Here is a 72089-nt window from a genome sequence, read left to right on the forward strand (position 1 = left end):
AAGGGTTTAACAGCTTTTCAATTAAACATTTTGGGTTCAAAAGATGAGAAGTGATCCACTCCCATGGGCTGGATGTGTGCATCACGGAAATATCCGAGTTGCGCATCTCTGATCATCTTCCTGTGTTGTTCACTCTAACGCTGCGCTGCTCGGTAGATAAGCCGTACGCTCCAGCGCGCAAAAAGCGAGCGCTTAATGCTCTAACAGCGCCACTTTTTCTGCTGCCTTTATGGACTCTGGAATAATGAACTCCAACTGTAAAAGTGTTGAGGACCTTTCGGACATTCTTCATTCTACCTGCACTGATATCTTGGACTCTATTGCTCCGCTCAGTGCGCGGTAAACATTTATCAGAGCCATGGTTGAATGAACATACGCGCTCCCTCAGACGTGACTATCGACGCGCTGAAAGGAGATGGAAAAAGGACAGCTTGCACGTTTCCCTACAGATTTTAAGGACTCGTCTTTCTGCTTACCAAGAAGCTGTAAAAGCTGCAAAGACAAAGTTTGTCTCAAACTTAGTGTCAGTAAACAGTCACAGGCCTCAGGTACTTTTTAATGTCCTTAATCGCTTTCTTAGTTCACGTGATAATGCTGGAGTCATTTCTTCACCAAGCATGTGCGATGATTTTTTAGCATTTTTTAATGACAAGATTCTATCGATTAGGGCTCTTGTCTCGTTGTCTGCTGCTTCAGATCCGAGTCTTTCTCCTGTGTGCTCAGCTGTCTTAGAGCAGTTTGATCCCGTCTCCATTAATGACTTGACTAACTTGTAGTTAGTAACCTAAGATCATCACACTGCCCCTCTGATTGTCTCCCTCCAAGCTTGCTTAAAAGCACTTTTAATACTGTTGGGCCTTTTATCCTGAGATTAATTAATATGTCCCTTGCTACAGGCTGCGTCCCATCATGCTTTAAACAAGCTGTAGTTCAGCCTCTTCTTAAAAAACAAAACCTGGACCCAACTGTTCTGTCCAATTACAGGCCAATCTCAAAGCTTCACTTTCTATCTAATGTCTTGGAGAAAGTGGTCTACCTACAGTTGCAGGCCCACCTTGATTTTAATATGATCTCTGAAAAATTTCAATCTGGTTTTAAATCACTACGTAGCACTGAGACGGCACTTTTAAGGATTTTTAACGATATTCTTTTAACTCTGGACTCTGGCAGCCCTGCTGCCCTTTTATTGTTGGACTTGTCAGCAGCTTTTGACACGATCGACCACAACACCCTGTTATCACGGCTAGAATTTCATGCTGGCCTAAAGGGATCTGCCCTACAGTGGTTTCGGTCCTATTTGTCAGAAAGGTCTTTTCATGTCAATATGGGCCCCCACAACTCCAAAATAGCCCCTCTTAAATACAGTGTACCTCAAGGCTCTATTTTGGGCCCTGCCCTGTTCGCACTCTATTTGTTGCCATTGGGCTCCATCTTCTCGTGGTACAGCATCTCATTTCATTGTTTTGCTGATGATTTGCAGATTTATCTACCTTTAAAAGCAGGGTCAGACCATCCCCAGCTCTTATTACGCTGTCTTGATGATGTCAAACAGTGGTTGTCATTAAATTTTTTAAAGCTAAATGAAAATAAAACTGAGGTTGTCATTTTTGGCAACTTTAATCATATCGACAGCACTCTGGGCGCCCTTTCCTTGTATTGTAAAACACATGTAAAAAACCTCGGTGTCTACATTGATGGTTCTTTTAAATTGAATAAGCAGGTGAGTGCAGTAGTTCAGTCCTGCTTTTTTCAGCTAAGACAGGTAGCTAAGGTAAAGCCATACCTCCCGGCTAACGTCTTTGAGCGTGTTATTCACCTTTTTCTTACTTGCAGATTAGACTACTGCAATTCATTGTATTATGGTCTAGATCAGGCCACCATCCATCGTCTTCAGATGGTTCGAAATGCAGCTGCTCGCCTGCTAACTGGTACCAAACGGAGAGAGCATATAACTCCAGTTTTAGCTTCTTTACACTGGCTTCCTGTCTCCTACAGGATCCAATTTAAAGTTTTACTTTTTGTTTTTAAGTCACTTAATGCCCAAGCCCCTCCTTACCTGTCTGAGCTCCTCTCTGCCTATGCTCCAAGAAAAACCATGAGGTCTAGCTCAAAATTAATGCTGTCCATCCCATGGACTTATCTCAAATCCCGTGGTGATAGATCCTTCTCTGTGGCAGGTCCCAGACTCTGGAATAGTCTCCCCTTAAATATTAGATCTGCACAAACACTTGAGCAATTTAAATCATTACTAAAGACACATTTTTATGCCCTGGCTTTCAACACACTATGATCCAAGCATTTTGGTCTTATTTGAATTAGTTTTAGTTATTGTTTTAATTCTTTTATTGTCCTATTATTGTTTTTTATTATCATTATTGTATTACATTGTTGCTTTTTAATGCCATTTTTATATTGTTAAGCACTTTGTGCAGCATCGGCTGTTTGAAATGTGCTATATAAATAAATTTGACCTTGACCTTGACATCAGGTTTGAGACTGATAGATTCATGAATTTGAAATAATAACTGTATTTGAAGTGAGTGATCATGACTGAAAAAATTCTCACTGACATTCTTCCAACAGGTGAGCTGAGGATCGTCCTGTATGGACAGAGTGGACAGGGTAAAAGTACTCTAGGAGGCATCATCCTGGGCAACAGAGAAATATTCACTTCTAATAAGGACTCAAAGAAGTGCCATAAGGAAAGAAAGACCATCACGGGTCAAGAAGTGGTTGTTGTTGACACTCCAGGTCTGTTTAAAGTAGGTGATGATCGAGAGGAAGTGGTGGAAGAGATCAAGCGGTCCATCAAACATGCTGAACCTGGTCCTCATGTCTTCCTGTATGTGGAGAGGTTTAAAGAGATCTCACAAGAGAAATTAGACGCACTGAAGGTTTTTCAGGACACGTTTGGTAAACAGGCAGTGGACTACACTATGGTGGTGTTCACCACTAAAAAGAAGAAAATCATGGAGGAAACACTGAAATCCCTCACAAGATTAACCGATCAGTTCCAGCAAAGATACTTTGTTTTTAACATTAAAGACATCGAACAACAAGAGTCTCAACTCGCCGAGCTGTTGAAGAAGATAACACATGTAAAGAACTGTACTCCACATTGCTACACGTCTAAGATGCTCCAGGAGGCCGAAGAAGCTCTGAAAATACGAAAGAAAACAAAACCAAAACCAGAAGAAGAGTGGCGCTCTTTTTATGACAGGTGTGGTTTGATGGGAATGGCTGTCGGCTGTGCAGTAGGGTATTTTATTTGTGGTGGTGAGCTGACGCCTACAACAGGAGCTGGGGTTGGCGCTGTAGTTGGTATGATGCTGTTCGTGGGAATAGCGTTTTTAGGCGTACTTGCTAAAATTAAAATTCAGACGTGCTGCAAATAAATTTCAAACAGCGTCAGTGATGTTGTTGCTTACGCTGATCAGACCAAATCTAGTGTAGAAAACCATAAAGGGGAAATCATGGTGGTTGTATGTTTAGGTATTTTACTTTATTTTTGAGTAAAGTTTTTTATTCAAAAGGTATTTGTTCAGTCGGCTGCTGATTGGCTGAGCTTTTCAAAACGAGCTAAACGCAGTTAAATTTTATATTCCAGGAATAGTTTATAAGACAGAACCAGCGATTTGCAGCATTAACAACAAAATATTTTGTAGTTGCTTCAGTGTAAATAAAGGAGAGGGTTCAGGGTTCAGCCTGGGTTTGCTTGAGACACACGTCAATAAAGAAGCAACAAGATGTCACATTGCAAATAATATTTCTCAAATTTTGGCTTTCAGTCTTTCCTTTTGGGAGTCTGAAGCAGTTAAAATAGAGCTGGATGTGAACCAAAGCCCTTTTACAGGACTGTTTCTGTTCCCAACTCTGGCAGAACTTTGACGGCAGACTGAGGGAGGCTGGGAGCAGAGTCTGAGAGGACCATGCTTCACACCTCCTTTGTTGAGGCAGCCACAAGGTGGTTGGTGCCTATTGTAGTGTTAATCCCCAAACCAGATGGTGTGCACCGGAGGTGAAGGGAGCCATCAAGCTGAAGGATCCTGTTGGGCTTGGGGACTTGGGAATTCCTTTCCACTTCCGAGGCAGCTGTACGTACTGGCAGACCAAGCAGAACAAAGCTCGGTCGGTGGCTGAACCAAAAACTGGATGTTGGAAGATTTCAGTTAGGCCACAGAACAAGACTTTCGACTTTCTTTGCGTGTCTTAAAGCATTTATAGCAAACCGTCAGTCGACTAAAAAGGGGAAAGCAGTGCTCTGCTCACACAGTGTATAGCGGGATGGGATGGTGTTAACCTCAACTGAGGGTAAAGTCGAGCAGTTGAAGGAATGCTTTGAGGACCTCCTTAATCCCACTGACACGTCTTCCGTAGAGGAAGCAGTCTGGGGATAAGGGGGATAACTCGCCCCTCGCTGGTCACTGAGGTAGTCAAACATCTCCGCTGAGGTGACCAAGACTCAGTTCCTAAAGGCTCTGGATGTTATAGGACTCTTGGTTGATCTGTGTGTGTGTGTGTGTGTGTGTGTGTTGGGGGGGGGGAGACTGCGGCACCCACGGTGCGGGACGGAGAGATTTCGCAGGTCTTTCCTCCCCACTGCTGTCAGACTCCACAACAAAGACTTTAACTGATCAAACACACACATGTGCAATAATCTTCCTGGCATCGTTGTATTTTTACTCAGTTGTATATAGCATTTGTATTCTATTTTTTATCTCATTGTATATTTTATTCTATTTTATTCTACTGTATATAGTATTTTATTTTATTCTATTCTGTACAGTTGTGTACTGTATTTATTCTTATTTTATTTTATTCTAATTTTTGCTTCATAACTTTTGCACTGTCCACTTCCTGCTGTGACAAAACAAATTTCCCACGTGTGGGACTAATAAAGGTTATCTTATCTTATCTTATCTCTGGGCTGGCAGACTGGGGTGGTGGTTCCACATTTTTAAGATGGAGACCCCAAAGGTGTACTTCAACCACAGGGAGATGGCACACCTCAACTTCTCTGGGATTTCATTAATCAAACCTACATACAGAACACAGGAGGAAGACTGGGTGAGGTGTTCTGGGCAATTTCCAGAGCAGACCCAGAACACGGAGTTTAGATCTCTGGATGAACTAGATCAGGTGGCTGGAGAACGGTGTGCTTCAACTTCAGAGCAGACGGTTTCACATGCTGTAAAAAAGTTTGGTGTTGTAAACATATATATAAACATAATGCATTACCTATATTCTAATGTATGTATGACAGCATTTCTACTCACATACACATGTAATCCAGTATTTGTACTCTTGTATCAGTATATGTTACAGCATGTTTTGTAGTCCGGAGCATGAGCACATATAATCACAGTCACATCTGTCCTGATGTGAACCCACAGGCTCGTGCTGAGGAGTTTGCTAAACAGTCTAAATGATGTCTGACTTTTATTGTTATTGTGTGTTGTATTAAGTACCAGCTCTGCTGTGGATTTTGTGCCTGAACTTGTTGTACAGGAAGTCCTGACTTTGTGCCTTTGAGCAGCAAACACATGTGAACGTGCAGACAGACAGTGGGACGTGTCTGCAGACGTCTCCCTGTGTTAGCAGAGGAATATGTCTGTGTCCGTCTCATAGATGGACCGAGATCAGAGGTCAAAGGTCATTCTCCTGTGCATGTTGGACTTGTTTCATTTGTTGCCTTTGTATAAACTCGTGCATGTAATAAAACAGAAGTAGGTTGTTGATAACCTGCTGAAAGACAGACGTCTTCTTCTCTTTGTGTCCTGATAGTCTCTGAGCTCCAGGAGCTCTCCACAGGAGAACGCTCTCAGGTGTCCTCCTCTGGGTGATTGGATGGGCTGACCTGTATCGTTCACTGAGGGGAATACAGCTCAGAGTGCTGTTATGGAAGCACCTCAACCTGGTTCTAGGGTCGGGTTCGGAGGTGTGTGTGTGTGTGTGTGTGTGTGTGTGTGTGTGTGTGTGTGTCTAGAACTTTCCATGTTTCTCTTAAATGTGCTGCTGCTACCACTCAGTAAAACAACTGAACCCCACTGATAATTAATAATTATAGACCTTTGTTCTTTCATCCCTCATCAACGTATTTGAAAAAATGTTTATAAACAACTGAATAAATATTTTTTAACTCACAGCCTTTACGATAAGAACCAATCAGTGCTCAGAACCAATCACAGCACAGAAAGAGCTCTGAGGATCAGCAGTGACTCACAGACAGTTTCAGTTTTAGTTCTTGTTGATCTCACCGCTGCGTTCGAAACTATCGACGTGATGATCAAAATGATTGATGGCATCTGTCATGCCTCTTAAATGTGTGAATAAAGAATAATACCTTGGTCCATAGACTGGATCAGTGATGTGCTGTTCAGCTATAACATGGTATTTATATTGTTATTAATGTTTTAGACTAGAAAATGCTTATTTTACCACAAAAAGAATTAATTTCTAACAACATTCAAATAACCATAGGCAGCATAATAATAGATTTCACACAATATAAATTTACTGATAAATCTGTGGTGAGTCTGCCAAAGGTGAAGCGCGATGTTGCGTGGGAATACTGCACGTCATACTTGTCATTTTCCTCTGATAAAATCTGTCCATAAACTCCGGAGCTGCATTGATGAGATGAACTACTTGATGTCTCTTTTTCGAGCAGAGACAACATGGAAACATTTTTGTTGTTCCAAAATGTCAGAGACAGATTTGTTCATATTTATCATCCTTTTCTATGAAACTCAGTGAGCGAGTCGGAACTTTGGTATCATTTTGGACAGTGATCTCAGTTTTACATCAATAAGGCCACCAGAGTAGCTTTACATTACTTAAACTATTCAAGGATATATATACATAAGGTTAGAAAACTCCACCCATCCATTTTTCCCCCGCTTATCCGGGGCCAGACCTCCCTCTCCCCAGCCAGCTCCTCAGGCTTATCCGGGGCAACACTAATCTGTCCAGAGTGTCCTGGGTCTGCCCCGGGGAGGCCTTCCACTGGGACATACTTGGAACACCCCACTCCAGAGGTGCCGAGGAGGCATCTCAGTCAGACGCCCAAACCACCTCAGCTGGCTAGTTTTGATGCTGAAGCTTCCTTGTAATGTGCGAGAGCTGGAAAAGTTTGGTTTACAAAAGCTGTGCTGGCAAGTGGCAGATGGACTGTACTGATTTTAGATCACTTTAATAGTTGATTGCATACTGAGCACTCAAAATAATAGAAAAGGTGTTTGTGCAGACTTAGAGGAAGGCGTGCAGGAATGAGCGAGTGTAACAGCAGCTCTCACAGACAGTTGCTGCTTCAGGCGAGGGATATGAAACTAGACAACAGATTCAGATGTTGCTGATTTGTAGCAACATCTGAATCTTTTGTTAAAAAACTGCTTCATCATCAGAGAATTTAATCACACAGTTGTTTATATGATGATTTCTACAATTGTTTGCATATAATTTGAAAGAAACTAAGGCTTCTTCGTAACCTGTGTGTGTGAAAGAGTTTCACCTGCTGTTGTCTTTCATTTGCACACGTTGCTGTTACTGGTGAAGCTGGTCTGGACTGGTGCTGAGTGAAATGTATATAATGGTTCCTGGGTCAGTTTGTTATCTTTTGGCTTTGAGTTCAGGTCGTCCTGCCTCCAGAGTCTCCGTCTGTTTGGAGCCGTTAGTGTTGCTGCATTACTGTAAATGCACACATCATTGCATGTGTTTGTTACTGCAGGCCATGTGATGTCAGAGTGCTGTTTGAAGGTCACAGGTCTGAGCTATGAAGCACGATTTCGCCATAATCTCCTCCTCGGCTCTCCTTCCAGGTTTCAAACAGGCTAAACTTTATTAACACAGCCGGTCTTCTCCAGTTTTTATGACCAAACTGTGTGACGACATCATGTTTTTCTGATGTTATAGTTTATTCTTTCTGTGTACAATCAGCTGCTCTGCTGACGGCACAGTAATCAGTGCGACTGGTCTGAGAATGAAACTTTACCATCTGATAACAGGTTATCCTGATCTCCAGTTAGGACAAGTGAATCCAGACAACAGAAAGCGATACCCTGCACATGCTGAGCTGACTCTGAGTACACGTACCTGTACTTTGATTTGTACTTTTGGTTCTGAGGTTGAATCTTTCTGCACATATCCAGGCAGCTCTTCCTGGGTTTTGGAGCCTGCACTTTGAGTTTTTGGTCTTTCTAGTTCTGTTTGTTAGTCGTTATTATGCTGTTTGTTTTTCATGTCTTTGATTTTATTACTTTTTATAGTGTTTTGTGTTGTGAGTTCATTCGTTTTGTTGTCCCAGTTTCTGTCTGTTCATATTCCTGGTGTAGAGGCTCAGCCGACGCTTGAAGCCACTGAGGTGTTCGATGGTCGGGGTGACGTGCTGCCACTGTTATGGATGAAACTTGACACAGAACTCCAGCCATACTTATTCTGTCCGTTTAACATCTTTATTACATTCCATCGGCTGTATTTGTTGTTCAACAGTTTTCTTAGTATCCAACATCATGTAAATCACAAACCGTTTGCTCCTTCCGACCAACAACACCTGACAGTAACGACATGTGTCTACCTTAAATACAGTCCCATAAACACACCATACACAAAAAGTGGCACACATAAGGTAACATCACAAAAAAATGGCTCCTACACCTGGTTTCATAGTCCTGATTTGTGTGCATCATGCTGTCAGTTCTCTGTGTTCGAGGTTTTATACTTCCTGTCTTCTTTGGGTAACTTGGATCTTTGGGCTTTTTTCAGTTTTGTTTCACCTGCAAAGTGAAGACTGAACGTCCTCCACACCTGCTGTTCCAACACATGAGGTAGCAAGAACAGGAACAAGTATTTGGGTCCCAGTGACACAAAACAACAACACAAATGAAATTAAAAATATTATGTATATGTAGAAAAAAAATGAAAGCTAGCAGGGGTCTAAATAAGATAAGGATACAATTTAAGGTGAAGATATAATTTTAGGGCTTAAATCTGGGACTCTTCACCATTTAAACCTTAAAGAAGTCCAGACGCTTTTCTCTCCAAGCTCCTTAGACTACGATGAGACGACTGAGAGCAAGAAAATTACATTTGAAGTTATTGCACACATGAAGAGCTCTCACACGTGATGATATTTCTGTGTCAGATCTTGTGGTAACTTCACCGTAGATGTAGCCACACAGCGCATCGATGCATACCACACCAACACACTGCGGCTCGTTCTCCACACGCTTTCTTTCAGAGACACCACGACACAGCTCAGCTGTCCAGGGTCTGGTCTTGGTCAACGTGGATCAGGTTTTCACACGATCACACGTCCACTTTGTCTCAGTTATTGTTAAAACTTCTTCTGTGGTTTTGCCTCAGTGTCCCTTCATGAGTGAAAATGCTTTGTTTGTTTCCCTGTAATGTAAGTGCCCGTGTATTCAAACATCTTCTATTCTTCCAGCTACACCGAGGCTCCAGCAGAAACTGGTTCATGTTTCACTGTAAAATCCACAGCAGGCTGCTTGGTCTGTTGTATAAATGCTTCCTGAAACAGCTGGAAGCTGAGTTGGAAGACTTTAAATGAAACGTCAAAATCAAAAGTAAAACCTACAACCGCCATTTATTCCCTTTTTGGTTTTCTAGACTCATTCTTCATCCCACAGTCCAGCGACACACAGTCAGCAGGGTTAGGGTAAATGTCCCTCAGACCGCTGGCACAGGCTCCAGCCCCCTGCGACCCTCAGTTGGATAAGCAGAAGAGAATGGATGGATGGACAGACTTGGTCAGAGGCACGTTTGTAATTACAACGTGTAATGAAAATTGTTAACACAAGGAGGCAGCATGTGACCAGTTTGTGTGCCGATCATTGTTTTAATCCTTCAAGTTTCTCAGTGTCCACATCTCCTCAGACCTGACATGGTCTGCCCACATTCAGGTCCAGTCCAGAAAGGCCAGGCAGCGCCTGTACCACCTACGACAACTGAGGAAGTTCAGGGTCTCTCCAGAGATCCTCAGGACTTTCTATACAGGCGCTGTGGAGAGCATCCTCACACAGACCATCACATCCTGGTTTGTGTCAAGGATAAAAAAGCTCTTCATAGACTGCTCCGTACGGCAGAATGCTTTCCCTACACGACATTTAAAACAGAAGATGCTGAACCAGAGCCGCTCAGATATGGAAGGACCCATCCCATCCCAGCAATAAACTGTTCCAGCTTCTGTAATCAGGCATCAGTATATAATGTTCTCTTTGCATGTATTTACTTAGTGTATATAATGTTCTCTGTTTTTGCACAGTCGAGGAGCGCATCAGGTCACAGTTCACTGCATGTTGTGCTTGTATAACTATGCACGTTGAATCTACTCCTGTTTCTTTCAGCAGCTTTGTCCTGACCCGTTTACTGCTGTTCAGAGGTCTGACTTGTTCTGTAGTTTAACAGATTAACATGTGTCGACATGTTTGAGGTGTAATTTCTAGGGTTTTATCTGCTGCGTTCTTCTGCTTTTGGTCATGCAGTATGTTGTGGCTTGTTTTACCAACAGGGGGCAGTGTCTTGTCAGTGGATGATTTTTATATTTCCGTTTGGGCCTGCGCCCATGTCTTTACAGGGCTATAGATAGAGCAGCATCAGCCCTGTCTCACAGATGCTGTGTCAGTGTGTCACACTGTGCTGATGCTATAATTAACATTAGAAAGTTTCAAACTCAGGATTCCCTGCAGATGAGTGAAAAGTCACTTTTTATGGTATTTCTCGAATACACAGATCCCTGAAAATGTCATTCCCATTATCAGTATCATACCCAGTAAAGCTCCCAGTAGAGCTCCTGATGTAGGCGTCAGCTCACCACCACAGCTAAAATACCCAACGACGCTCCCGAGAAATATTCCCATCAATCCGCTCTTCTCAAGAATAGCCAGCCTGTTTTCTGATGCTTTCCTCCTGCGGTCGTCTTCGCGTCGCTCCTCGTTCGCAGCTTTTTCAGCCGCCTGGAGCATCTGAGGCGTGTAGAAGAAGTCCGAGTAATCTTGTCTCTCCTGAGTTATCTTCTCCAGCAGCTTGGTGACTTGAACAGGGCTCCTGTCAGCAATGTTAAAAATAAAATACCTCCACTGGCACCGTTCAATCAGTTCCCGGAGGTGCTCATTCTTTTTCATGTACTCTTTTATGTCAGCTTCGTTCTCTCGCGGATCTTTTTTATAGGTGAACACCACAGTAACGTAGGCCACTGCACGTTTGCCAAAAGTGTGTTCAAAAACCTGCAGTGCTTTTAACTCTTCAGATGTGATGATTTTGAGCCTTTCCACCAACAGGAACACATGAGGACCAGGTTCAACGTTTTCAGTGGCCCACTTGATCTCTTTCACCACGTCCTCTTCACTTGATCCCATTTTAAACAGACCCGGAGTGTCCACAACAACCACGCTGTGACTGTCAGAGTCTGTCTTTCTTTCCACGTGGCAGGTCTTTGTGCGCTCTCCATGAGGATCGCTCGACGTGAATGCAGCACTGTCCCCCAGGATGATGCCTCCTAGCGTACTTTTCCCAACCGTCGTCCTCCCGAACAGGACGATCCTCAGCTCTGGAAGCTCCTGCTCATCTGTTACAAAAATGTTTGCATGTGAGAAAAGTCCCACTCTTGTGTCAAACTGTGGAATCACTTTACCCCAAAGTGCATCCACTGACCACAAATTCATGAGCAGTTTTCTCAAACAGACATTTCGAATGACCTTCATAGGCCACGTGCTGCACTGACATCGATATGCATGTAATATTTTACACATGGAAACTTAATAATTAGATATAAAAATAAAAATGCATCTAAATTCATTCATTCACGATGAAGTGAAAACAATCGAAAACATTTTAGTTTCAAAGACTTTTCTCGGCAGATCAATCAAATGTGTGCAAAGAGTCTGGATTCAGTGTTGAAGCTTCTCCATGCAGCTTCTGGGTCAGCTCCGGATTGGTCGAGAGCTGTTTGTACCTCCTCAGAGCTCCAACATGATCACAGTTTGTGGGCTTTTTAAGGACTCACCACAGATTCTCAGTCAGATGAAGCTCTGGGGAGTTTTCCAGCTATGAATCCAAAACATATTAATTTGATGACCTCCAAGTCTGCTAGCTCTCACCTTTGCCCTGTGGCACGGTGCTCCACATACTGGAAAATGCACAGACTGTCACCAAACGACTCCTAGATGGTTGGAAGAGTTTGGGCTTATTTTGTCAGGTCAGTCATTAAAACCCCCACAAATGGTGTCCAGCTTTGAGCTCTGATAGGCAGGAATGGATCTCCACCAATCAGGATTTGGGCCCAGGCGCTGATATTCAGCATGAAGAAGGGTCAACACTGTAAATACTGCCTCTGCATACATTTGATTTATTTTCTAATAAAGGTTTTGGAAACTTAACATAACAAACACCATCACTAATAGAGCCTGTAATCTTTTTTCCTTCATGCAAAACCCAACTATGCTAACAAGTTAGCATTTAAAGATTAAAATGAAAAAAACAAATTGAAGTTACAGACACGACTGAAGTTGTTTAAAGGATTTGACTCAAAGGACTGAACGTCTGTCATGCAGCATGTTTTACTGTCCATTATTTACTGTGAAATAAAAGGTGATTACAAATTAAATGTTAAAAATCCACATGAAAATATGATTTTCCTCTTTGTGAGCTGTGAATTATAAACCCCAATAATTTTATTAATTGGTTAATCAGCAGTAATTCTTCAAACTAAACTCTCACTGACTGCACTCGGATATAAATGCAGACTGGAGCTAATCAGACACTAAACTGAGCCAAACAGCAGCTTGAGTATCCCTGCAGGACAACCTCACCTTCATTCTCTGGATCTTCATTGATCATCACCGAGCTCTCTGAAGGCTCAGTGCTGCCCATGTCTTCATCTGGCTGCTTAAATTTCCATCTCACCTCTATTTCACCGTCCGCTGCTTGTTTCCTCACATAAAGCACTTCAGCTGTTCTAGGGCAGGAAGTGTGGCACAAAGCAACCAATCAGAAGGCTGAAAAAGAGTGCATCATGCAGAGTGCATTTCCACAGGTCTGCCTTTTCACCCACAGTTACATCACTCCATGAAGACGTCACAGTAACACATCTGTTCACAGTTTCATTTAAACCCTAACAGTGGCAAATTTAAAACAAAAGTTTCACATCATGAAAAATGATTTTGTCTTTTTTGACAGTTATGTTTGCATTTTCATATCTGTAAGACAAATTTACAGCTGGAAACAGAAACAGCTAACCTGCTGTCAAAAGCAACACATCTATAGAAAGGACAGACAACACCTTATTAAACCTGGACAAATGTGAATGTAGAAGAACACTTTGTTCATTCATATAAAATAAGACAACCCTAAAAACATGCTGGGTTCTGGGGCGAGCTGGATGGTCCTTCCTTTCTCTTTGGCAGAGTCACCTTCCCAGGCTCGCTCACTTCTTACTCATTGCTTCACTTTGTAAATAAATGTGTTTCTTTCTTGTATCTTGATGTCTGAGTCTGCTCCTAGTTTCCAGTTAGAGTAAAATCATGTAAAAGTTACCAGCAGTTACATTGTGTAGAATCTCACAGTCTGATGTCAGTAGACTGCAGATTGCAGTAAACTGTTTTCTTACTCCAACCAGCTTAGGTGCATAATCCTAGCTGGGTGGAGGCTATAGGACAAACATGTTTTAGTCAGCCAAGATAGATCAGAAATGATAAATCTGGTTTGTACCCCATGAAGGCCAAGGCCAGCTGGCTTGTTTCTACTACTGTTTGGACCAAACCCCGAGTTTTTCCCTGTTTGTGGAATGCTGTCACTCTGCTGTTGGTGCTGGTTGTGCAGCATCTGCCTTCATTTACTGAGGAATAGGCTGTAACACTTTAGCTGTGTCCCAAAACGTCGGCTGCATCCTTCGGAGGACCCGGCCTCCGCGGTCTACGTGGGCCGGGTCCTTCGAAGACCGAGAAGGCTGGAAGTGCGAGGCTGTGAAATGGGACGGTCGAGCCTTCAGATTTGCGTCACCGCTGTGTCGGTGGAGTTTAATAAACTCGGCCGTCTGCTCCTTGCTATATAAAATATAACAGGACACTGGCGAAAATTCTCCACCGTCTCACACTTCTGTTTAATCAGTTTGACGTTTGACGTTTATTCAGCTGTGTGAAAATCCCGGAGGAACCCACCCGATGGATTAATAAAGTTTTATTTAATCTAATAATCTAATAACTTTGATCTCAGCCAAACCGATTTACTCCGGAACAAATAAAAGACCGAAAAAAGGCAAACAATTACATTTTTAAGTTATCCGAGTGACTTATATATCATGTTTAACCTGAGTAGCGAAAGAGCGGAGGTCTGAAAACGATGAAGCCGGGAGTCCGCTGCTCTCGCCGGCTGGAGTGACCATTGAACACCCCCCCGGCTTGCTATCGAGCGGGTGGGTAACAGACGTCTTTGAAAACGTCGGCGCACTTTTGCAAATATGCGATGTCTTGATAAACCAAGCAGATATTTGTAATTTACACAGCTACTTTCTCTCCTGAAAATATGTTAAAATTTTATTTTGTGACCCAGAAAGATTAATAAGACTAATTTTAAAACTTAGTAGCGGCCGCCATTGTTGGCAGCTGAAATTTGGCTGGGCCGCGCTATGAATTCTGGGATATGGTGGGCCACGAAGGACACACCCGACCCATCCTTCAAATTCAGGGAAATGAAGGCCGCATTTGAAGGAGTCGACGAATTGGGACAGCCTTCGTCGCCTGGCTGTGACGTAATCGGCCTTCAAATGCGGCCTCCGGAGGATGCAGCCGACGTTTTGGGACACAGCTTGCGTGAAAGGATATAAGACAAGCTCACTATTGCGGTGAGTTTTTGAGGCTATAGTTAACTTTTCTGTTCTTAAAAGCTGCTGTTTTCGCCACTAGTAGCTGCTGTTACCCTCTGTTAACTGCTGCTAGCTGCTGTTACACTCTGTTAGCTGCTGTTAGCTGCTGTTACACTCTGTTGGCTGCTGTTAGCCTCTGTTAGCTCCTGTTAGCTGCTGTTACACTCTGTTGGCTGCTGTTAGCCTCTGTTAACTGCTATTAGCTGCTGTTACAAGCGTTGGTGAAAAATTCTTTGAAGTGGATCTAATGTTGTTGGACTCTAACGCAAATAATTGCTAATACAATTTGAGAATAAATAAACTGTTTCTTAGAAGGAGAGATTAGTATTTAGCATACTGGAGCCTAACATTAGCTGGTATAAGGTTAGCTTATACTCAGCTAAAGTTGTTGTTTAGCTAGCTAAACTTTTTTTGTAGTTAATATAATCAAAAATGAACAGTAGATTGTTATAAGTATATATTCAGTTACAACTGTTTAAAACTCTATTTTGAATTTTTTTAATGGGTGGTATATCATTTTAATGGAAAACAAATAATAATAATAAAAATATAAAAGCAGTAGTTCATACTCTATTTAAGAAAATCGAAGCATTAATTAATGGCAGGACTTGTTTGAGCAGTTTTGTAGGAATGGGGTCTAAAAGACACGTTGATGGTTTGGAGGAAGTAATTATTGAAGTTAACTCAGAAAGATCAATTGGAGAAAAAGAATCTAACTTAACATCGATGGTACTAAAAGTAGCTGTAGATAATATTACATCTGTGGGATGATTTTGAGTAATTTTTTCTCTAACGATTGAAATTTTATTTGTGAAGAAGTTCATGAAGTCATTACTAGTTAACGTTAAAGGGATTGTTGGCTCAGTAGAGCTCTGACTTTTTGTCAGCCTGGCTACAGTGCTGAAGAGAAACCTGGGGTTGTTCTTATTTTCTTCAATCAGTGACGAATAGTAAGATGTTCTGGCTTTTATGGAGGGCTTTCTTATAAAGCAGCAAACTATTTCTCCAGGCTAAATGATGATCCTCTAAATTTGTGACACGCCATTTCCTCTCCAGCTTACGAGTTATCTGCTTTAGGCTACGTGTTTGAGAATTATACCACGGAGTCAGGTACTTCGGATTTGAGGCCTTAGTTTTCACAGGATCAAATAGTATTATAGCATTAAAAGATAATAATAATGATAATAATGATAATAATAAAAATAATAATAATTTGTAAAATTATACAATAGTAAAACCAATCACCCTTATAATCATTAACAATGATCTCATCAGTAACAACCAGTAATAATAATGACAGCAGCAACTTGTTGTGTATTATCAGGATCATTTTTTGTTGTTGTAGTTTTTCTTTGTTTTCATTCTTTAGTCCTGTGGTGAGTCTTATAATGCTGTTGGGCTTCTTTTTTGAGTCTCTGTTTTTTTTTTGCCAATTTGTCAAAGTACTCTTGTTAGCTCTTGCAAATGGAGGCCTATAAAGAAATCAGAATAATCTTTTGTTGTACAGTTTTATTTTTATTATTTTTATTGCTGCATTTGATATTTTCTTCTTTCCAAGTTTTGTAAATTTGTTTTTTGTTTTGTTAAAATCTTCCCGTCACATCACAGCTGAGTCATGTCAGAAAATCAACCGTTTTGTTTGAATCATCTTTTATTTGCTGATTTTGCTGTTAATGTCTGATTAATTTCACACACTGATTGATACATTAGCATTTTAACTTTACTGAATCAGAAAGAACACACGAGGAGAAGAATGTGGCATTACCAAACACAAAGATCACTTTTAAAAAAAAATTACATAAGTGTTTACAGAAAAATGATAAAGGTGGAGTTGGCACAGACGGAGCAAGCGTGGAAATGTCTTTCCTCTAAAGCATGGTGATGCATTGGTTGTACTATTGATTGCGGTCTGCAGAGAAGCTGAAGGTATCAGATTAATAAAGTGCAGTAAAAATAGTTGAATATTTCACTCTTTTATAGTACTCTGGATCAGCTGCTGTTTTATTACAGCACAATAAATGTGGATCGTTTCTAATGGGTTTGTTGCTACAGTCTGAAGGCTTAAGGTCTCGACTTCCCTGCTTTTTGTTATTACGTGAGACAGTTGTCAAACTTTGTTGCCAGCCAGACATTTGCTTGTAGGACTACGGTAACAAAGTCCGCGGGCAGCACAGGAGACAACAGGGCTTTAGCGACAGTGGCCACATGTTGGTCTCCAGCACCCATCTGCCTCTGAGTTTTTGACTTTTGGATTTGGTTCCTTAAGACTTCCTGTGCATGTTCAAACATTTCCTTGGTGTAGTTCCTTAGCTTGTTATTTTCTACCATTTCATTGATTTCCTTCACCAGCTCCTTTTGTTCTTTTGTTTTTCGGTTTTCATTACCTCTGTTGTTAATAACACAGTATTTCTGTGTTTTAAATCCCACTTTCTTAATAAACTTCCTTATCTGGTTTTTCTGCCCACCAGACAGATCTCCATCGATATGTGTGATCAGGAGGAAGAAATAACGCATGGCCTCTTTACCAAAGATCCTCCTCAGGACTTTCACTCGTTCCACATCATGTGTCGTAAAACCGTCCTCCCATCTGTGCACGTACAGGAACACGTGAGGCCCCTGCTCAGAATCAAACTGAAAGGTGGATGCAATGAGCTTACTCAGCACCTCCTCCTTAGATTTGCTGGTGTGGCACAGGCCGAGAGTATCAGCTAAAACCAGTCTTTGGTTTCCAAACGGCGCCGTCTCGGTTGTGCACGGCGCTTCATCTGAGGCAAACGAGTTCTTCGTCACAGCAGCTTTTCCCAGGAACGTGTTCATGATTGAAGTTTTCCCAGCTCCAGTCTTTCCAATGAGCATGATCCTGAGCTCCTCTGGCGCTGTTGGAGAATTTAGATTACATGCTTCATTATAATTACAATTACATATCAGCGCTGCAGCACTCAGTCTGAACAACAGCTGATGTTTGAATGACGCTTCAACTGTTCCCAGCTTGCAGTTGTTTTACTGACTTTGCATTACAAAGAAATTAATTAGCAGCTGTTTTTATTATCTTAATTATCAGCATTATAGACTCATTAGTTTTCATTTAAACCACAGTGAGTCCCATTTTACTCCCACACTTTCCCATCTTAGTTTTATGGTGTCTCACTGATCTCTATATATGTAAAATTCAAAGTTCAGAAACACTTCAGATAAATATGATAGCAGCATGTCTGTTGACCATTTGTACAGTTGAATGTTTTCATTTTCAGAAATTTTACTTCATAAAGTAACTTTGCTGTTTCATTATGTATTGCAGTAATCGTCGGTCTGGTGAAGGGCAAGTGTTTAATTAAAAGCAGGTATATTAATGCATCGAAGATTTAGCCTAGAAAGCTGCTTTTTATGCTAATGTCACTTATAGGACCTTTATAAGACTTTTGTCCTACCTTCTGGTTTACTCCCCTGGGACCCTATAAAGAGAATTGTTAAATATGTTAAAACCCCAAATGTGTATCTTCAATTATTAATTATATTATGGTACACACTGTATATTTCAACAGATCCAGCAGTTCTACATTTTCTGACTTAAATGGCTAAAAATACAAATCTGGAGCAGTCACCACCTGAAGCCTTCCTGTCATGCTGCTCAGCAGAACTTTGCCACAATTATTTAAAAAATCAATTTAGTCAAAATGATATTAAATGTAATAACATTACTATTTTATAGATGATAAAGTTATCGAGTGGCTGATTTTAGGGTGCCAGGAGTGATCATGTGAGCCTCACTCAGCACTGACTGCAAATAACAACCTTTCTATTATTTCATGTCGTCAGATTAACTGAGAACTGTTCAGGATTCAATTTAGAAAAAAAGACAAATCTCTACATGTTACACACTTACACAAGTAATCAAGACATTATTACAAATATTAAATTAAAGGAAAGAAGCAACAAATGAAGACGATTAAACAGCCGAGTGACCTTTGAGGTAATGAATGAGACGTCTGATGACTAGAAACTATTTTAAAAACCAGCGAGCTCGTAGACTAAACACAGGGAGTGTTATACTGTGTAAGTGTAGCTTTTCTCTGTTACAGATGAGACGTTTATGTTGTTAGCACCGCTGTTAATAACACATGAAAACATAATAAGAAAGAACAGAAATGCTCTGCTGGTTTACTTACAACCTGTATGAAATGTAAAATGTACGTACCGCCCATCTTTGTCCTTTGTAACGGCAGTGTGTCGTTGATGTCGATGCGTTGTCGTTGAATAGTTTGCCATCTTTATATTCAGCAGTGTGCCGTGTCCTCCCCTTAATGACGTTCGACTATCGTCTGTTTGCCAATGAGCCAACTACTCAGAAACCAGAAACCAAAATATCCGTGCGCAGCAAACGATAGAACCAAAGTTTGACGACTGAAGGAATCGGGGAAGCTCCCTCTCTTACAGTAAAATCATGTTTGAGTATCGAAAGGGCAGTCTGGAATGAAAACTTTCCAGGATGCTGAACCTGGCATTTTGACCGTTTAGCCACAGCGGGATAGAGGAAGTATTTTTTTTGTGCAGCAGGATTACCCACACTGTAAAAACGTCAACTTGATTAATGTTGAATTAGCACATTTTCTATTGGTCGCCTAACATTTTATAACTGAATTAGTTATAAAATTAGTAGTTATACAGTAAGTAATACCATGTTCTTAAAATCTCTGATGCTAGATAACTGACATTGAATTAACAGATAAATTTAAGTTGAGCCAGCTATTTACCTACAACCAGACGTTTAGCTTGTCCAGTTCAGAGCGCATAGAGGAATGGAGCTAATGTCTTTGACAAGAGAAAGAAGAACAAACCATTACGCTGCCTTTGGTAACTAAATGCTACATTTTCTGTTTTAATATAAGCATTTTATAAACTTTAGTTAGTTCTAATGTATTTGTTGTTAATGGGCACTAAAGTTTAACAAGAAAAGAAAAAATATATAAAAAGTTCCATAATCAATTTATTTCATTTTTATTTATAAAGCACCAAATCACAACAACAGCTTCCACAAGACAAAGAAAAAAGAGAAAAACCCAACAATCATATGACCCCCTATGAGCAAGCACTTTGGCGACAGTGGGAAGGAAAAACTCCCTTTTAACAGGAAGAAACCTCCGGCAGAACCAGGCTCAGGGAGGGGCGGGGCCATCTGCTGTGACTGGTTGGGGTGAGAGAAGGAAGACAGGATAAAGACATGCTGTGGAAGAGAGACAGAGGTTAATAACAGGTATGATTCAATGCAGAGAGGTCTATTAACACATAGTGAGTGAGAAAGGTGAGAGAAGAAGAAGTGCTCAGTCCAGTCCATCAGGGGAATCCCCCAGCAGCCCAGATCTTTTGCAGCATTATTGAAGCAGGGTCACCTGATCCAGCCGTAACTATATGCTTTATCAAAAAAAGTTTGAAGCCTAATCTTAAAAGTAGAGAAGTCTGTCTTCCTAATCCAAACTGGAAGCTGGTTCCAAAGAAGAGGGGCCTAAAAACTGAGGTCAGTCGGAGAGTGAAGTGCTCTAGTGGGGTGATCAAATGTTATGAGTAGGGTTGTCAATTTTAATGCGTTAACGCAGATTAGTCTGTCATCACGATTAACCCATCCAGAGCGCAGAATGACTCAAAATCCCTGAAATGTCAACGCATTTCAGGCAGTTTGTCCAAAGTTTGTTGTCCGTGCTCCAGATGGGTTAAATGCGTTAAAAATTTTTAATCGCGTTAATCATGATGACACGTTAATGTGTCGACATTGACAGCCCTACTTATGAGGTCTTTAAGATAAGATGGGGCCTGGTTATTCAAGGTGTTATATATGATGTGGATGTTTTCAAATTCAATTCTGGATTTAACAGGGAGCCAATGAAGAGAGGGAAATGCAGGCGGAATCTGCTCTTTCTTCCTAGTTCCTGTGAGTAGTCTTGCTGCAGTATTTTGGATTAACGGAGTCATTTTTGACCAGGACATGTCCTTCAATTCACATATTAAACAAATATGTAAGACTGCTTTCTTCCATTTGTGCAACATCTCTAAAGTTAGAAATATCCTGTCTCAGAGTGACGCTGAAAAACTAGTTCATGCATTTATTACTTCCAGGCTGGACTACTGTAATTCATTATTATCAGGATGTCCTAAAAACTCCCTGAAAAGCCTTCAGCTAATCCAAAATGCTGCAGCAAGAGTCCTGACAGGGACTAGATGTCATGAAACGCTGTGTGGCAGGCAGGAGTAGGACCCAAGGTGCAGACACTCAAACTCAAAGGATGAACTCAAAACTCAGCTTTATTGCTGGCAGGGAGAAAGCACACAAAACTAAACTGGGAAATATAAACTTACATTTGACGGGGAGGCACACAAGGAAACACACAGCTTGAGGGACGACGCGACAGTGAGCACAGGAAAACACAGGGCTAAATACACAGAGGGAGTCATCAAGGAATTAGAGACAGAAGGAGAACACAGCTGGGAGGAATAAGACCTAACGAGACAGGGAGAGCAAAGCCGGAACACTGACATCAGACAGGGACATGAACCTTCAAAGTAAAACAGGAAACAGAACACACTTAAGACATGGACTAGACAGAGGCAGACTTGACGCTGCACCACACCGGCAATAATAACAAAATACAACCCGAACCTAAGTCATAATGCAGAAACATACCAGAATAACTGAAACACCGATCCATAATAAAAATCAACAAAGCACCAGAGAAAACATAAAGAACAATCATTCAAAACCAAAACATAAGGAACTCAAAATGCTGGGTCGAACCGACCCCGGACCGTGACACTAGAAAGAGAGAGCAGATTTCTCCTGTTTTGGCTTCCCTTCATTGGCTTCCTGTTAAATCCAGAATTCAAAATCCTGCTCCTCACATACAAGGTCTTAAATAATCAGGCCCCATCTTATCTTAATGACCTTGTAGTACCATATCACCCATTAGAGCACTTCGCCTCACACTGCAGGCCTACTTGTTGTTCCTAGAGTATTTAAAAGTAGAATGGGAGGCAGAGCCTTCAGTTTTCAGGCCCCTCTTCTGTGGAACCAGCTTCCAGTTTGGATTCAGGAGACAGACACTATCTCTACTTTCAAGATTAGGCTTCAAACTTTCCTTTTTGCTAAAGCATATAGTTAGGGCTGGACCAGGTGACCCTGAATCCTCCCTTAGTTATGCTGCAGTAGGTGTAGTCTGCTGGGGGATTCCCATGATGCACTGGGTGTTTCTAATTCACTCACTATGTGTTAATAGACCTCTCTGCATCGAATCATATCTGTTATTAATCTCTGTCTCTCTTCCACAGCATGTCTTTATCCTGTCTTCCTTCTCTCACCCCAACCAGTCGCAGCAGATGGCCCCGCCCCTCCCTGAGCCTGGTTCTGTCGGAGGGTTCTTCCTGTTAAAAGGGAGTTTTTCCTTCCCACTGTCGCCAAAGTGCTTGCTCATAGGGGGTCATATGATTGTTGGGTTTTTCTCTTTTTTCTTTGTATTGTGGCAGCTGTTGTTGTGATTTGGAGCTGTATAAATAAAATTGATCTGAATTATCCCAGTCTGGAGTTGCCCTTGGTGAGAGGTGGTGGGATGGGTATGATGCTGCCTGTATGTTGGAATTTTGCCTGTTGGACAAAAGTTATTTTTGGACTGGACAGACGGAGACATGCTGACGATTTACCAGTCTGTCGTGGTGAAGAGAGAGCTGATGCAGAAGCGGAGGTCAAAATTTACTGGTCGATCTACGTGATCCTCACGTATGGGTAGTTACCAAAAGTATAAGAATTACATCATGGATACAAAGGGTGGAAATGAGCTTTCTCCAGTGGGTGGCTGGTCTCTCCCTTCGAGAAATCGGGTGAGATACTCCTCACTATTGAAAGGAGCCAGTGATGTGGTTCGGGCATCTGATAAGGATGCCTCCTGGTGTCTCCTGTGTGAGATGTTCTAGGCATGTCCCACTGGAAGGAGGCCCCAGGGCAGACCCAGGACACGCTTGAGAGATTATGTCTCTTGGCTGGCCTGGAAATGTCCTCGTGTTCCCAAGGATAAGCTGAAGGAGGTGCCTAGGGAGAGGGATGTCTGGACTCCTCTGCTTAGGCTTATGCTCCTGTGACGTGGCCCTGGACAAGCAGAAGAAAATAGATGGAGAAAAAGAGTCTAAAAAATATCAGTAGTATTGAAAGTATCTGTATATATGTTACGTGTTACGAGATGGTTACAGAGGGCTTTAATATCGATCCACAAATGTTTTATCCAGGCTATTTAAAGATCTTTTGAATTAGTGAGACATCATTTCTGCTCCAGCTTGTAGTTTTTCTGATTCAAGGTGTGTCCTTGAGGGTTACACCAGGGAGTCAAGTACTTCTGATTTGAGGCTTTTGTTCTTCAGAGGAGCTAAAGTGTCCAGAGTCGTATGCAGTGTAGATGTTGAACTATTAACAAGATAATCGACCTCTGTGGGGGTAGAGTTCAGGTAGCTTCCCTGCCCTGTGATGGTGCATGGCATCGAATATCAATGGAGGAATTGTATCCTTAAACTTAGTTACAGCACTTTTAGAACGACGTCTACTGTGATGAAATCTATTACTCACTGCCATGTAATCCTTTATTGTAAATTTAAATGTGATTTGAAATGTATATATTTTCCCTCAGTTTTCAGGAAATACTGAAAATATTAAGTTTCTGTGCCATATGTCGGAAAATGATACAGTGTGATTTTACAAACAACAACAACAACAACAACAAAAGGTTTTTTGAGTTTTACAGCTAGGGTGGATACGGATGAGTAAGAGGCTTTCAAATGAATTAAAAGTCTGTCTTGGTCTTTGGTTGATTAATAGGCTGGAGTGAAAAATTGCTGCCACACCGCCCCCTCGGCCTGTGCTTCGAGGTTTCTGGTAGTTAGAATGACTCGGGGGTGTTGATTCATTTAAACCAACATAATCATCCTGCTGCAACCAGGTTTCTGTAAGGCAGAGTAAATCGATTTGTTGATCAATTATTAAGTCATGTACTAACAGAGACTTGGAAGTCATTTTTTGGTGACCTGCTTTACCTGTTGAGCTACAGCACCCCATGCCAAACTCATCATGCTACACTTGATGAACCCTAACTTTGACCGTGAACACGATAACCTCTGTGCACCAATCACATACTGCTCTTTATTTTAAATCCATCACAGTACTGCAAACCTAAACTGCAGAGTATTTTCATGCAGCCTTTAGATAACAGCCTAGTTTGTTTTGCAGCACGTTTCACAATATGAAAAACATTTCACATGCAAAGACCAATATCTGATTTAAAAACACGAGGACTTACACTGGTGTGAAAAAGTATTTGCACCCTTGCTGATTTCCTGGGTTTTTTTGTATGTTTGTCACACTTACATGTTTCAGATCATCAAACAAATTAAAATATTAGACGAAGATAACACAAGTAAACACAAAATGCAGCTTCCAAATGAAGGGGAAAATAAAGCAAACCTACATGACCCTGTGTGAAAAAGTGATTGCCTCCTAAACACAATAACTGGTTGGGCCTCTCTTAGCAGCAACAACTGCATTCAAGCATTTGCATTAATTGGCTACCTGGAGTCTTTTACAGGAATGTGGATGATTTCTGGCCCACTCATCTTTAACAAATTGTTGTAATTCAACCACATTGGAGGGTTTTCCAGCATGAACCGCCTTTTTAGTCATGACACAACATCTCAGTCAGATTCAGTCTGGATTTTGACTAGGCTGCTCATTTTGCTTTTCAGAGGTGTGTCAAGAAGTGCGCATCTGAGTGAGGACACGAACTGATGGCCAGATATTCTCCTTCAGGAGGTTTCGGTAGACAGCAGAATTCACGCATTCAGGTCACGAGGCAGCAAAACAGATGCCTGAAGCCTTTGTTTGGATGTTTGTGAGTCAGTGATTGTGTTACCTACTTCCTTCTCTTTCTCTGTTATGTGTTAAGCACAGATTACTCCATACTCACAAAATGTTGGGAAGTCATTTGAAACAGTGTCTCTGTATTAACCCTGGCTAACTGTACAGATTACGATCTCTTCCTGCTGACATGTGGTCTTTGCTGTGTGCCAGATTAGCATGCCGCTGTTCAGGACGGTTTAACACGCCCTGTTTGTGACCCAGCCAGTTTTTTCTTCTTCACAAATGTGCTCTGCTCTGCAGGTCTGTGTGTAAAACTGAAAGAACTGTGTAGCTGTCATTTCCTGTGGTGCCACTTGCTTTGTAACCACAGGGTGAGGTTGTATGGGTATGAGTCCAATTTTCACACAGCTTGTTCTTTAAGCAATGAAACACCATGGTTTGCAGCCACGTGTTTGTGATGTGTGTAACTGTGTTTCCACACTTGGAGAAGGACTCGGCATTCAGTGTGTTTGCAAGCCTCAGGGTGTGGAATATTATTTATTTTTCATGCAGTGTGGATGTTGATGTACACCAGGCTGTGGGTCTTCATTGTATCCAGCACCACTCAGTTCTGGTCGTCTTTAAAATGCCTGTCCTGTCCTTAGAAGGCATTAAACGGGCAGTTGGATTGCACCAGCACCTTTGTTTTTATGCCAGTATATGTCATGTGTTTTCAACACGTCAGTTTCTTCACTTTTCCCCCCACTTCTCTTCATTCTTTTTATGCTCTGCTTCACAAGCGTGCAGTACTTCCTCTTTCATGAGTGTTGTGCTCCTACAGATGCAAAACATCACAGCTGCATTTCACCGCCTGTAACCTTTGTAAAGTGTGCCTTACATTTCCTGTCTAAACATCTCTGCGCCCCCTCAGCGCACACCTGAGGACTGAGACAAGCAGCTTATCAAGACAACATGATGACAGGAAAAGTTCATAAATAACCATAAAGAATAATGGAGAGAATAATCTTCCTCTGATTTTGGTCCTGTGTTTCAGGTCCTCCTCTCTCATTCTAGACTGTTTTTACTGCTGAATCTGAATTAGCCTGCCTTCCTCTCGGGGACGAGCCCTGTATGTGCTCTGTGGTTAAACAGTTGAAGCTGCTGCCCTGAGGGCTGTACCATGAAGCTGGGTTTATGGGTTAACACTGATTAAAGTCAGAGTTGTCAGTGTCACAAAGCTGGATGTCTTTTAATTGATCAGATCACCATGGTAACCTATACTGAACACTTGACCTAGTTCAGAGCAGGCTCTGCTCAGAGTTTCAGTTAAATTAATGTGGAAGCCATGTTTTCATTGAGTCTTTTATGACTCACTGAAAAATGAAACTCTCCTAGTGACCACTTGAGTCTGACTCCAAAAGGAAGCAGGAGTCTTTCTGAGTTTTAATCATATCTTCAAACACAGATCAGAGTCTGCACAGCAAGAAGGCAAACTGCAAACAGGCGGTGAATCCAAAAAGGCTGAGGAGGAGGGGCTTTACACAACTCTTCCTGTACGAGAAGCCTGATATTTATCACCCTGGGGTGAGCTGCAAAAGCTCGTCTCAGGCATCTTAACCGCAAGTTTCTGTTTCATGCAACATGCAGCATGCAGAGGTACAAATACAGAATTTAACCCCCTCTGTTAAAACACTGATGAATGCACAGGAACTTAAAATGCCACATTTTATTTTCACTGCAGTCCCCCCCCTTTGAAAATTCAAATTCTCACTTGTAGCAAATAAAAATACCAAGCTTATCGTTAAATTAATTAAATTTTAAAGGGGAATTAAACAATAATAATCATAAAAATATAAGTTAGCTTTAGTCTGATTTAATTGTGTAAGTAGTAACTAAATTCACATGTGCAGGATGCTGTTTTTAATCAGTTAGCTCCAGTTTAGCCTCCCAGTTCAGGCCCACTGTGGGTCTGAAGCTGCATTAGTCCAGAGTCACACAGAAGGATGGAGCCTCAAGATTTTATTCTTTTTTTTTTTTTTCCCCCCTGTCCCGTTTGGATCTTTAGCCATCAGAATTGTTGTCTTAAGGCCAAGAGAGATGCCAAGCGGATTTACTTTACCAACTGGATCATCATGGCCTTGCCATATTGGTCCATTTGATTGACCTTTATTATAATTATGTATTTATTTTATTTTCAGTTGTTACAGTCGGGACAGACATGACTGGGAGATAGGACAGGGAGAAAGAATGAAAGAAAGAGAGGAGAGAAAGAAAATTGAGGGGAGAAGAGATGGCGAGAAAGGGAGAAGAAAGAAAGAAAACAAACAAAACACCTGGATCACCTGTATGGAGAAAAAAAACAGAAGATACAACAAACAAACAAACAAACAAACAAACAAACAAACAAACAAACAAACAAACAAACAAACAAACAAACAAACAGCTACATAATAAATACAGCACCATCACAATAAACTAGCTAACAGTAGATAACAGTAGATACTAAATATTAAATGTTGTTGTGCAGCACGCAAGATCGACAGCGCACAATGTGCTTTGAGGTAGCAGCCAAGAAAGGTGTAGTTTGTGTCTGTGAACACCCGTGTGCACACCTGTGTGGATAAGCATGCTTGTATTCCAAAGGTTTCTCCATGTAACGATCTGCTAGGGAGTGTGGGGAGCCATAGCCCCGTCCCCCAGGGCATGAAGCAGCTATGGAGGAGATCCAGGCCCCAGACATCCAGAGGCCCCAGAGTATGAGGACCCAAGGAGGACCACCAAAGGGGGGGAACCATGCCACCCTCCTGGGAAGAGCTGAGTAGACCCCCAAACGAGATGTCACCCAGCAGCCACAGAGCAGAGGCCGGAGGGGTTGCAGTGGCGTGCCGCTGGCTCCGCTGCAGCCGGCCGCGCCAGAGAGGACCGAGCTTCAGGCCCAGAGGCCAGAGGCCTGAGGGCACCCCACCCCGGAAGGGGCCCAGCCGGGCCACAGGTACCAGGCCCCGCCAATCGGCCACCAGGAGTGAGCCGGTACATACATGAGTGCCCAGCCCCAGTTGACAAGAACCACCAGCACAACAACATCTGAGGGCATCAGCCACCGGCAGGGAGTGTGGTGAGGGGAGATAGGCCTCCGTACTTTGGAGGGCCTGAGATGTTCCCAGAGAGGTAGAGTCTAAGGCCCAACCTGACATATAGACACAGACAAACAGACGCACACAGACTCAAACGTGCATTCCCACCCCCATATACACAACCAAATACTCGGCACTTACCCAACATGTAGACAGACACAAATAGACACTGCACAGACAATCACACTCCCCAAACATACTCTGTATCCCAGGTCCAGGTACCCCGCCCCAGAGGGGCAAGCCGCACCTAGACCCAGGAGGTGTAACCCTTCTCTCTGGGGTGGAGGCAAGCGGACCGCCCCCCCATCTGCAGTAGCAGGGAGGCCCCGCATCCCAGACCCCAATCTGACGGCCAGCAGCTCCTCCCAGCCCCCCAGCCCCCCAGCCCTGACGGCTAACAGAACCGGGGTGAGTGAAGACCCCAAACCTCCCTCCGCCCGCTCATATGTAGTGTTGCTGTGTGCTGTTCTAAAGTGCATTTAAAACACAGGAGGGCATGGTGCTTCCTGCCAGAGAGCAGCACGGCTCCTCCCGAAAACCCTCAGTGTCTATATGCATTAAAATTGAGGGTAGGGCACCAGCGCCAGAGGTGGGTTGGAATACACCGACCATCCTCTGGATGCTGTAAAACGTGCCCACCCCCAAGGCCCTATATGTATGTGTTATGTGAGAGTGTGAGTAATGTGGATGTCTAGGTTGCAGAATAAAATTGAGGCACAGGTGGCCAGAAGGGGACAGAGGGGGGGGGAGTGCCTCCCCTGCACCCTGGTGACACATCTGCACCCCAAGCCCTGTGTGTGTGGGTGGGTGTGGTAGAGCGGGAAGAGGGAGGCAGCTGAGGATGGGGAGGGAAGAAAGGGAGGGGCAAGTGGCCCCTCCCTGGGGCCAGCTCCCCCGCTGACCCCAGTAAGCACCCCCAACTCTGGAACCCACCAGGGCAAGGGGGCCCAGGCCCATCCGGATCGGGGCCCACAGCAGCAGCACCGCCCAGCCCCGCAGAGTCTGGGGCAGCCCACCCGACTCCACCGCAGAGAAAACTGCACCCACCCCATCATCCAATCATCTCCCAAACTACACAAGACAATAGACACCCAGGTTGAGTTCATTCTCTACCTCTCCTATATCTCTCCCCCACCTGCAAAGTGAGCTCCTGTAGAGAGGAGACCACCTGCGAAGATGTAACAGCCTCCCCACCAGTTAGAGAGTCCCCCAGTTGGGCTGATGCACCATTTATTCTGAGCTTAGAATAAATCCACACGGCCTCTGTGTTTAACTGACATCAGATTCAGAAATCACTCATGTTCATGACTCACTTCTAACTGTGGAAATATGTTTTAAAAAAATAAACTTATATAAATTAATTTGTGTAGCTGAGCTCTGATATGGACCTAGTGAAGAAATGAAACTAAGAATCAGAAAGCTGCTGTAGGCTGATCAGGAAGAGGAGGAGTCAGAAAGAAAACCCGCCAGGGAGCATGTTCACTTCACACAGTCTGCTCTCGTTATGCAAAAACAAAAAAAGGAAAAAGAAAAAGATTCTCAAAATAATGAGAGAAAATGACATCATTTTAGCTTAAAGAAGCTTTTATGTTTGATAAAGAAGAAAAAACTATTATTGTGGGTGATTTTAAAATCCATGTAGATGCTAAAAATGACAGCCTCATCTTGGTTCTTTTAAATTTTGAGACATGCCAACTGAGTCTAATAACCGATTAAATGCAGTGTTATTTAGACTGTTAATAAAGTGGTAGAAACTCTGTGTAAGGCCCAGGTGGACGATAGATAATAACAAGTAAGACTGGTTTCTGAGTTTTACAGCTGGGGTGGACGAGGCTAAGCATCAGGCTTTCAAATGAATTAAAAGTCTGTCTGGGTCTTTCGTTAATTAATAGGCTGGTGTGAAAAATTGCTGCCACACTGCCCCCTCGGCCTGTGCTTCGAGATTTCTGGTAGTTAGAATGACTCGGGGGTGTTGATTCATTTAAACTAACATAATCATCCTGCTGCAACCAGGTTTCTGTAAGGCAGAGTAAATCGATTTGTTGATCAATTATTAAGTCATGTACTAACAGAGACTTGGAGGAGAGAGACCTAATATTTAATAATCCACATTTCATTGTTTTACTCTTTGGTTCAGATGTGGATACTGTATTGTTCTTTCTTTGTGATTTTTTATGTTTAAGTTGTTTGTTGCTGGTTTTTAGTTTGTTTTTTGTCTGTTTGGGAGCTGACACAGTCTCAATGGAGATGGGTTTTTGGGGGGGTAGCAGGAGGAGAGAAGCTGCAGAGAGGCGTGTAAGACTGCAACTCTGCTTCCTGGTCCCAACTCTGGATAGTCATATTTTGGGGGGTTTAATAAATTGGTCCATATTTCTAGAAATGAGAGCTGCTCCATCCAAAGTGGGATGGATGCCGTCTCTCCTAACAAGACCAGGTTTCCTCCAGAAGGTTTGCCAATTATCTATGAAGCCCACATCGTTTCTGGGACACCACTCAGACAGCCAGCAATTTAAGGAGAACATGCGGCTAAACATGTCACTCCTGGTCTGATTGGGGAGGGGACCAGAGAAAACTACAGAGTCCCACATTGTTTTGGCAAAGTTACACACCGATTCAATATTGATTTTAGTGACCTCGGAGTCACATAAGCGGTTGTTGTTATCATTTTTTAAATGTATGTTTATCTTTATAATTCAAGTAACAATTTGTCATTTGAACTGAATTTCTTAGCCAGGCATTTCTGCATCTCTGAAACACTTCAGTCTGGTTTCAAAGCACTACATAGCACTGACACTGTGCATTTAAAAGGTTTTAATGATCTTTTATTAATTGCTGACTCTGGAAGTCTGCTAATTTATTGCTTTTGGACCGAAATGGCGCATTTGATACAGTGGATCATGGTATTCTAGTGTCTAGACCGGAGCACCAAATACTCTGGGAGTTTTCTTTGAAGGCAGCATTTTATTTGAGAAACAAATAAATTCTGTTGTAAAAGTCAGCTTTTTCCACCCCAGAGTGTTGTTTAAATGTGCTTATAAATAAATTGATTGATTGATTGAGGTGAGGTTGAATGAATTATGTGGTAATTATATTCTGTGTACACTTTGACAATCAAAATGAATTACATTCATTATGACATAAAGTTTTTGGGCAGTGGTTCTTATCAGTGTGCTGAGATTTTAGCTTCACTTTCCAATTTGTGTGACTAGCAAATATAAGAGAAGTATAATATGTTAATCCTGTGGGACTGAAATGTCTTTTGAGCATTCAATCAATCAATCAATCTTTATTTATAAAGCACTTTTCATACAAAAAAAACTGTAGCACAAAGTGCTTTACATGGTTAAAAGCAGCCCACCCCACCCCACCCTCCCACTCACTCCCCACACTCTCATTAACAGAAACGATCATGAATACACATTCCCCCCCACACACACACACACACTTAAAGAATATCACAGGGATCCGTCTGCACCGGGAGCCGGTCACAGACCGCAGCCTCCAGGCTGGGCACACAGCAGGAGGGAGGCAAAGAAGCCCCCCAGCCAGGCTGAGAGGACCCACAGAGCCCCAGCAGCCACGGTCGATCACAGCCCCGGTGCAGAGAGCCCCCTCAGAGGAAACACTGGAGATATGACCTAATAAGAATATAAACAGGATAAAGAGATAAAATAAATAAGAAAGGGATACAGTATAAATATAAATATAAGTATAAACAGAGTAAGAAGATAAAAAATGAATAAGAATAAAATCAATAAATATTAGGTAAAACCTAAATTAATAATATAAATAGAATAACAGGATAGAATAAATAAGCATAAAATAAATAAGCGTTAGTTAAAAGCTAAATTAAAAAGGTGGGTCTTGAGCCTATTCTTAAAAACATGAACGTTCTCTGTGGCCCTGAGCTCCTCCGGCAGGCTGTTCCACAGTCGAGGACCATACCACTGAAGAGCTGCCTCTCCGTGAGTATGTGTCCTGACTTTAGGGACAATCAAAAGGCCAGTACCAGAGGACCTCAGGGTCCGCGAGGGTTCGTATGGTAAAAGCAAACCTGAAAGATAAGAAGGCCCAAGACCATTAAGACATTTAAAAACCAATAAAAGAACTTTAAAATCGGTCCTGAAACACACGGGGAGCCAATGCAGCGATTGTAAAACCGGTGTAATGTGGGCCCGCCCTCTGGTCTTCGTCAGCACACGAGCTGCAGAGTTTTGCAAAAGTTGCAAAGGTGAAATATTCTTTTTGGGGAGACCAGAGAGCAGGGCATTACAGTAATCAATGCGACTGGTAATAAAAGCATGCATCAGCAAAAATAACACCCAGGTTTTTCACTTGTAGTGAAGGACATAGTGAAAATGCCTGTAATTTAGACAAGAGTTTCTCTCTCTGAGCCTCAGGACCGATGATTAAAACTTCAGTTTTGTCCTGGTTAAGCTGTAAAAAGTTTTCTGCCATCCAAGATCTTATATCTAAAATACAGTTAAAAAGGGCATCAATTGGTCTGGTGTCATCAGGAGACACGGAGATGTACAGCTGAGCGTCATCAGCGTAACTGTGGAAGTTCACTCCATGCCTCCTGATGACACCGCCAACAGGGAGCATATACAAATTAAAAAGTACAGGGCCTAAAACCGACCCTTGGGGCACACCACATGTCATTTTATGGATCTTAGAGGAGCATGTATCCATACTCACCATAAAAGTGTTCACAGAACTCCTGCTTAACATAAATGAAACATGTTGCCTGTTTGATTTATTTATTGTCTTATTGAGAGAGAAACCAAAGTCCAGATTTTGGTTTATAGGTGTAACTTTATCCTTGCTGATGATGAATGCTTAAGTGAATCACACAGGGGGGGTGTTTACTGACAACAGAAAAGTACTGATGCCCTCTGGTGGTCCAACAAAGCTGCTACACTGAACACAGACACTGCTTTGAATTGTGAGACATCCAGTATTTTGTCTATCTACCTGAAGACACAGCTTTTTCTTTTATCTACAGACATTTAAACAAATATATTATTTGGTTGAATATTCAATCCAGTAATAATGAAGCGTCATCATGATCGGTTAATGAAGCACAGGAGTGGCTGAGGGATAGTAAAGTCAGATATCTTTATTGTTCATATTCAGTGATCTGCAGACAAACCATCACATAGTTTTTGTTGTATCGGGGACATTTCTTCTAATAGAACAAAAGTAGTTATGAGTTTATTTTTGCATGAAACAATTGAATCATAGGAATAATTTGAAATACTCTTTCCCAAATTCCTGTTTTAACTCCTCTTCACTGTTTAGCAGTTAATGTCAAACTGTGGAAAAGACTTCCACATTACAGAAGATCCAAATTTCCTTCATTGTTGATAATTGTTTTCTGTTTCACGATTACACCAGAACTGCTTCTTCTCCCACACTATTGGTTTGAATATAATCAACCTTACATACAATACTCATCTAATGGGTCTTCACCCAAACTGTGCTCAGGGTTATATTTGTCACTTTTTGGACAATAAGTTATGAATTCTGACGTATTGTGCTGAGTGAGGTTCTATATCACTGACCTCCTAGTTTTAATGTCGATGCCATTTTAATTGCCACTTTAATGTCTTTGTCTTGATAAACCACTAAAAACAAATGATCGCCTGAAGCTTATACCAAAGAACAAAGCAAAAACCCATCACTCTCTTTTCTCCATTATTAGACTGTCTACTATCGGTTGCGCACTTCCACTGTCATAGTCGCTCGACTACAGTTTGTGATGGAGGAAGTAAGGGTAACATCATTATCTCTGTAAGTAAGAGTGGGACCCTCAGCTCTTCCTCTGACAAACCCTCGCTGTTCATTGTTTTTCATAATGTCAAACAGACAAGAATTACATTGTGTGTTGATGGGAAAGACTCCGATTCCATGCCAGATGTAGTACAGGTTATAATCGAAAGGAACAGAGAACATGCCAGCGATTTTCTTATCAGCTCGCTTTGTAGATTCATTGTAAAGATCGTAGGTGACGACTCCAACACATCCACGCGCTGCGCCAGCCGTCTTAGAAAACACAGCGCTGCCATATTCAGAAGTGCGCAGTGTTGAAGGCATAGCAGTGTCATATTGTCCACTCTCCAAATGTACTCTGGACAAAGAAACAAGAGACATCTCAGTGAATATGTCAATGTTGAAATGAAGGGAAGCGGTCATGAGACAGGCGTGTACCAGGGTTACTTTGGATTAACAGAAAATGTTTGGCTAGGCTTGCCACAAAGACTGCACAGAGGCAAACTTTTAACAGTCACACAGTATAAATATTTCCAACACGATACTTTCCATATCACATCCTGATATACAAAAAGATTTACCAAATTACCCAAAATGTTTACAAAAAAATAGTAGTGTTTGGCTTTTTGACATATTTGGATAAATAAATATTTGATCTTCCACCATTTGGTTTTAGAACTTAAGAAGCTTCTCGGATGAGAGGCCTTCATCCTGTACCACAGGCCTTCAGGGTGGCTGTAGTTAAACCTTTATTCAAAAAGCATCTCTAGACCCAGCAGTCTTAGCTAATTATAGGCCAATCTCCAACCTTCCTTTCATATCAAACATCCTTGAAAGAGTAGTTGTCAAACAGCTAACAGATCATCTGCAGAGGAATGGCTTATTTGAAGAGTTTCAGTCAGGTTTCAGAGCTCATCACAGCACAGAAACAGCTGTAGTGAAGGTTACAAATGATCTTCTTATGGCCTCTGACAGTGGACTCATCTCTGTGCTTGTCCTGCTAGACCTCAGTGCAGCGTTCGATACTGTCGACCATAATATCCTATTAGAGCGATTAGAACATGCTGTAGGTATTACAGGTACTGCACTGCAGTGGTTTGTATCATATCTATCTAATAGACTCCAGTTTGTACATGTAAATGGAGAGTCCTCTTCACACACTAAGGTCAATTATGGTGTTCCACAGGGTTCAGTGCTAGGACCAATTCTATTTACATTGTACATGCTTCCCTTAGGCAGCATCATTAGAAGACATAGCATAAATTTTCACTGCTATGCAGATGACACGCAGCTCTATCTATCCATGAAGCCAGGTAACACACACCAATTAGTTAAACTGCAGGAATGTTGTAAACTCTTAGGACCTGGACATTTTGGGTTATTTAGACTAAATCCACTTACGAGGACATTATACTGCTACTGTTCTGTCAAAATTTTAAACGAATATCCTCATATGTGGCTCTTATTTTTTTAAAAACAAAAATAAGGTAAAAAAAAAAAAAGAAATCTTGTAATTCTTTGTTTTACATTCATCGGGCCCCAATATGCCCAAATATCAAAGAGAAATTAAAAATGCATGCTGTGAAAGTGTTTGGGTCTTTAAAGACATAAAGACCTGGATGGCCGCTAACTTTCTGCTTCTTAACTCAGATCAAACTGAGGTTATTGTACTCGGCCCTGAAAATCTTAGAAATATGGTATCTAAGCAGATTCTTACTCTGGATGGCATTACCTTGGCCTCCAGTAATGCTGTGAGGAACCTTGGAGTCATTTTTGACCAGGACATGTCCTTCAATTCACATATTAAACAAATATGTAAAACTGCTTTCTTCCATTTGTGCAACATCTCTAAAATTAGAAATATCCTGTCTCAGAGTGATGCTGAAAAACTAGTTCATGCATTTATTACTTCCAGGCTGGACTACTGTAATTCTTTATTATCAGGATGTCCTAAAAACCTGCTGAAAAGCCTTCAGCTGATCCAAAATGCTGCAGCAAGAGTCCTGACAGGGACTAGAAAGAGAGAGCAGATTTCTCCTGTTTTGGCTTCCCTTCATTGGCTTCCTGTTAAATCCAGAATTCAAAATCCTGCTCCTCACATACAAGGTCTTAAATAATCAGGCCCCATCTTATCTTAATGACCTTGTAGTACCATATCACCCTATTAGAGCACTTCGCTCTCACACTGCAGGCCTACTTGTTGTTCCTAGAGTATTTAAAAGTAGAATGGGAGGCAGAGCCTTCAGTTTTTCAGCCCCTCTTCTGTGGAACCAGCTTCCAGTTTGGATTCGGGAGACAGACACTATCTCTACTTTCAAGATTAGGCTTCAAACTTTCCTTTTTGCTAAAGCATATAGTTAGGGCTGGACCAGGTGACCCTGAATCCTCCCTTAGTTATGCTGCAATAGACGTAGGCTGCCGGGGATTCCCATGATGCACTGAGTTTTTCCTTTCCAGTCACCTTTCTCACTCACTATGTGTTAATAGACCTCTCTGCATCGAATCATATCTGTTATTAATCTCTGTCTCTCTTCCACAGCATGACTTTCATCCTGTTTTCCTTCTCTCACCCCAACCAATCACAGCAGATGGCCCCGCCCCTCCCTGAGCCTGGTTCTGCCGGAGGTTTCTTCCTGTTAAAAGGGAGTTTTTCCTTCCCACTGTCGCCAAAGTGCTTGCTCATAGGGGGTCATATGATTGTTGGGGTTTTCTCTGTATGTATTATTGTAGGGTCTACCTTACAATATAAAGCGCCTTGAGGTGACTGTTGTTGTGATTTGGTGCTATATAAATGAAATTGAACTGAATAAAATTGAATTGAACTGAATTGAATTTCACACATGGACTATAGAACCTGGGAACTGCTCCACACTGAAAGGTCTTTGAGTTCAAACAAGGAACAACTAACAACTTCTGAGCCTGCAGCTGACATGGTCCTGGGACTTTGACCCAGTATTCATGAAAGTCATGAGTATGAGTTTTGCTTTTGGAGTTATCATCCTGTCTTTTACATTTAGAATAGAAAAATCCTTTAATTGTCCCACAAGGGGAAATTTGGTCGTAACAGCAGCAAAACCCCCACAAATACACACAGAACAGAAACACAATTTTTACATATTTACATCATGGACAATAGTTACCAAATCAGAGTACTGTACAGTTATAAAAATTAGAGTACAGATAAGTGGCAAACCCAGGTTGTAGTGTTCAATCAGAGCAGGATACTGAAAGATGTTTAAATAGTTAAGAATATTTAGAATAATTGGAAAAGTGCAGACTGTGTGTTGTATCTGTGCATTAAAAAGTAGAGATGTAACTTCCAATAACAGTAAACTGAGAGAAGTAATGTGCAAGTTAGCTCTGGAAGCTCTGGAAAACCTCCTGTGTTGTTCCAGTGCCAAAGACTTCACGCCCCAAGGACCTCAACAGCTACAGGCCGGTGGCTCTGACATCCCACCTGATGAAGACCCTGGAGCGGTTGGTCCTGGCTCAGCTTCGGCGCCTTGTGAGCTCATCACTGGACCCACTTCAGTTTGCCTACCAGCCTGGCATTGGAGCGGATGATGCCATCATCCACCTCCTACATCGTTCCCTCGCTCACCTGGAGACCGCTGGGAGCACTGTGAGAATCATGTTCTTTGATTTCTCCAGTGCCTTCAACACTATTCTTCCCTCAGTTCTGAAGGACAAGCTGGAGAACTCAGGAGTGGACCATCACCTCACTACCTGGATTCTGGACTACCTCACCGACCGACCACAGTATGTGAGGACTCAGGGCTGTGTGTCGGACAGGGTCGTCTGCAATACGGGGGCCCCACAGGGAACGGTTCTAGCTCCGTTCCTCTTCACCATCTACACTGCAGACTTCTCCCACAACTCCACCCAGTGCTTCCTGCAGAAGTTCTCTGATGACTCTGCAATAGTCGGCCTCATCACTGATGGGGACGACAGGGAGTACAGAGGACTGACTCAAGACTTTGTGGACTGGTGCCAGCTGAACTACCTCCAGATCAATGCCAGTAAAACCAAGGAGCTGGTGGTAGACTTCCGCAGGCACAAACATCCTCCACTGCAACCACTGAACATCCAAGGTATGGACATCGAGGCTGTGGACAGCTACAGGTACCTTGGTGTTCATCTGAACAACAAACTGGACTGGACTCATAACTCAGACGCCCTCTACAGGAAAGGGCAGAGCAGGCTGTACCTGCTGCGGAGACTCAGGTCGTTTGGAGTGGAGGGCCCACTCCTGAAGACCTTCTATGACTCTGACAGGAGAATGGCGGCTAAGCTGTCATCCCTGATGGACAACATCTCCCACCCCATGCATGAGACTGTGACAGCACTGAGCAGCTCCTTCAGTGGGAGACTCACGGCACCACGGTGTGGGACGGAGAGATTTCGCAGGTCTTTCCTCCCCACTGCTGTCAGACTCCACAACAAAGACTTTAACTGATCAAACACACACATCCACACATGTGCAATAACACTAATGTGCAATAATCTTTTCTAGCATCGTTGTATTTTTACTCAGTTGTATATAGCATTTGTATTCTATTTTTATCTCATTGTATATTTTATTTTATTTTATTCTAATTTTTGCTTCATAACTTCTGCACTGTCCACTTCCTGCTGCGACAAAACAAATTTCCCACGTGTGGGACTAATAAAGGTTATCTTATCTTATCTTATCTTATCTTATAACAGTAGAAGTTGTTATAACTTGCACATCTCTTCTCTTAGTCTATATATACTGATATAGATATTTAAGAAGTACATGTTCTAGCTCTGTTTTTGTCTCGAGCTCTCCATTTCCTAGAGCCTCGTAGTTTTATACTTATAATTACTGCTTTCTTGTTTGAATATATTGGTTTCTACTTTTTGTCTAGTCTAGTTCTAGTCTCTCATCTCTGTTTTTGCTTGTTTGCCAGTTGTGTCCCCATGTCTGTCCTGTCTCTCTGTGTCTGTCTCCGTGGTTATCTGCATTCCCTCCTACATCTTTAGTCCCGGTTCCAGTGTTGATCCTTTTCTCTTTTCTGTAATCATTTCTCTGTGTTTTGTCCCAGTTTTGTCTTGTGTTTATCTCCGGTCTCTGCGTCAAGGTCACATGTGTTAGTCTGGTCTCAGTCTCCTTGTCTATCAAAATAATATGAGAAGTATATGTTACTTCCTGCTTTGTGTGTGTGTGGTGTTCACTTGTGTGTCCCCTATCTCGACGAGTAGATTCTGTTCAGCTGTCTTCCCAGGCGTATTTATTCTGCTCTGATTTCCTCCTGTGTATATGTTGTGTGCGCCCCCCTTTGTTCTTTTTTCATGTCCTCCCTCTTTGTGTGTGCAGCCCCCCCCTCCTCCCTGTTATTGGTTTTGCTTTTGTTTTCATTACCTTTTTTGTCACAATAAACACAATAAACACAATAAACACTGTGATTTTGAAATAACTGTCTGTCAACTCCTGCATCTGGGTCCACACCCTGTGTGAGTGTTGGGACCTGCAACTGTGGTCTCAGATGCAGAGAAATTAAACGCTTGGATTTAGAATTTAATCTGTCTGCTGAGTCCTACATCTGGGTCCACACCCTGTTCACCACACACCCGGTCCCATGTTAGCAGCAGTACATTATGTACATGTCTTTGTGTAGCTTGTCCATTTAGTGGTGTGTATGTAGGCATAAGATTTTCACTTTTCATTCCTCAAATTCAAATTAAACAACACACGAGTGTAGAACTCAGCAGCCAAGCACAAAGAAACTGTTGCACATGCAGCAGGGCAGGATTTGTGAGCGTTCCAGCAGATTCTCACTCTCGTGGGTAAATTTGCTCCTGAAGCTCAGTTCTGCTCACTAAACAAGTGTCAAGTCATTCCATCTCAAATCAGCAAATTCCTAGCAAATAACATTTTTCCTCAACCATTCCCAATTTGCATAAAATTCCAATTTCAGGCAACATTTAAAAATGCAGATCCCTAAACCAGGGCTCTTGAGTGCGACCGATTTGGTCGCATTTTCAATGTTGTGACTAAAAAAAATCTTAGGTCGCACTGGTGCGACCAACTGTTCGAGTAACAAAAAAACAAAAAGTCTCTGCAACTCTGAAAGTCTCCGTGTCAACAACAGACACAAATGAGAGCAGGTAAACAGATTCCACACAAAGACGTAAACACAGAGCGCGGACCCGACGCATCAGAATCATAATAATAAGAATAAATGCACTGCCCACTGTCCCCTCTCCCCACTGCCTTCAGCAGCTGTGCAGCAGCAAACAGGTCATCAGGGGAGGCCATGTGATGATTAAGTTTAACATTGTCTACAATATTGCCAAAGAGTGCCAACGCACTTTAAGCAGAAGCACACGATTGTTCGTTAATCATTTACAAATGAATATCGTCTGTATGGACAGCAATTCCCCCCAAAATTGCACATGTAAAACTGCGGTGTTAAGCGATGCGGTTGAAAAATTTGGGTGCGCCTAACTTTTGTGCTGGTGCGCCTAAGAAAAAAAATGTAGGTGCACCAGTGCAGCCGTGGCAAGAAGTTAGTCTGGAGCCCTGCCTTAAACACCACTTACAGTTTGTCATTCTCACTACTCTTAATGCAGTTCTCAAATCAGTCATAATTCACTATTGTGTGAAATATGTGCATCAACATATTTCTCAGTATGCTGGTGCCCTTCTCATCTGAAGCTCACAACTCATCAAAACAGATCTCTCACTTTCCTCAGCACTCTTTAGCATTTCAATCAAATCACTTCAAATGTTATTCAGACAAGCAAACATAGCAACACACGTAACAGTAGCAGTGAATTTGCCTTTAAAATAAACACGTTCTAAGAAGAGTTTTAGGTAAAACAAACAGTGATTACATTTTGCATACAAACCTTACATTTTATTTTTGTGTCACACTTTCCTACATAAGGCCAATATTTTCCCAAAGTCAGAAAAGTTTTGATAAAAGTCTCAAAATGGTAATGAAAGGATCTGAATTCACTGATCAGAGATGAAGTGATTGACTGAGTTTTCATGACAAATAGGATAAAGCTTTTGATTGCTCGAGTGTGTTTTGCACAGGTGAGTGTGTGTAATGAAAAACTGTTCTGAGAGCTGCATTAAGACGTTTCTGCTGTCAAAGCTGCTCCAAGGTGAACGAGAAAAACCGTAACACTGATGCTTCTGGTCGATGGCTGTGATCAGTCAGCCTGCCATAATGAACACTGTGATGTTTGTGATGTTTTTACTTTTTAATTAATTTCATGTCGTTCATGTCTCTATTTTTAATCTGCTTAATAGTTCTGTTATTAACGGCATGTCAGTGATCTGTGAAACACTTTGAACTGACCAGCAGAAAAAATGAAATGTGATTGAGCGATTAGTTGTGTTTGAGTACGTAGTCACCTGGCGTTGCGCAGCGTGTAGTTCCTGCTGTAATTCATAAAGACAACTTCACACTGTCGAGAATCAGAAGCACCCATGACGTCTGCAAGCAGAAGAACAAAACGACTGAGCCTTCAGGGACTCCGCTGGATGTCGACAGATGCCAGATGTGAGGAGGTTTTTCTTTCACATCAACATTCCTGCACTGCAACTGCACTTCTGCACACTTCAGCTGCGCACACATCCTGTCTTCAGATAACTGGTGCAGTAGCTGTAACTGTGTCTCAGTTCAGGAGCTGCACTGTTTGAAGGACCCGGTCCACATAGGTCGGGTCCTGTGAAGGCTGGAGTGAGCGGCTGTATAATGGGACGGGGTAGCCTAGAGCTCTGGTCTAGAACACGAAGCACTGCTCAGGTTGCCAACACAGGTCAACGTTACATGTATTGTATTAATAAATGAAATGTATTTACTTTAAAAAATGACAGCAGTGAAACTTAAATTTCAAATACTGAGCTTCAGTATTTATATTTCAGATCATTTGATATCTTCTTTATCTCAAAGGCAAATATCTCTTACAGCACATATACGGATGAATCATCTATGAAAGAGACAAATGTTCCTTTACTGTATTGATGCCTCAACCTGAAAGCTTAAAAGGCTTATCACAAGCTGTGATTAATTGTATAGCAAATATTCCTTTGCTGGGTGAGAAAAACGTGTTATCATAACTGTTTGAAGTCATATATAAAAGACGTCAGAGCCTTAAACAGGTTGATCTTTGCTAAATGCATCTAGCAGGGCAGAGATGATCTTTAAACATCTTTATGAAATATGATCTAAAGCTGTAGATCAACTTACCTTCAAAAAAAATAAAGCATATATATAAACGTACAAGCATGTAAACATCTACAGCAGTAATCCAACATACACCGTGTTTCATATAACTGAAGAAGAAAATACTGACATTTATTTTCAGCTACATTCAGTTGCTGAATTTCTCACTGCCCTTTATTCTCTTTACTGTAGTAAATACAGTACTGTGTACAGTATTACAGTACTGTGTGTAGCTTGTGCTACATCTGTATAGTGTAAGCTTCTTTGTGTCTTGATCTCAGAATAAGGAAAAAGTTAGAAACACTGAATCTTATTTGATCTGCATTCCAAACATTATAGTTTAGATGATTAAACAGCCCTGTGTTTTTGTGAGACATGTATGGCATCCCATAATGATCACAGATCCATCCTGGACACTCCACTGAAAACTTCTCGGCTTCACCACTGATGAAACTACGATCAGGTTGTGGTCATAGTTTCTGCCAAAGGCCTCTGCTGCTTTTTACTGAATGTTTCTCCGTGTTTTTATGATTTCCACCCTTTGAAAGACATGATTACAAAGTTCAGATTCTGTCTCTCATTCTCTTTCAACAGTCCAGTCACAGTGAGGCTCACACAGTCTGAAACCCTACGTTAGAAAATGCAGTGAATCAGAGGACGATGTACGTACAAGACTAAATTAAGACTAATTTTTTTAATATCAAACAATGAAAGATTGACTTACAATAACGTGATGAGTTCAGATAAAAGCAATAAGCAGTGTCTGCATGGATCGTCCTCCCGGTGTAGCTGTGTTACTAAACAGTCCTGTTTTTATACCCTGAAAGTGAAAGTACAGGGGGCTGAAAGGACGGGATCCCACTGAATCGTTTAGGATCCGTCTGAAAGAGCCCGTGCGTCACTTTCAGAGAAACGGCCTCAAATCATTTCTCCTCTAGCATTTTCTACTGTTTTAATTGTAACATATTTAGTTGGCATATAGATACTGTAACAAACTGCAACAGAGGTGTGTGTGTGTTTGTGTGTATTTATATCTTTGTGGGGACCAAAATTTGGAAGTTTACTAAGCTCATGTGGACCAAAATCCTGGTCCCCACAAGTGTGAAGGCATTTTTGAGTTTGTAGTTTTAGTGTCAGGGTTACAGATGGGTTATGGCTAGGTTTAGGTTTCAGGGTTAGGCATTCATTGTTGATGGTTATGGTTAAGGAGAGGGGCTAGGGAAAGCGTTAGATGTCCCCACAAGATATAAATACCCGACAGAGTGTATTTGTGTATGTGAGAGAGAAGAGAGACGGAGCGTTTTGTTGGTGTCTTAAAGCTTTGTCAGTTACTCCAGTCGGGCTCACGTGTGTTTTCTCTCTAACAGATTGTGAACGTTTGTTCTTCAGAAAGCAGTTTTCTCCTGCAGCCTTTGTTTCCTGTGCTGCTTTGTAACCACAGGGTGCAGCAGCATGGCAATCCAATTATCATTCATTATCTTCTTTAAGCAGTATTATAGCATCAAGCAGCCACATGTTTGTGGTGTGTGGCGAGTTTGCCTGTGCATGTTAAGCATGTGGATGAGTACAGGATCGTGTGAATGCCAAAGTGAAAGACCAGACACTTTTACTGGGATAAATCTCAGCTTTTTGGCAGCAGATTCTTTTAGACTGATTTAACAGGAAGGAAGATTTTTTAAATTCACAAAGTCAGATCTGCACGCACAGTGTGGGCGTACCTGCACAGCTGTGTGTGGATCTTCTTTGTATGGATCCGCTCTTAATTTTACTGAGTCTTTGAGTTGGTGTCAGTGATCCAATGTACATGTAACCGGTGTGTTCCTGTGTTGTTTCTGACAGTGAAAGGTAAAAAGAAAGACCTGCTATGACCAAATATGAACAGTTAGGATGAGAGTTTGCTCAACACACTACAACCTCAAAGCTAGCAAGACTTATCTGTTCATGCTAGCATGAGCAGTGCCTTTACACATACACAGCACACACGTACCACATACTCACAGCATTTAGTAAAGACAGGCGTAATGATGACAATAGTGAACTAAAACACACGATCAGAAACATCAGGGTGGATAAAGATATTATTAGAGTAGATGTGATGTGTCAAGTCCCGTTGCCTGGTTAATAGTTAAGTACCTACAGAAAGCAGTAAAAGTTTACTTATCCACTGCTGAAGGGTAAAGGTCAGTGATGAACTGTGTTGTCATCTGATTTGATGCAGCTTGCTGACCAAGCTGGATTGTGTTAAACTTACTATTTCATACTTTTGTCTAAAAAACATCACGGCCGCTCACCCGACGGTGTGTCCGTGTACATGACACTTCAAAATGTGGAAAACCACAGTTCATGTTACAGTGAACACTGTGAGACAAAAAGCTAACACAACAAAGCATTTCAGCTCATTCAGAGAGTCTTTGTGGGAAAATAAATCCAACTAATAATTATTGTCTTGTTGAGTCATGCAGACTAATCTCCGTGCAGGAATAGGATCAGGTTACTGAAACGTTTCTAGCTCTGACAGCTGTCCACACCTAAACTGAACTCGCTACACGTCAAAGAAGATACAGAAAATATTCTCTTTAACGGTGATGTAGGAACCACACCTGCTATCAGAAAGGTCAGAGGTGAAATCTTACTAAAAGTGACTAATAGTTTATATAATGAGGTAAATTTATGCAGAATAATCCATGTGAGGCAAAAGCTCCAGACTGCTCTGTTTCCAGCAGATCTTCAGATTTCCTTCTTTCAGTGACGGCACGCCCACACAATAGGACGACACTCGTCTCAGTAACACGTGTATTCGTCTCCAACACTGTAGGTGTATTACAGGCATTAATGTTCTCTAGCACACAAGTAAGCAATGATTCAGGGACTTTAGAAACAGTCGTTTGGCAACAACAGATCAGATATCATTTTACTCTTTGGTGTTTACTCACATATACATTTAAACATATTTATACAGCAGCAGTACAGTAACAACTATACATCATTAGATGTCAGCATTAGACAGAAGAAAGACAGTTTCATCTAAACTTTGATTCCTGGACGAATCTTTTGGTTTTTCGGAGCAGATCTGACCCTGAATTGTTTTTTTTGGTTTTTTAAGACGATATTAGCTAACACAAATGAAATTCAACCATCATCAAGTCAGTCAGTAGCAGGAAACTGCTCACTAAACATCAGCAGATTAATAACACACAAAGATCTGGTAAAAGAAAGCTCTTCTTTTCTATGATGGTTAAATTATTAAAATGTTTTCACCATTAACACAGACCAGTATGAGGTCTACTCAGCACAGTCTCACCAGTGTTGTTGGCTTACAGAGGAGAGGGCAGAGCGGTGCACATCCATCAATCCAGCAGAAGTAGACCCAGAGTGGAAAAATATGACACTGAGTGTTGAACTTTTATAACCTTTATAGACAGAATAGCCAAGCATAAGTGGTGGAAGGACTGCACTTTGCTGGCCTCAGGATTTCATCTTTACTTTTTGCAGATGAGCAGTGGCTGTAGCTCAGGAGCACTCGGACTGCACAGGCAGAGTAAGCGCTGCATAACAACCATTTCAGCTAGCATTTACCATGGTGTGGTTCTGTTTATCTGTTTATGCTTTATCAGGTGGTGGCCTCCAACTCTGACGTAGTTTAGTGACCAAAAGAATGAGGAGTTCTTCCTGAGAGGCAGGCTGAGGAGCAGAGAAATATTCACTTCTGATAAGGACTTAAAGAAGGAAGGAAAGATCATTGACTGTCAAAAATACGATGTTGTTGACACTCCAGGTCTGTTTAAAGTAGACGCCTCTGTCTCCAGAGCAATGTCAGTAGTCTCTTGGAAAGAGTTCTGGTCCAGGAAAAGCGGGACAATGTCAGTACGGTCAAAGTCAATCTTGGCAGGGGTGTGGCTAGAGACAATAGTGTTCGTATCAACATTATCAAGTCACTACAGTCTGGGTCTGGAAGAGCAGGAGGCAAGCTGCTGTCCAGGAGACTGAGATCCAAAGCTGCTGCAGCCTTCAGCTTTTGTCACGGAAACTTTAAATAAAACTGCAACCACCAGGTGAGTGTCTTTTGAAGGGAGGTTTATGAAAGAAAAAGGAAAAAGAAAAACACTGCAGTGGAGAAAAAGTTTAAATTAAGCACCAAACACTTTTCTGAGGAAGGACACCGCCCTGAACTATTTTATACCTTCCCAAAAGTCTCAAAGAAAGAACATTCCACAGCATATCATAGATCTCTACACCTTCAGTCCAGCTCATCCTTGCCCCTCTCCCAGAAAAGTTGTGACCGCCCGTCACCTCCCTAAGAGTATGTCTGGAGATCTTTAAATCTGTAGAATGGTTGCAGGTTTGCAACATGAAAAACTTTCTCTCCAGTGTCCACTGTGGTGAGACAGTAATTCACCTCAGACCTCCTCTTGGGGATAAGGTAGGGACCAGTGTAAAAAGGAGCCAACTTTGCAGAAAAGTTGGACGATGAATCTGATTTTGGGTGTGACTTTACTCTGACTAGGTCTCCAACGTCGTAAGAGACCGGGCGACGTCTCAGATCATAGTAGTGCTTTCGCCATTTATGACTCTCTGCGAGCATGTTCATGAGCATCCTGAAGTGAAGCTCTCAGGTTATCTGAGTAAGACGTTTTGAGGTCATTCAGTTCTCAACAGGAGGGCTGCGTGGGTGGAGACCACATTTTGTTTTTGGTTGAGGGAATAGAGGAGACCATCTTGTACAACGTACTTCTCCAGATCCTGACTATCCCCCTACAGTTTGTTTTTCACTTTTGAGCTGATTGAGCAATGAGCCCGTGACTGGGTCTTCAAGCTGCAATTGATGAACATGCAGGCAGTCAGAAACAATTGCAGAAGGTAGAACACGAAGGTCCATGCTTCCAATCAAGGCATAGGGAGGGAGAAGATCGATAGGGACATCCACATCTGGGAGGGGATTACATGAAAGGGCATCAGGCACCTTATTACGTTCTCCAGGTTTGTGGATAATGCTGAACTCAAAGTTTTGAAGGAGAAGACACCACCAAGCAAGCCTGCCACAGGGGTTTGGTTGAGACATCAACCACTTTCAGTTGCTGTGGTCAGTGTAAATAGTTATGTGCAAGCCTTCGACATAGGGTCCAAGGCCCAGATGACAGCCAGACACTCCTTCTCTGGAGTCGAGTAGGGTTTTACTGATTTGTGCAAGGCATGGCTAGCCATAGAAACATCTTTGCCATCCTCATACTTCTGCATTAATGCTGCTCCAAGACCAGCGTCACATGCATCAGTGCGAATGAAGAATGGACATGAAAATTCCGGGAACCTGAGGACTGGTGCTGAGGTTATAGAATGTTTCAGAAAGTCTACAGCTGTGTGGACAAAGAGTGGCTCTGCATGACGGGCATAGCCATGTACAAAGTGGCGACAGTAGCCAGTTATGCCAAGGAACTGTCGCACCTGCTTTGTTGTGGCTGGCACTGGCTGGTCAGAATGGATCCCCTCTGGCATAACCCAATAACCAAGGAAGGTGAGTTCTGTAAGGCAGAATTGGCATTTGCTTGGTTATAAAGAGAGGGCAGCGGACTAAAGCCTACCAAGGACCTCTTTTAGGTCAAGCAGGTGTTGCTCAAAAGTCGGTGGTGTGACAACAATGTCATCCAGATACACCGCACAGGACTTATAAACCAGGCCAGCTAGAACATAAGCTGCTGAAAATTCACAGGGGTGTTACACAGGCCAAAAGGAAGGACTCTGAAATGAAACAGGCCACAGTGCATGATAAAAGCAGTCTTTGGTTTAGCTTCTTCAGCAATGGGGACCTGCTCGAAACCTTGAGCGAGGTCTAGTGTTGTGAGAAACTTCCCTCTCGACAGAAAGTCCAGTGATTCACCCACTCGCGGGAGTGGGGGGGGGGGGTGGTTGTTGTTCACAGTGACCATGGGAGCAGGTTCGATGATGTCATCCTGTAGCATTTTTGTACTCACTCTTCTATGATTTGCGGTATGGTGGCAAGTTAACAGGGTTTGCATCCCCAGTTACAATGACATGTTCTGCCAGAGAAGTGTGACCAAGGTGGCCATCTTTCCAACAATTCTAACAGTCCTTCTCTCTCCACAGAATCCAAGTTAGCTTCTCCAGCCTTATCATGGAGGGAGAGCTGTGGGGTGTTCTGCAGAGTCACTGTTCCACACTCATGATCAGCTTCCACAAAGCCATTTTCACAGAGTTCATCAACACATGGGGGATTATCATCCATAATTACAGTTCTCATTGGAACATGTATTGCTAGTGAAGTGTGAGTCATAAAGTCCATCCCAAGAACCAAGTCCTGCACTATCACAAACCGCTGATAGACTCGCTTGCCCATAAATCCAGTGGTTAACCAGGTTATTCCCAATGGACTGCAGTTAGTGCCATTGGCCAGTCTTATGGGTGGAGAATCCCACAGATTCTTTAATGACTTTTTTCCCCAGGTAACAGGTCTGCATTTACTGCTGAAAGAGACGCACCCATATCTAGCGTGGCATCCAGAGCTGCCCCATTAAAGTTCACTTTAACTCTGAGAGGGGTGTTCCATGCTGATTGTGAAGTTCCATCTTCAACGTGATTGAGCACAGGTGGCACAATTGGCTCTGACATAAGTAATGAGGGCTGAGTTATTGGCTGGGGCGAGGGTTGCCCCTATGAAACACTCTCCCCTCCCTGAAGTTTCCCTGCCTCCTGCCAGCTGGTTTCATCTCCCTGACAGCGTTCAGGGAGTTCCATCTGGATCTGCAGGCTGAGTTACTGGATGGTGATTGGCAGGCAGTGTTTAAGGAAACTCCGGAGCCGACCTGGGAGAGTGTCGAGCTCCCTGAAAATCAGTGGAACAGTCAGGGCATGTGCGAGATATAACACCAGGCATGGCACATTTAAACAGTGGGGTCGTCCCTCAGCTCTGTTTTTCAGCTGAACTCGAGAAGACTGTGAAAGGCTGGTGCCGAGAACAGAATGCAGCTCATGGGCATGCAGCACTGGATCAATTACTGACCTTACAGGCATCCCATACAGTGCTTCTCTGTACTTCTCCACTGCGTGTTTACAGATGAGCTCAGTTTGCTCCTGTTCAGATGGTGGGTTCCTCAGTCTCCTGAACTCACTGAGCATATGGGCCACAAACGTTGGCTGGGGCTCTTCAGGGTGCTGGAAACGGTCCAGGATGCCTCTCAAAATGTACTCCTGGTTGTCAGCAGGCAAGAAGACAGTTCTGAAAAGTTCACAAAACTTAGCCCAAGTAGATAGATGAGGACTGAGCACACTAAACCACTTCTTTGGTTCCTTAGCTAGGAAGTGTGGTAGTTCTCTGAGGATAGAATAGAATAATCCTTTAATTGTCCCACAAGGGGAAATTTGGTTGTAACAGCAGCCAAAAAGACATATATACAAACAAACAGGACACAGAACAGAAACATACACAATTTTTCTTACATATTTACATTAAGGACAATGGTTACTATATAAAGAGTACTATACAGTTATTAAATTAAATAAAAATAACTACAGATAAGAGGCAAACCAGGTTGTGGTGCAAATCGGTTGATTAACTTATTGCAGTTACAGCGCAGATGTAAACATCTATGATTGTTGGGAGCAGTTCTGATTGTATAGTCTGACAGCTGCAGGGAGGAAGGACCTGCGGAAACGCTCCTTCATGCATCGAGGATGCAGCAGTCGGTCACTGAAGGAGCTCTGCAGTTCAGCAACATTTCCATGCATGGGGTGGGAGACTCTGTCCATCAGAGATGTTATTTTGGCCAGAGTCCTTCTGTCTCCCACCACCTGCACTGGGTCCAGGGTGCATCCCAGAACAGAGCTGGCCTTCCTGATGAGTTTATCCAACCTCTTCCTCTCAGCTGTCGATAAACTGCTGCTCCAACATACCACACTGTAAAAAATGACAGATGCCACCACAGAGTCATAGAAGGTCTTTAAAAGCGCTCCCTGTACTCCAAATGACCTCAGCCGCCTCAGCAGGTAGAGTCTGCTCTGACCCTTCCTGTAAAGAGCATCAGTGTTGTGGCTCCAGTCCAGTTTATTATTCAGGTGAACACCCAGGTACCTATAAGAGTCCACTATCTCAATGTCCACTCCCTGGATGTTCACCGGTGTCAGTGTGGTGGGTCTGCGTCTCCGGAAGTCCACCACCAACTCCTTGGTTTTCCCAGCGTTGATCAGCAGGTGGTTCTGCTGACACCAGTCCACAAAGTCCAGAGTCCACTGTCTGTACTCTGAGTCATCCTCACCTGTGATGAGGCCGACTATGGCAGAGTCGTCAGAGAACTTCTGTAGGTGGCAGCGTGGGGAGTTGATGGAGAAGTCTGCAGTGTAGAGGGTGAAGAGGAACGGTGCCAGCACAGTGCCCTGTGGGGCCCCCGTACTGCAGACCAGCGTGTCAGAGAGACAGCCCTGTGACCTCACATACTGTGGACGTTCTGTGAGGTAGTCCAGTATCCACTGGGACATGTGGTGGTCCACTCCCAATAGCTCCAGCTTGTCTCTCAGAAGTTGTGGCTGGATGGTGTTGAAAGCACTGGAGAAATCAAAGAACATGATCCTCACGGTGCTTCCAGGCTTCTCCTGGTGAGTCAGAGCTTGGTGCAGGAGGTAGATGATGGCGTCCTCCACCCCGATGCCAGGCTGGTAAGCAAACTGCAGCGGATCCAATGAAGACCTCACCAGGGGGCGCAGATGGTTTAGAACCAACCTCTCGAGGGTCTTCATCAGATGCGATGTCAGGGCTACCGGCCTGTAGCTGCTGAGGTCCTTGGGATGGGAGGTCTTTGGCACCGGTACCACACAGGAGGTCTTCCACAGCTGTGGTACTTTCCCCAGTGACAGGCTCAGGTTGAACAGATATCCTAGGATGCCACACAGTTCATCTGCGCAGCATCTCAGGAGCCTGGAGCTGACGCCATCTGGACCTGCAGCCTTCCGCACCTTGATCTTGTGAAGCTCATTCCTTTTCTTGGATTTGGGCATCTGCTAGATCTAAGGAGATTTTATAAGTATTAACAGACTGTATCCATTCTTCTGGGTGAAGATTTGAGAACCGTCAACATTGCCTGGGACGAAGCCGAAGCTGTCGCCACTGACCGACATCGATGGAGATCATTAGCTGCCTGATGCACAGCTCGGCGTAGGGGGAACTAAATGCTAAGTAAGTAATGCTGCAGCAAGGACTCTGGTTGTACTAATCAGCTCTAGAGAATCTGACTGGGATTGAGACAGAGCCCTGGTGGGCTGCATGGAGCCAGCTGCCGAGATGGATTGCTCCATTTCCCTGATAGGTAGGCTTGGCACATATGGAGTAGACGAGGCCAGAGGAAAAGGGTGAGTAGCCTGGGCATCTGGTACTTTTGGGACTGGTCTTTCTTGTTGACTGCACTGCTCCAAAATATTCCTCTAGAGGTCCAAAGATTCATTGCTGGAGCATATCAACCTCTGCATGTAGACTTTGCACTTTATGCCCATTGTCAGCAATATTGTGTCTGGCAGTAAGTTGGTTTGGCGGTGACATAAAGTCTTCATCATCACACACGTCAGTCAAGTCAGGATGAGTAGCCATAATAGACACTTATCAGGATCCAAATCTGTATAAGGTAACAGTTGTGCTGAAATCAACTTCAGTTCTGATCACACACACAAAAAAAACATCCAAAGCATGTGAGTTCTCAATTTTAGCATTAAATGTACTATTTCACTTTGAAACGTGGAGGTAGAAGAAGTAAAAACATGTTTCTACTCACAGCAGAGTCTTAGAGGTGAAGCTGTGAAGCTGGGCTGTTCTGTGAAACGCTGCCCTCTGCTGCTCACAGGAGGAAACACAGCCTGCAGCTTCAGCCTCTCAGAGCTGCAACAGAGCAGCTGTGAGAGTCAGCCCTGAAGGTGAAACACTGTCAGCAGATCTGAATGGACACCAGGCTGGATTCAGGTTTGTTTAATGTGCTGCTAAGCCTCTGGGTTGTATTCAGTGGTTAAGAGGAGGCAGTAGAAACCCTCAGCAGGACAGTCGAAAACTCGCGTATGTATGAAGCATGAATGACCTTAAGCTCTGTCTGCAATTTGTCTTCCTCCTCAATGTTATCGAACTGGCAAAGCTTGGTGTATGTCATGGTCCGGAGTCTGCGACTTTCCTCCTTTGAGCTTGTCCAGGGACCGCAGATGGGGGGGTCCAGGCCCAATGATGCAGCCTTCTCTGTAGCCTGTTTTGCTGTGGGTCAGCCTCAAAACTCCATCAACCTTGGATCCTGCAGCCAGGTCAACGGCTTTCTCCTGCAATGCATCAGATGCAGTAGAAGTTGCTTGGAAGATGGGACAGGCGATCTCCAGAAACAGGATGAATTCAAAATCGATGGTTTTGATAAGGAAGCATCACCTGCCGAAGAGTCTGGTATTGCCTCATGAAACTGCATGAAAGCTGGATCTTCCTCATTGTCTTGAGAGCAGTTTCTCTGCAGGTCCACCTTTGTGAGCTGCAGTGGGCGCTGCTCAGGGTACAACATCTCCTGCATTTTAATAAATGCAGAGTGTGGTTATGACGAGTTGGCCACAAAAGTGCAAAAATTTTCAATCAGGCTGAAAAATCTGACAAAACACATATTCGAGTTTGCACTCTCTACCAATACCAGATTAAAGAAGTGTGCCTGACGGTGCAGATAAGAGGCCTTTGGATTTGTTATTTTGCATCCTGGACTGAAGTCCCTTAAAGTGCCCGCTCAAGTTTGCAGCCCCATCGTAACGTTGACCCCTGATGTTGTCAATCTTCAGTCAATATTCTTTCAGTAGAGCCATTACTAACTTTTCAAGACCATTATGGCAACCAATTGTCCTGACACAATATTGCGTTTCGCTTCTGTTATTACCACGGTACATTGACAAAAACATATACTTTTATTCACAGGATAAAACACTTGTTTTGTATCACTAATTGTCCAGTGCGATTACAACATACAATATTATTGTCACTGCTACATTTCTGTAATGCGTACCAGAAATTATTTCCACTACTAATTAATTACCATTGAGCTCAAAGGTTATATTAATAAACGGTTAACGATTGTGTATTTATGACGACGATTTGTGAGACTGGTAAACTTACCTTTGTTTGTACGATGGTCGTTCTACACGGTGCATTTCAAGGTCCTGTACCCATCCGTCGGTAAACTGTACCCGGGCTTGTTGCAGTGACCTGAAGTTACTAAACTTCATGAGTGTATGCACTCACTCCAAGAACCGTATAATTATAAATCTGAGCGTGGTGAAAGTTGGGCAGCACGCTAACATCTTTTGTCCACTCTGTGTGCTCGTAAGGGTCTGACCCTCTCACTCCTTTGATTTTTTCCTCGTATCTTTTCTTTGCCTTTTCGTCGAGTCTGTCTTTGTACGGACCGGCATTGTTCTCCTTAGTTTTGTACATTCCTTTTTTGTGCGGCAAAGAAAAACCAAGAAGGTATTGGAACCGGAGAATGAACGCTTTGCGGTGCTGCAAATGCTTGCATTGGTACTTGGATTGTTTTGCCACGAGTTCCCGGAATACAGTGCGCGAAAGTCACGTGATCTGTCAATCGCTATAGGAAAAACCATAAAGCCTTTGCATGAAAACAACTGCTTTGATGTACACTGCCTTGGTGGTATATATGTATCAATCTAATAAACTTAAACCTACACCATCCTCCCTGTTCTGGATTTTAAACAGTACATAGCAGAAACAAAAAGACTGCTTGGTCGAGTTAACCTCCTGAACTATCTACAACACATGGTAGAAACCTTAAATTAAGACCAAGAACACTAGAGGTGAGACATGATCATTAATTAATATTAAAATTAATAAATGGCAGATTTAGTGATATTTTCATAAACACCTCCTTTCCTTTTTTTGTTCTCCATTTTCTTTTAGTTCGTCTATAAGATTGCTAAACAAGGGGAGGGTGCATCCGGCCTCCTCGGCTGTAATTGGTCCAGCCCAGAGTCGATCATGACCAATTGGCCAATCCAACACCTTTCATTATATATACCCTTCCTAAAAAAAAAAAAAAAAAAAAAAAAATCCATTGGCCCATAAAAACAAAAAATCACCAGCGGCCCACCGGGCAAATGCCCGGTATGCCCGATGGCCAGTCCAGCTATGGCAAACACTACTAACCATCAGGTCATCTGAATTTTCTTCTGTTCACAGGCAAATGTCTGGTAAATTATGTTTCTTTATGTTGCTTTGGTTATACTTACCATGGTGTCCATGTTGTTTATTCAGGTCCTATATGTAAGACAGGTATATGGGAAGGGCCGCCCAGTACTTCCTGTTTATATAGGGTCATGAGGTCAATGATTGCATCATTGGGTGTAACCAAATGGAGGGTTTTTCATTTTGTATAGTATTGTTTATTTTCTTTAAAGTAGCCTTTTGAGTTATATTGTATGCAGTGTTTTACTTTACAAACCATTTAGCTGAGTAAATGAGTTTGTCAGTTTCATGCATAATCTTATTCCTGTTCTTTGTTTAGAATTGTATTGTTTGGTCTGACCTTTTTGTCTCAATGGTAGGGACTAACGAGGTCAGGTGTGGGCAAAGTCCTGTATAAAGCAAGTGGGATTTTTGCATGCCTGGTTCATTGTTTTATGGTAAAATGGAGATGCCAGCAATAAAGTATGCTTAAAAGAACTTCAATCGTCTGCTAATGCTATTTAGTTATCACCTTCCTTGCTGCTTAAGTTATGCTACATCACACTGTGACTCACTCTTTGCCTCTCCTCCTCCTTCATCTCCTCATCATATCAAATCAAATCAAAATTTATTTATATAACACATATTAAAAACAACAATGTTGACCATAGTGCTTCACAGTCAGTAAAAGCTTGAGACAAGACAAAACAATAAAACAGGACAACAAACAATAGGTAACAACACAACTAGTTAGAATCAAAAGCCAAAGTAAAAAGATAAGTTTTAAGACGTGATTTAAAAGACTGGATAGACTCGGCGGTATGAGTATGAACAGGGAGGTTATTCCAGAGTCTTGGTGCCACGGATGCAAAGGCCCGGTCACCTCTCGACTTCAGTCGAGACCTAGATGTCTGTGAAGGTTCTCAGTCATCCAGGTCATCGTAGTCAAAGGAGTTTGCAAAGAAAAGCGTCTGGACTTCTTTAAGTTGCTTGAAGACGTTTCACCTCTCATCCGAGAAGCTTCTTCAGTTCTAAGGTCAAATGGCCGAGAGTCCCAGATTTAAACTCAGTGGGAGTATCCCCCCAAGGATTGACAAAGGACCAGGGTTTCGGATGAGCTCACCCGAAACCCTGGCTGATTAGGTCCCACACCCACTTTCACACCTTGGCGCATGTGATTAGAGGATCACCAGGGGGTCCTTTGTCAATCCTTGGGGGGATACTCCCACTGGGTTTAAATCTGGGACTCTCGGCCATTTGACCTTAGAACTGAAGAAGCTTCTCGGATGAGAGGTGAAACGTCTTCAAGCAACTCAAAGAAGTCCAGACGCTTTTCTTTTGCAAACTCCTTTGACTACGATGACCTGGATGACTGAGAACCTTCACAAACGAAAATAAACTCCACCTAAACTTGGTTTATATCTGACCCAGATAGATTGCAGGTCATAACTTCTTACCTGAAGTTCAGTTCACCTGACACTCGGACCAGCAGCCACCTCGGGTCTCTCCTCCTCCTGCCTACCCTTCCCTCATCCACCTGCTAGCCGCCGTGGAAGCTCCGCCATGCTCGATGGCCAGTCCAGCTATGTTAAACTGTTAATCTTTCGCCGAAAAACTGTTTTCTGCGGTGCCTCTTTCTTGCTTGGCTCTCCTACCTTTGCTAACATGATGCTCATAGCGCAGAAGCCGATGCTGCATTCACTTACACTCGGATATCTGAGCTTCACTGTGAAAACATAATCGTACATTTGATATTTCATTGGATTTTATTGTTTTGGCTTCGGGGTGGCACCTGGGGTGGCCAGTCTGGTTGGGGGGGGGGGTGGCCTGTGCCCCCCCAGGCCACCCCGCTGGACACGCCACAGCAAATGAGGTGCCTTAAGCCTCTGCATTTCTGATTTCATCTATTCACAAAAGAGACAGTAATTTTTGTTTTACATCTCATAATTAATTGAATAACACATTTTTGTATTTTGAATAATTTTACATCTTGCTTTTCTTTGTTAGATGAGGTTTGTTACACTGCTCTTGTGGTGTTAACACACCTGTTCCCACCCGTTGGTGCCAGTCGTTGCAGCCTTAAATCAGCTATAACACACTTGGTTGATTTTGCACTGGTATGTATTCAGTAAAGTTCACACAGTATTTACCTGAGGAAAGCATTTGTCTAAACCTCACTGATTACTTCTCTAAAAATCTATTGTTATCTTCCCATCTCCAAGTCTGGAACATCTCCAAGCCTGGAACAAGTATTGCATCGCTTTGCAGTGATCCTGAAGCATCGTCCACAACACACCAACCCCAGCTGATATGCATCGGTGATCTAAAGAGTGCAACCAGGCAATACGTCATTGTTGCTAAGAATGACAAAGTAACCATTCCTCTGAATGATGGCCTGACGTGTGCTGTGGATAAGCTTTTCAAACTGTACTGGGTATGTAACTTGTCCTATCCAGCACCGCTTGGCTCTGTCTTCACCTTCTTTGAGTTTGTCTATGACCTGCCGCTGTCCACCCAAAGGAAAACCAAAGTACTGGAGCTGATTGCACAGGTTAAAGCATGCAAGTAAAATGTTCACCTGTCCAAAATGTAGAGAGTCTGTGTTCACAGAGGTGAGAAACCTCATTTGGCATCTTCGTCAAACACACTGCTTATCAGATGGACAAAACATGAAAATTATATGTAGCCAAGATGGCTGCCCAAGGACGTATTATAACTTAAATTCATTTTCAAAGCATCTGCATAGATCTCATTCTACTTCATCTTCAGTGGATGCTGACTCAGTTCAGCCTTCTTACCAAGGAGAGACATCAAACAGTTCAGTTGAAACTGATGATCTAGTTCCTGATGCTTAGGAGATGCCCAGTGATGTAGCAGGTGCAGTATCAAAGTTAAAAAACTATACTGATCTTGGTGAATGTGCTGCTTCTTTTGTGGCACAGATGTATGCATCATCAAATATTACTTTAACAGATGTTACAAGAAGTGTAAACTGTACAAAGGAGTTGCTTGAGAAAACTGTAGACTGTTTGCAAACGTCAGCTGCTGCTTTGTTGAGTAGCTTGGATGTACCACAAGACAATGAGGCTGTTCAAGCATTAATGAAGGAGTTTGAAAGTGTAAAAACATATCTGAAAATGTAGACACAATATATAAAATGAAGAAATACTTCACTGAGAAATTTTCCCTTGTTAAACCACAGGAATTTTTTCTGGGTCACAGGTCAGATACTGTAAGAAAAGATGGTCAGATGAAACAGGTTTTGGCAGCAGATACATATCAGTATGTATCAGTCATTGAAACGCTGAAGTTTTTATTCCAACATGAGGACATACAGGACTTCTTTGTTGAGAATGAGAAGAACACAGATGGCAAAATGCGTGATTACTGTGATGACTCTCACTTCTCCTCACACCCATTGTTTAAAATATACCCTGATGCTCTTCAAATACAACTTTACTTTGATGATGTTCCAAAGATAAGCGAGGGCACGACGAGCTACAGGAAGACACCTGGGATGGAGATGGAGGCGATGTTCTTTTCAAACCGTGTCAGAAGTCGTTAATAGACGTTTGTGGTTTTGATTTGACGTATGCATGTATTGTATCTGCTTAACGCATGAAGGGGCGTTGTATAACCCTGATGATATAAAACAACTGCTTGTGTAGTGTTCGAGAGATCACTGCTGACTCTGTACAGTGTTCATCTCCACACGTGTGTTCATTAAAATCATCGTTTGACCTAATCCTCCTGGACCAGTGTTGTCATTTGGATCCCTCCTCAATATTTGAATCCATAACACCTTGAAACAACAAATCCTTTTGGTTCCAAGACAAAAATATATAAGCTAGGAACTGTGTCTTTTACCTTGAAGAATTTGGTACCAGAGTGGAATTCCTCACTTGCAAATATTCACCTGTGTCTTTTGTTCAACTCGATTGACAGGGAGGTATATGGATTTGACAACATTTTGCAACCAATTCTTGATGACTTTAGATTTCTTGAAAATTCTGGTCTAAATGTGGATCTAAAAGGTCATAGCCATCAACTATATGGTACAGTTTGTGTGTTAACAGCAGATAATTTGGCAATTCATTCACTTTGTGGCTACCTTGAAAGTTTCTCTGCAAACAAATTCTGTCAGTTTTGCATGATTGACAAAGCAGATGCACAGTTGATATATGATGAAGGCAAAGTTGAGTTGTGCACCAAAGACAGTTATCAGGAACATGTCAGCCTAAACGAACCAAGCAAAACTGGTGTGAAAGAGGACTCCTCATCTGACAGAAAACATAAGTTTTGATATCATGCATGATATACTTGAAGGTGTAGCCCTTTAGAGGTTAAATTAATGCTTCGCCATTTCATTTATGAGGAGAAGCTGATGACTTTGGAGCAGCTAAATGAGTGGATTTCTAGTTTTCAATATGGACATGGAGACATTAATAACAAGCCAAGTGTTATAATGAACTTGAGAACCAGTGAGAGCACGTTAAAACATACAGCCTCTCAAATGTGGTGCCTTTTACTGGTCTTTTTTGTTTGGAGATTGTGTAGACCGAAAAAGTCAACATTGGCATTTATTGATTTTATTGAGAGAGATATGCAGTATCATCTTTGCACCAGTTGTTACAAGGGGGTTTGCAGTATTCCTAAAAGAACTGATAATAGAGCACCATACTCTTTTCAAACAGCTGTATGCCACAAATCTTATTCTGAAACATCATTTTATGATATGTTATCCAAGGATGATGGTTTTGTTTGGACCTCTCTCTAAACTTTGGTGTATGCGATTGGAAGCCAATCCATTTAGAAGACGAGCACATTCAGTTTGTAACTTCAAAAATGTGTCAGAAACATTGGCTTTTAAACATCAGGTTCAACACATGTATCACTATAAGCATAGTGATAATCTAGCTAAGAAAATGGATGTGTCCAATGCCTATCTAGTTAGTGTGGGTTCACTGAAAGAAGCAGATGTCTTTTGGACAACTTGAGGTTAACCCTACGGCCAGACTTATAGAACTGGTTCTGTATTAGCACTAAGAAGAGACCAGTGTGGGGTAAGTTACTTTTAAAATGTATTCCACTACAGATTACAGATTACATGCCCCAAAATGTATTTTGTAACGTATTCCCTTACGTTACTCAATGACAGTAACGTATTCTGAATACTTTGGGTTACTTAATGTTATTATCATGCTTTTTACAACTACATGAATGTACCATTGCTGTGTGATTTATTACTATTACTGAAGGTTACTCACCATACCAATACCAGCTAGATGTTTAAATCTTAATATAAATGAGTAACAGTAGGGTGGACATTAGGTAAGGCTGCACTTTTTGCACTTTTTTCTCCCTTAAAAAAAAAAAAAAAGTACACATTTTAACACATCTTTGTGTTGACTTATTTGACACAGAAGATGTGTTAAAGAAGCAGACAAATTAATTGTGTTAAAATGGACATACCATGTGTTGTCCCTGAGCTGATCTCTTCTAAGAGTGTACCTTCTCAGATGGTTTATTTGTATGTCTATAAATGTTTTTTGTTTTTTTAGATTGTCTGAGCCAATGGTGGCAGTCTCCAAACTGTTCTTAGCTCAGGCAGTTCATTGCTCTATAAGATGCTCTTTATATTGGACAAGCTGTGGTCAGAAGTTTCCACACACTCGTCAAATGATTACCCCCACACCAAAGAGATGGTGGTGACCTTCTCCAGCAGGCAGAGGGATCACCACCACCATCCACGGGAAGCCAGTGGAGGTAGTTGAGGAGTACAAATACCTGGGAACCATCTTTGACAACCTCCTGAAATTCTCTGCCAACACAGAGGAGATTCTCAGGAGGTGCCACCAACGGCTATACCTCCTTAGGAAACTCAACTCCTTTGGAGTCAGCACACCCATCATGATGACTTTCTACTATGCCTTCCTCGAAAGCATCATGACCTTCTCCATTACCTGCTGGTTCCACTCCCTCAGCCTTCAGAACAGGAACAGACTGCAGCACACTGCATCAGTGTGCTCTAAAATCATTGGCCTGTCAGAACTCTGGCACAGGTTTTCAGCCAACAGGCCCTCAGACAGGCAGCCAAAATCATCAACGACCCCTCTCACATTCTTCACCCCGCATTTCAATGGCTCCCCTCTGGGCGGCGCCTCCACTGGTGGTAGCAATATTGTTGGTTTTGTTTTGCTCCTAGCTCTTACGGTGTCTTCACTGAATGTTTCAATAAAAACTTTTCCAATAAAACCTCTGTGAAGCATCAGTATAAGAGACCATCATTCAGCCAGGGATGCTACATTTATTATCTCATTCTCATTGCCTGTTTATGCCCTGTCCTTATCTTTAATATCATGCTGCTCTCTTGTATCTTAATTGCCGCTTGGGGATAAATAATGTCTCTCTGATTCTGATTCTGGGACCTCATCCAAAGGGAGGACAATTTTTGCTTCATAGAGCATTTATAAATGAAAGTGAAATAAGCTCATGAGTGAAACAAGTCTCAGCTATCTTCATCACAGAAGCGGATGTGGATCAGCATCGTGGATGCAGACACTTCAGGTCACTTCACCCTTTAACCTCAGCCTGTGTCAGACGTTTCAAACCATTGACTGTAGAAAACATGGACAACACGACTCCGCCTCCTACCATTGTGCAAAAATGAAGCCAAAATATCCCAAGAGCACCTGGCTGCAGCCACTGTGGAGCTCCACAGTAACCGGATACACGTGACCTCCACACTAACCGGAAACACGTGACCTCCACACTAACCGGAAACACGTGACCTCCACAGTAACCGGAAACACGTAACTTCAGTTAAATCGACTTTGACAGCGAAAACTAAATTGCGTTTTTGCTCCTATTGATGCTGCTGAGAAATAAAAATGGTTTTAAGTGGGGTTTTTTTAACACTCTGGGTTTGTTCAAAAAAATTCAACATCCCCTAAATTGTTCGTGGCCAAAAGTGTACAGTGGTCCCTCGCTATAACGCGGCGCACCTTCCGCGACACTGGTTGTTTCGCTGATTTCTTTCTTTTTTTTTTTTTTTTTACAGCACATCGTGTTGTGCGTTCTGATTGCTGTAGACCATTGTCAATCAATCTAGTCCAGTGTCTGTACAGGAGCGGTCCCTAATAGGAGTCCTTTGGTACCGTTCCGCGAGAGTTGAGGCTCCGGTGTGAAATGTATGGTTGTAGTTGTGTGTCTTATTTTGAAAGAACTATTTACCCATTACCATAGCGACCAGAGAGCATTAAGAAGCAGAGAGGAGGATGTCACTGTGATTGTTGTTGGCGCACAGCTCAAGTCACGTTTATTATTATATTTACAAAATACCACAGTTTCTTTTTTATTCTTTTGTTGTATTTATCCGCGACACCTTAAAGGTCGTTCCCTGAAAATATTGTCTGACATTAAAGTGGTCCGTGGTGCAAAGAAGGTTGGGGACTGCTGCTGTACAGTACAGAATGCGTTTAGCTTGTCGAATTTACATAAATCTTCAATCGCTAGCAGTGTAACTCTGAAGTGTTGTACTGTATGTTTGTAGGTTTTCTCCCAAACAAACACAACAATGCCGACGAAACGTTTTGCACCCTTGTTTGTTGCCAAAAATGGCCACTTTTTGTGTATGTTCACAAAATGCTATAAAATGTATATTTCTTAAAACATTTATCTACTTTTACCGACGTGACTCTTTAAAATAGCACCAGTCCTTTTCATCAAAATCAAAATTGTATCTAAATTTTTTACTCTTTATAGCCAGTTAGGTTATATATTACCATTAACTTTTCAGATAAAACGGTAATAAAGTCCCAATGTTTTCATCTGAGCATCGGGGAAACGGCTGTCTTGCAATTGTTGAGGTCACTAGTGTGTGCCCCATTTCTTCCAGGATCACTCTCTTTGTAGGTTTTAGTGGACTCCTAGTACTGTGAAGTGGTTTCATGGTACATAGGCATTGTATTCCAAGATCTGGGAGATTGTAGAAATGAGCAGTGATGCCCTTCCTACCATCTTTCCAGAAAAATAAGTGATCTGGAAGCTGTTAGGCTTACTTACAGCAACAGCACTTTCTGCACCTGCATAAACTCCCGGACACATTTACTAACAGTGTTTGTTGCTGTATGTGCTGCAGCTGCAGCTTTGAATTTTTTTATTAATATATATTTTGTTAATATTTTGGCTATGGTGTCTTGTTATGAAATGTACAAGAGTAAAAGTGTTTTTAGCATGTGCTTCAAAGCTAAGTTTGACTGGGAAACTCAAATCTCAATAGCCAGTATCAACAGAAATTCACTGCAGCCTGTGTAATATTTGATGCGTCATAATTTATTTCAGTTTATCTTGCAAATACATATTTGCATTGCAATGTCATGCACAAACACACACAAGTATTAGATCCTTAAGATCAAACCTGTGTCATTCTTTTGATCCACTGCAGTGTGGTAGTCAAAAAAAGAAGAAGTGAAGTGGCCACAAATGGCCAGGATAGAGATCAGAGTGTTAATGCGTAAAATGTATAAAAATATTATTGATTACAGGGTAATATATTAATGTTCGTATCAACAATAAGCTTTTTACTCTGAAGTTACAAGTATAAACAATGCTGTTGCATTTACACTTAATTTTTTTTACTATAAGTATGGACATGGAAACAAGTGGATATTTAATAACACGTTTAACTGGAATTCTGTACACTGAAAAACAAACAACACATAAAAAACACAAACAAACAGCCAGTGCCTTCATCTGTCCATTAAATGTCAAACATCGCATTGACCCGTAGTCCCTGCTCATCAGCACAAGCTTTTAAAAAGAGCTCCATGTCCTCTGCAAACTGAAAAACAAAGAGGAAGAAGTCCCTCTACACAAAAACACTGCAGATGACAGGCCAGGCAAACATTTATTGATCTGTTTGAATGCCTCCTCATCATGTGAGCCTTGAAGTTTTTTTTCAAGAAGACTAAGACCACAGTGAGGGCGTTTCATTTTCAAGGACTTTCCACAAGCCACAGTTTCATTTAGCACAGAGGGTAGAGCACATGAATGTTCTACCGAAGATTCAGAAAATGGTTTAGATACTGGAGACAAGACATCGAGAGGGAGATGGGGCTCCTCGGAGAGTTCAGTGGGGAGCAGTCCTGAATGCTGACATGAGAAAAATTGCCTTGCCATATCCCCACGCTGTATGACTGTCATGTTACAGACAGGGCAGTGAAAGTGCACCGTATATCATTTTGTCTGTAAGAGAGAAAAAAACAAAAAACAAAAACAACATGTAATTTAAATGTAGTTGTATAGAATGCAATCAGTTTATCTAACAATCGGATTGTACATATTAACAAAAATATCCAAGCCATCCTCAATAATGAAAGCAAAATGGTATGGATCACAAGAGCTGTCAGGAAATGTGGTGAACAGGAAAAAAAAATATTTAAGGAAAACACGCTTTTTTCTCTCGCTGATGAATGCACTGAACTGTACAATGTGAAAAGCAACTTTTAAGTCAACAAAGAGACTGTAGAAGTGCTGAAAAGAAGAGCATATTTATAACTTTAACTATGAGGTATATTTAATACCAACATACCTTTGAAAGGCAAAGCATTTTTAATGTGTCCATTTATATGCTCCTGACAATAGGGCTGAAAGTGGGGCACAGAGGGCAGTGAAACAGCCAACACGTGGTGCATTACTGCAATTCTGGCTTGGAGGCAGAACTCCAAATTGATATGAGCATCTAAAACAGAGAGAAAAACAGATAAACACCATATACACATTTAAGTTCAGGTTTTAGCAGAAATAACACATTACAGTTAGCATGTAAGAGATTTGGGAGAAAATTCTTTACAAAAACATAATTTACAAAACACTTTTATTTGTGGCATACGTATATATTGACATATAACAGACAATTTAACAAAGGCTAACTAATATCTGGGCAATAAAAAAGCAGAACAGAATGGAATAGAGAATATTAGTATTTATACATATATAAACCTCTTTGTGACAAACTTTACAATGTTTTTGCAGGTGGAATGAGAGACATAAATAACGTGCAATATGCAGTAAATTGAACAATGTGCATTGATGTTACAGATAGTGAAAAGTAGTTCAATAACAAGCAAAAAATAAATACGTTTGAAACTGACCACTAAATGCTAACCAGAGGTGTCAAAAGTACACACACTCCTTACTAAAGTTTAGATAGTTCGGAGGTATGACCGATGTTGTAACGCTAACAAAGTGCCAACGTAATCAGTGTAAGCAAACTAGCTGATTCCTAAAATTATATTATTATTAACTGCAAATTTATACATGAAAGACTCTGTCCCAACCTTTACGATCCACTTGCAAGATTTCCGCAGTCGATGATCCACGCAGGAACGTATTTCTGCCTACTGTGGAGGTCACGTGTTTCCGGTTACTGTGGAGGTCACGTATTTCCGGTTACTGTGGAGGTCACGTGTTTCCGGTTACCGTGGAGCTCCCGCTTGTGGAGGCTGCCATCTTGCAAATTTGGAGCCAGAGGCCGTTTATCAATGCCCAAGTACGCGAGTACGTACTCGCGTTCTCGGTGAGTACGTACTCGCCGAGAAGGCACGGAGTACGCACCGCCGAGAACGCGAGCACGGACTCGTGGGCCGTCTCTCAATTCTCGGCACGCGAGCACGGACTCGTGATTTGTACCAGCGCACGTGATGATGTCACAGGTCCGGAGTTTTTACTGCCGCCCCTCCTAATTTAACTGTGAGTAACATGTTATGAAGCTTAACTGTAATCACAGCCAAACCGGTTTACTCAGGAACAAATAAAACACTGAAATAAACCAAACATTAACATTTAGAAGTGATCTAAGTGACTTATATATCATTTTTAACCTCAGTAGTGAAACCTCTATTAATAAAAATAGTGTACATGTACATACGTGTACATACCTTAATAAAACAAGCAGGTGAGATGTTAGAACGCTTTTATTTCTATTCTAGTGGACACTCAATACTATAGACAGCTGCTGGGGTTTCTTTAACCTGAGTAGTGAGAAGTCCATGAGCGGGGCGGGCGGGGAGGGGGGGACGATGTGCCGGGAGTCCGCTGTTGAGTTTTGGACGAAATGCATTCTGGGATATATAGCTGTCCCAAGTCTACACCGATGCATGCTCGATAAAACGGGCGGATCGAGAACACATCCGGGACTTTTTCGCGTTCTCGGCTTGATGCGTGCCAATTGGAACAGTACTTGGTCTCCGACTGATGACGTATCACGCACGAGTACGAGAACGCAAGAAACGCACAAGTACGCATATTGATAAACGCCCAGAGTCTGGCGGTGGAGTGACTGTGTAACGCTCCCGCCCACACACCCGCTGGACGTGACCGCAAACACGCCCCCCTACACTTTTTACGTAGCCCGGATGCTCCAGTTTTTTTTGCTGGTTTACCGCTACTGACGACTCGTTTAATTAAGGTAAATACAACCATGTCACTGTTATAAAAAAGACACACAGCTTATCATCTTATAGTTCTAAAATCACTCTGTTGTTAATTCGTTAGCTAGATTAGGCGCTAGCATACGCGCTGTGTTGGAGGCTTGTTGCTAGCTAGTTAGCGATGCTACACACCTGCTACTCTAATAGTCTGTGTTATTGAAGGATTCAGCACTTGTGGGTTTTTTTATCCATTTTTAGACAGCGATGAGATCATCTGCACACTCTACAGAGGCCCAGAGTTACTGTTAATATCAAAAATATAATGCTGTCCTTTGAGATTTTAACATAAGACTGTGAGTGTCATGGATCTAAAACTGTTTAAATCTTCAGAGCCCTCTACAGCCTGGTAACATGGAGACTTTAAAAACATCAGCAGAAGGTTTCAGTAGTGTAGTCTAATTTGTTTTTTTCATTTAATAGAGTCCATATTATATCAACAGCTACATTCACCTTGGAGAGAAACTAGTGAGGGAGACCATCAGGACCAAGCTGGGTTTCCTGGGTCCAGAGGTTTGGAGAAACTTCTTCCTTTTCTTTCATCACAGCTGTCCTGTGCCAGATGTTCTGTTGACCCACTGAGAGAGGCTTCATTTAAGAAACACCAGGAAGACTGAAGCTCATCGCATTGATCAAGCAGGACTCATGATCTTCACCAGCAGCTCCCTCACAGGGAAATCTTCAGCACTCCTCTGTAGGCCCGATCCAGGAGATGGATAAACCCAGCATTTCATGAACACTGTGATGGAGACCTTTGGTTTGTGTAATGTTATAAATACTCGGATACTCCCCAGAGGCTCCGGACTTTGACATAAAGATATTATATTCAGTCCTGTAGAAAGTTATATATTTAAAAATATATGATCCTCTCTGGTTACTCTGGGATGAATAACTCTGAATCACTTTATGGCAAATAACACACTATCTGCAAAAAACTGTGAAAGAATTCCAGATGACAAGTTTGTAGTTCAACAAAGTGATGACCTTTGACCTTCATCAGGTTTTATTTAATTGTGCCAGAGAAAATCTCATATGCTCTTCATGCAGCTGAGTACACCAAGTGTTTAAAACGGAAGCTGTGCAGGTCTGAGATCAGCAGCTTTGTGAAACACCAAACTGAGGTCCTGTTAATGCTGATATATAGTGACACAGTTACAGGGGTGATTAATCCTTTTGTTTTTTGTCTTTAACTTTATCAATAAAGCTGCAGCTTTCACTACAGCACGTGTGGTACTTTAACCTTTGTACTGTTTTCATCAGTTCATTTTGCAGTTAACATGTTGGATGATCTGTCTGCTGTCACTGGGTGGTGCTGAGGTCTGAATCTGAGGGCAGCCCCTGTAATCACAAAGAGAACAGAACCATCACAAACTCAAATATAAATTTTATCCCTCAAAATTGAAATAAAGCTGATTCTTCTGTCCTCACACACTCAGGATCTGAAGTTCTTCTCTTACATTTTTCAGTATTACAGTACACTACAGTACTTTAATCCATAGTTCCTGATTAATGAGGAGTTACTGAAGTACAAGCTTATAAAAAAAGATGTTACTGTCTTTACAGATGTGGCGAGAGACTGAAAACATGCTGTTGTTTGCACATATTTAATATTCAGCTCTGCACAGGAGCTGCAGCAGGGTGCAGCCTGTTGCTTTTACAGTATAATACTTGTAATAAAAGTACAGTAACAGTAATTAGTGACTGATTAGCCCGGAACGTTTCTCTTGATTTCTTTAGTAAATTCATTCACCTGCACAGATTAGCTAAACGAACCCTGACAGCCGAGTGCTCATTTTAGCTAGCTAGGTCTCAGGACATAGCTAAGGACGGTAGTTACGGATTAGCTTACAAACACGTTTAACTTACCGAAAAAGTGCAGCGGGGCCTCGGGTCCTTCTGTCGGGTAGTCCAGTTTACTGAAGGAAACCTCGGGCTGTCAGGTTAAAACACTCGGTTGTGTTTTCGTAGCGTAAACGCTGGCCCTGCTCTCAGAGCCTACGCTCTATCTGCTATTCCCGAACACAGATACGCATCTGCTATTCCCGAACAGAGATACGCAAGTTTCTCCGTGACTGCAGCTGCCAGTCAAAGCTGTTATGATGACGTTTCACCCCAATTTAACATCACCGCGGTAGGAATTAGAATCAAACTTATGGGAAAGGAGACCTCTTGGACATCAATCAGCATGATGAGAACTATTGATAACAAAAGAAAGAATCTTTGGAAAAAATAGAGACGTTTTGGCTTCATTTTTGGGGAGCTGTGGCGTCGTCCATGTTTTCTACAGTCAAACCCAGACAGACCAGCAGGTGTAGTTTCTCCTGTGGCCACCAGAGGGCAGACGTTCAGCAAACAGCTGCACTGCTCCTCAGTCCAACATCCTCAAACCAGGAGGCGGGCTCAGTGCTGGGGAGGAGCTGGCTCAACAGAGAGGAGGGAGTTATCAGAACTGAGGAGAGGAGTGCGCTCAGTCAGAACCACTCACTGCTCCTCTGATCATCACAGGACCTCCTCCCTCCTGACCTTCTTTCATCCTGCAGCTTCAGCAGCTGCTGATAAACAGCTTCCCTGTGGGTATCAATACAGAGTTTGTGATTCTGGTTTTACACACACAGTTAGGCTCTAAAAGCAGCTTTCACTCAGTTTTCTTTACTCTGCAGTCCAAACACAAAGTGCTGCGTGGAGGTCATTTCTGTTCTGCAGCTCACTAAAGACTCAACAAACTGCTGCATGTTGACATGAACCATGTTTCAAACCAGAACTTCCGACAGTGAAAGCTTCGTCAGCATCAACCTGCATGTTCAGTGTCAGTGCCAGCAGCCGGATGTTCTTAAAAGGTGATTAGAGGTTTCAGTTGTTTTTCTTTGACTTGCTCTTTCTGATTATGAAAAGCATGTCTAAAATACTCGTATGAAAGCATATTTTGAGTGGTTTTAACTGTGTGAATGCTGTGAGTAGTAGGTTTTGAGTGATTGGGTGTGATTTGTACAAAAATAATAAAAAATAAGTAATAATAACACTACAAAGGTTCATAGTAGAGTGAGTGAACAAGTGGAAGTTTGAGAGAAAAGGCAGTGTGTGTGATGATTCCTGATGTCTGAAAGGGCTCTATTTAGAAGTGTGAGCGTGATATAAAGGTGTTGGTTTTAGATCAAGATTTAGTAGAATTAAAGAGGGTTTATAGACTATGAATACAAAGAAAAACAAAAGAGTTCGATTAGTCTGCAGAAACAGGAATTATGTGTGCCTGTGGTGTGTCAAGACAGCTCACAGAGAGAAACAGACGAGTTAAACTCTAAGAAGATGAAGCGAATGAATGCTTTAAGAAAAGTAATGAAAATGATATTAATTGTATGCTTTAGTGTGTCAATACGGGTGGATCTATCTCAACCTGGAACCTTGAGTGCAGCGACAAAAGCGACAAAATAATGACAGAAATAATTGACAACTATATTAATGGACAGACAACACATACACAAATTGTTATATGTGAAATTATTTTTGGAAAGAGTCGGAAGTGAGATAGTTTAGAACTCAGTGATAAGATGCATGAATTAAACCTTATTATAACAAACACTTGCAATGAGGAAGGCAGCTTATACTCAATTATTATGAACGCAAAGCCTTGATGCCATAGGCAATTTGTTTTGTTTTTGTTTGTTTGTTTTGTAAGTTTGGAAAACAAATTTGTGATCATACTTGTGGATCACAGTGACACATAATGATTAGGCATATGATTTGTTGATGCCTAGTTTTAGAGCTGTGAGCTATGAACTGTAAGCAATGCAAAGTTTTTCCCAACTTAGAGGTTTGACACATGCCAGACAACTTTCCTATGTAGGCATTTTGCTTTCACAGTCACACATCAGGATTGAAAAGTGTGGACAGTTGAACCCCAGCACACTTCTCCCTACTTTGCAAGATGGTGACGCACACTGCTGTATAAAGGAGCTAGGAAGCTAGATGAGGAAACAAAACCACGCGCTGACCTTCACAGCACCCCACAGGCTGGTTTCGTTAATATCTTTGTAGATGGTTCAGCGTCCAAAAGTAGCCTTGGGCGGAACTGTGTAGGCTATGCGGTAACCACAGTAGACACAATTTTAGAAGCAAAAGCACTAACTTCCACACACTCTGCACAGAGCGCAGAACTCACAGCTGTCATACGTGCCTGTCAACTGCATGAAGGACAAGACATAAACATATACACTGACAGCCAGTATGTCTTTGCAGCTGTGCATCATTTTGCAAAAATTTGGCAGAATAGAGGGATGGTTAGTGCAACATGGAAATCTTTTAAAGGCACTGTTGGAAGTGATAATATTGCCAAAACAGTTAGCATTATGTAAATGTGCTGCACACCAGAAAGGCTACTCAGAGGTCACTAAAGGCAATAACTTTGCAGATCAAGCCGCAAAAGCAGCAGCACAACAAACTACAGACACATTAATGTCTGACTCCTCAATGCAAATACCACTTGATGTGCTTATAAATGAACGAAAATCCGCACCGACTACAGAACAAAAGAAATGGTTAAAATGTGGAGCACGGCTAGAAAATGATTTGATGACTTGTAATGGCAAACCAATACTACCAAAATCCCTACACAAAACAGCAGCATTAGTGACACACGGTTCTACTCATGTGTCGACAGGAGGAATGGTAGATATACTCTCTAAACATTTCTACACCCAAGATTTCGAAACTTCAGCAAAAGTATTTGTCAGAACATGCATGATTTGCCAAAAACATAATGCACAGGGAAACCTCAGACCGAGAAGAGGTAACTTTCCCACACCACCTCATCCTTTTCATACAATCCACATGGATTTTACTGAGCTAAATGAATGCCAAGGCTCAAAATACGCTCTAGTGATCATAGACGTATTCTCAAAATGGCCAGAAATCTATCCAGTAAAAAAAGCAGACGCCATCTCAGTAGCAGAACATCTGTGCAACCATTTCATTCCAACATATGGCATCCCCACTCTGATAAGATCAGACAATGGGACACATTTTGTTAATGAAGTAATCAGTAAGGTCTCTGAAGCACTAGGATTCAGCATCAAACACCACTGTGCTTACCACCCCCAAAGTGCCGGACTAGTGGAAAGAACTAACGGCACAATAAAACAGAGACTGAGAAAATGCATGGAAGAAACAGGGAGACCATGGCCTGAGTGTATAGGCCTGGTAAAAATGTGGATGAGACTGACACAAAGTTCTCAGAAACTCACACCTTTTGAAATTATTCACGGTAGACCATTTCCACTACCAATCACAAGTGAGCCCATAGATAAGTCAATAAGAGAAACTACACTAGCCGAATGGATGACTAAATTACTTGAAAATAAGGAGATTGTTCTAAACAACCAACTGCCAAGTGACATCTCTCCAGTGTCTTGCAGGTTGAAACCAGTTGATTGGATCCTGATCAAAGTACTCCAAAGGAAAAATTGGAGTTCACCAAGGTGGGAAGGTCCTTATCAAGTGCTACTCACCACACCCACTGCCTGCAAAATAGCAGAAAGACCGTCCTGGATTCATCAAAGCCACTGCAAAAAAGTGAGTGACAACCTAAACGTTTAGACGCTGACACCCCTAACTCCTGGTGATCTATTGGTGGAGGGAGGGCTGATCGGGTACACCCCGCCCTCTTCTTCTTGCCGGTAGTCTACTCATCAGAGGTCACAGGTGTGTCTGGTCATCATGAAGACACTCGTCCTCCTAGTGGCTAATGTTGCACTCCTGGTGAGTTTATTAACACTCACCCGAAAGAAAGAAGATGAACAACACCACCTGCAGACAAGATGGACACATGACAACTCACATCTTCGTGACATGACACAAGACCACATTCACCCATGGATGAACAACGCATGGTATCGATATATACATGACAGCACACCCAGGAAAGACTGCTATGTTTGCTCCTATATGCCCCCAACGACACAGTACGCCACCTTGTATGCGAAGGGAATGGACATAATTCAGGCAAAGTGTGCCGCAAGCTACGCCAGCCTTGGGTATCAATTCCAGGGAATCGTGGTCAACCATGAGGAACCTCTCCAGATAGGACTACGAAATGGCACATGTGACGAATGGTTCTGGGTTGACCTGAAAGTGAAGCACAGAAGTAAGGCTAAATCATTCCCAGTCTTTCTTGAAAACAATGGGAGTTTGAGCCACAGCCCATGCTACCGCCAAGAGAACGGATCCACGCCAATGGGAAACACCACCAACTGCAAAGCAGTACAAACGCACGCTCCTGGAGGGCCCGTGAAGAGCAGCAACATCTCAAATGGCACCTTCTGGGTGCAAGGGATGGCCTGGCTCTGTGGCCAACGGGCCTATTTTATCCTTCCTGGGAATTGGACAGGTCAGTGCGCTCCCATTTTCACATCTGACCACACTTTCAAGATAACCATGGACGCCACGTCAACTTCGACGTCAACAACAAGAAAAAGACGAAGCACCCCAGACCTCAAGCAGCATGATTCTGTGTGGGGTTCCGATGTCCCAGAGGAATTTAAACTTTGGACTGAAAGACAGAAAATTACTCACGCACTCTTCCCATG

The 72089-nt window shown here is 42.3% G+C and overlaps 2 protein-coding genes and 1 long non-coding RNA gene across 4 annotated transcripts; all 3 read right to left on the minus strand.

The window, feature by feature from the left end:
* Nucleotides 1-8441: 8441 nt before the first annotated feature.
* Nucleotides 8442-12935, minus strand: LOC116313137 (GTPase IMAP family member 4-like). Its single transcript, XM_031730713.2, has 2 exons — nucleotides 12825-12935; nucleotides 8442-11581 (listed from the first exon to the last, which is right to left on the minus strand). The coding sequence occupies exons 1-2, from the start codon at nucleotides 12883-12885 to the stop codon at nucleotides 10716-10718; spliced, it is 927 nt and encodes a 308-aa protein (XP_031586573.1). The 5' UTR covers nucleotides 12886-12935; the 3' UTR covers nucleotides 8442-10715.
* A 3573-nt stretch (nucleotides 12936-16508) lies between these two features.
* On the minus strand, nucleotides 16509-19148 carry LOC116313204 (GTPase IMAP family member 4-like). Of its 2 annotated transcripts, XM_031730816.1 has the most exons (3): nucleotides 19071-19148; nucleotides 18304-18327; nucleotides 16509-17751 (listed from the first exon to the last, which is right to left on the minus strand). In XM_031730816.1, exons 1-3 carry the CDS (start codon nucleotides 19075-19077, stop codon nucleotides 16967-16969), a joined length of 816 nt encoding a protein of 271 aa, XP_031586676.1. In that variant the 5' UTR covers nucleotides 19078-19148; the 3' UTR covers nucleotides 16509-16966. The 2 variants fall into 2 exon arrangements, with proteins under 2 accessions (XP_031586676.1, XP_039467251.1); XM_039611317.1 differs by lacking the exon at nucleotides 18304-18327.
* Nucleotides 19149-32984: 13836 nt separating this feature from the next.
* LOC120440047 lies at nucleotides 32985-42670 on the minus strand. Its single transcript, XR_005612917.1, has 3 exons — nucleotides 42566-42670; nucleotides 41028-41109; nucleotides 32985-33998 (listed from the first exon to the last, which is right to left on the minus strand). It is a non-coding gene; the product is annotated as an uncharacterized LOC120440047 (long non-coding RNA).
* Between the last annotated feature and the right edge of the window lie 29419 nt (nucleotides 42671-72089).

This window comes from Oreochromis aureus, linkage group 4 (assembly GCF_013358895.1).
Source record: "Oreochromis aureus strain Israel breed Guangdong linkage group 4, ZZ_aureus, whole genome shotgun sequence".
Lineage (NCBI taxonomy): Eukaryota > Metazoa > Chordata > Actinopteri > Cichliformes > Cichlidae > Oreochromis > Oreochromis aureus.

What these genes read in the sequence shown, in the direction of transcription:
- LOC116313137 (XM_031730713.2), bottom strand. Translation starts at nt 12,885, where the DNA reads ATGGGCAGCACTGAGCCTTCAGAGAGCTCGGTGATGATCAATGAAGAT. An exon ending in TGAAGATCCAGAGAATGAAG is followed by an intron (nt 11,582 to 12,824) that starts GTGAGGTTGTCC and finishes TTTTTGTAACAG; the next exon opens with ATGAGCAGGAGCTTCCAGAG.
- LOC116313204 (XM_031730816.1), bottom strand. An exon ending in CCAGGGGAGTAAACCAGAAG is followed by an intron (nt 17,752 to 18,303) that starts GTAGGACAAAAG and finishes ATTCTCCAACAG; the next exon opens with CGCCAGAGGAGCTCAGGATC.